A 72,089-nucleotide genomic window follows, 5' to 3' on the forward strand; every position below is an offset into this window, starting at 1 on the left:
AATACTGTGGTCATTCGTTTCCCAAATGCTCTGCAACTTCAGCTTTGTTTCTTCTACGTGATATGGCCTATGCAGATCCCCAGATACCCTGCCACAAAAACTCATGCTTGTGGCTCTTCAGAGGAATATATTTGGGGTGAAATTCCCCTGTTTGGAGGGTTTATGTAGACTTCAATGGTGCATTGTCTCTCCATGGTGGCTGTGCACAGATATGACCTTCACCTTTGGAGAACAATCTAGTGGTGACTAAGCTTTGTTTATTAGATTTATCTCATTTCTTAAGATTAAGTTCCCAATAGCATCTGTCTGTGGTGAACGCAGCAAGCTACATAAAGTGGCTGTCCTGCCTGGTATCTGCTGACACCATAGGTGCCTTTTCTTTTGTGATACCTTCTGAATTCTGCAAGTTCCCCCAACCAAAGTTCTGTCCTTCTTACCTGCCTCCCTACCTTTATAACCATCTTCCAATCAAAGTCCTTTCCCTTGCCCTGGGTCCAAGGATTACCTGTCTGCCTGTATTGCTGTTTTGCTGCAACAAAATTCCTGTATCTGCCAAACTGTTGCTAGAATTAGTGTGTGGAAATTTCCTTGCATCCAACAGTTGTGATTCTTCCCTTCTTCCTCCTGGCTTTCCCCCATCATATCAGTCGGTGAACTCTGTATGTGTGATAGGATGGTAAATCAGTTGTTGGTGCATGCAGTCAAGTAGTCATCATCATCATGATGTTCCCATTACGCCTCTGCAGGGGTGTTGGAACAGTTTTTACAGTGGGGGTGCTAGATCCATTGAACCAAACTGTAAACACTGCATATGATGGAAACTACTTCAAACCATGGGGTGCTGCAGCACCTCCCCCGGCACCTCTAGTTCCAGCACCTCTGGCGTTTAGGGCAGCGATTGAAGCTCCTCCACTCCTGTCTGTTTTTGGCAAGTCTTTCAATGGTTCCCTAGCTGTGCTCCTGGTTTTTCAACTTGGCTTCCACAGCTCTTCGCCATGTTGTTTTCGGGTGGCCTACCTTTTCGCTGCCTTCAGGTGTCCATCTTATTGCTACTCTGGTGATGGAATCAGTTTCCATCCAAAGCACACGGCCAAACCATCTCCAATGCAAACCCACCACCTTTAGCTTTCCACTTAAAGATAACCCTGTTTCAACCCAATACCCAGTCAAAGAGTAACAACCAAATTATCAAGATGCTGTTGTAAAAAGAAGGTTTGCTCTGTTTAGGGAAAAATCAGGTGAGCATTCCCTGGGGAGCTATACATGGATTAGGGTGACCTAAAAGCTTGCAGAAAACTTCTGACAGACATTGTGCCATAAACCCAGTTTAGTATGCTTGGGAGACCCTCCCGCAAAAACAGTAATCGCAGCCAGAAAACCCCCATCACTATATGAGGTCATAGAAAGTTAAGCTATGGCTAAAGAAAATTCAAGAAATATAAGATATGGAACAAAGTCACAGCTCCAAAGCAACAGTCCCAAGATTCCTGAGAGTTGTCTGATGACTGCCAGCTTGGGCAACAAGAAGGAAGGAACCATGTAAGTCTCTACCGCTTGAGGTAAGAACCCTGTTCTGTAGCTAAGAGCTGTAAGGGATTCACATCCTCTGTGGATACCGCACACAGGGAGACTTGTAACATGCGGTGACCAGTGAGTTTCATTCAGCTTATATCTATTTTGCAGCGTACAAGAAACAGTCCCAAGTAAGAATAGGCCTGAGCTAAAACCCCTACTTCTGTACCTCTCCATAAATAACAATGCCACTGAAACATCTGAATCCATACACAGAACTATGCTAAAACATGCTTTTCTGTGTGGCGATATCAGGTAAATCCTGTCCCCACTGAACTCAAGGGAGAGTTTTGTCATTGATTTCAGTGGAATCAGAACAACAATGTTGCATTGATTGCCTGTATACCAAGATGCATATAGTGATACTTTACTAAAAGAAACAGTAGCTCCACTAATGCAGGCGTTCACAACCTTTTACATACCTCTCTGCTCTCCCTCCAAACCCCCATGAGTCCCCTCCCATTTAGCTAGGACTTTGCTCCTGTTTAGTAACATGGGGAGGGCAGGGAGGGTGGTCATGAGCTTCTGACACCTAAAAACCACCATATTGGGTCAGACCAAAGGTCCAGCTAGCCCAGTATCCTGTCTTCCGACAGTGGCCAATGCCAGGTGCCCCAGCGGGAATGAACAGAACAGGTAATCATCAAATGATCCATCCCCTGCTACCCACTCCCAGCTTCTGGCGAACAGAGGCTAAGGACCTGTTCTCAACCTCAGCTGGTGTCATGACCCAAGGCTGAGAACCTACATAACTAATCAATAACACTTACCTGTATAGTTAACTCTGTGTGTATACGTGAATATTGTTCTGTGCATGTAATTATGAGCGTCCTTGAGACCAACCTATAGGTATCTTATACAAATGAACAAATTATATATATATAAAATAACCTTTATCTCTCTCTCTATATATATAGTTCTTCTAAAATAACCTTTTATTTATATATAGTTATTTTAGAAGAGATAAAGGTTAGGTCCACAACCTACCTCCATCTCTCTGCTCCATCTATACCCTATTCTCCTATGCTGTATGAATTCCATGCTTGCTGATCTCAGTCTAGATTTCTGCCCCTTCCCCTCTACAAGCACATTCCGAACCTCCTGTTGTGCATGGCTTAATCAGCAGGTATGAAACGGGAAACAACTCCCAAAGGTTCTGCTGACAAGGCAAGGCTCTGGGGTTAAAGAAACCATTCTGTGGAAAGACATACAGTGAAAGTCCTGTCTTTTCAAATACACTGGAATAGCTTCTAAAGAAAGTGGTCAAATCATCATTGGTATAGGGAGCACACCAGGAATATTCTGGCATGTACACACATTAGATGATGATGAGGCACTGGTCATGACTTCATAGGTAGGATTGCATTGAAAAATGTGGTTAAAGTGCATATGTATATTTATGTACACATCACCCCTACACACCCTCGGTCTCGTTCACAAACACACACGTGTGTGTATACCCACAGACACACACACAGCCTGCAGTTTGCCCTCTTACATGCACGTTATTTCGGTTCCATTAGAACAGACTGGCCTGGAGTCTAGAACCTGTTCAGCTTTCATGTCAATGTTCAGGACTGCATGTTCATTTACTGCAGAAGCTAAATGACTGTACTCAGAGACTTCAGGTAGCTGCTTTTACATATTACAACAGGGTGGCTTGCTCCTTGAAGGGCTACAGCCCTGGGGCCAGCCAATCCAACTTATTAAATAGGCACGCCTGAACAGGGATTTGCAGAGAGCTAGAAGGTTCCTGCAGGTTGTAGGGAACAGAAAGCTGCAGAGACTTTGAGACACCAGAGAAACAAGACTCCTGCCAGGTAGGACAGGGAGAAGCCTGCTAAAGCAGGGACTCTTGAGGGACTCTATTTTGGGGACTTTGAGTTTTGTTCTGACCTTTTACATTAATCAACTCAGACCCCTAGGAGGGGTGTGTGCACACAGAGAAGCCTAGGTGGAGGGGATATAGAGGCAGAGTTCTGTAGAGCCACTCCTGGCCATGAGGGGCGCTCAGGAGGCAGTTGACCCTGTTACAATATCTTGTTTCAGTCATCCCAATCCTCATGCCAAACAGAACTGTCTACATTGGTATCTATGGAGCAAACATACGCCATATGCCCTTTGGGTGCCACCATTTTAGAAGCATTCCTTTTTCTGTTTAGTTTCCATGTTATCCTAACAGACATTTATCAAGCACGTTCTGTTTGCTGAAGGCATGAAGAATAGCCCTCCTAGAAGCTTATTCACATGATTGAAATATTTGGAAGCAGCTTGGTATCAAATCCCTAGAGCTATAAGGGAAATCACATGCTCAATAAACATTTCCAAAGCCCCAGTCTGTTTGGTTAAAGTGCATTTCCAAAAAGAGATGAAACTCCGCTGCAGGAATGTCTGCAGAATGGGCTCTTTGCTGTACACATCCTCTTTATTTCCTTCTTCCTGGCTCTTTGCCAGCAAAAGCTTCCTCATCCTTGGGCTACTCTTCTCCTATTGGAGTTTCACATATTTCTCTCTACTTAAAAAGCTAGGTTTGGCCCCATTTTCAGAATCCCTGGAAAACGAGTTTATTCTCTCCCATTTACACAGACAGGAGTTCTGCTCACACAATCAACCCATCTGGGTGCTTTTATAGCCCTTATTGCAGAATGAATTGAGCTCTCTCTTACCTTAGATGGATTTTATCTGTAGAGAAACCCTTGTGCGATATGGAGGCAGCTCTATTTTACACCCAGAGAACTGAGGCACAGTGTAGATTTAAGCGATGCGCCCAAGGTGAGACAGGAGCTGCGTTCAGATATCCTGAGGCCTAGACCCATACTCTATCCACTAGACCAGCCTAGAGGTTAGACAAGATTGTAAACTATTTGGGGCAGAGGCTATCTGTTTGTGCTCGTGCCTCACACATTGGCGCCCTGGTCCATGGCTGCGCCTCACACAAAGGCGCCCTGGTCCATGGCTGCGCCTCCTAGGAGCTATGATCATATTTAATAGTGGTTCCTTTTGGCTTTAAAACTAATTTACTTTCCTGCCCTTACTAGAGAGTAGGCCTCCAGTAGAATCTGTATTAAGGAACCCACTGATGAGACTCCAAACACCTTTGCTTGCTAGAGGATTTTAATCACAGACCGCCCTCACATGCTTAGTGTCACGCACAGAGACAGACGGATGGGGTGTTGTATGTACTAGGAGGCATGGCTAAAAGGAAACAGGAACAATTAGGAATCAGGAAAAAAATGCCTTGTTTTATCTGACTGAGGACTTAGTTGCTGAGGGAAGGATGGACTGAATCCTTTCAGGTGGGACTGGATCAACATCCTGGATAATATAGGGCCTCATTCTGTCACCATCACCCATGCCTGAGTGGTACTGATGCCTGTAGGTCCACTGGATTCAATGGGAATCCTTGTGGATGCTGCTTAATGTAGGTGGGGCATATTAGGCCCAAACTGTAGGGAACGTCCTGTACTAGCTGGGGGGAAACAGCCAGGCATGTCCTCTAGCCCTGACTCCTATGGGCTATGGTTAAAGATGGGCAGCATTTGTAATTCCAGGTGAGTTCAGCTCTCTCAATGTGATGAAACTGGGGTGAGATCATGGCTGACCCTGCACAAGTGCACAAATGGGTGACAGGTCGTGGGAGCCTTCCCTCTGGCCTGGCATCCCTGCACAGGGATGGGGTCAGTCACACTTCCACGGCTTGTGTCTGGGACTTTTGAGGGTGCAAGTGGTGCTGTGGTCTGCTGTGAGAGCCTACACAGGGAGGGAAACAGACAATTGCAACCAGAACAGTGCCCGCTCCCCTACCCCCTCACCCCCAGCCTCTGGGCAGAATTCTGCTTGTGCTTGATATTAGGATTCTCAAATGCTAAGGGATATGAATGCTTGGCTCTCTTTAAAAATCAAGAGGAGCTGGGCACCAAATCCCTCTGGTGCTTGAAACATCTCAACCTGAGTTTTGTGGAAAATCGCTGCATTTCACAGGCCTTTTGCACTTGAATCCCGGTACTGAAATTCCTGAAGAAATTTCACTTCCACTGCGCACATGCGCACACCAGGGACGGCTCTAACTGCCTTCGGTGGCTTGCCTGCAGGAAGTCCCCGGTCCTGCGGATTCGGCGGCACACCTGCGGGAGGTCCACCAAAGCTGCGGGACCAGCGGACCCTCCGCAGGCATGCCACCAAAGGCAACCTGCCTGCCGCCCTCGCAGTGACTGGCAGAGCGCCCCCCTGTGGCTTGCCGCCCCAGGCACAGCTTGGCATGCTGGTGCCTGGAGCTGCCCCTGGTGCGCGCGCGCACACACACACACACACAAAATTGTGCAGGCAAATCGTTGTCGATGCATACACACTGCCATTTAAACATACTATCGGAACCGAATCCAGGTGGTGAAATCCTAATGCCATTAGAGTCAATAGCAAACCTCCCACTTACTTCATGGGATTTCACCCCAAAAGGCCACACATCAGCCCCATCTGAGTACTTGATGATGCCTATTGCTCTTACAATTCAGGCTTCCAAAATCTGACCAGGCTAATGTAAGAGGAGCCCTCAGTTCTTTGTGCCCTAATAATTGTCACCCAGGACGCATCCCCCAAGCCTCCCTCCAACTTGTATTGAAAAGACTCCCTGAAAACTGCTCTTAGGAATTGCTTATTTATTGCTTTCAGGAGGGAATCTTTGACTTGCCATTACTGCAGAAGAGCTGTAAACCAGAGCAGCTATATCACTACCTCTCAGGGTATGTCTACACTGCAATAAAAACACAGTGGCACTGAGGACTTGGCTACGCTTGTGAGTTAGAGCGCATTAAAGCAGCCCTGGGTGCCCTAGCTAACTACCCATCCACATCGGCAAGGCATGTAGAGCGCTCTGACTCCACAGCTAGAGCGCTCCTGGTACTCCACCTCTGTGAGTGGAATAACGTTTGATGTGCCTTGGCTACAACACCTGGGCCCCAGTGTGAATGAGGTGTTGCATTATTGTGTTTTGATCGGTGTCCGGAAACGTCCCAGAATCCCCTTAAGTCAAGTGGCCACTTGTCATTGTTCTTGAATTGCTGCAGGAATGCGGATATGCCCTTTCAAAGCTCTGTTTCTGATATCCAGCATGCTTCTCTGCTCCGAGACAAAGCAACCATTACTGTGGAATGCTGTGTGTGAGAGAGAGTGGCAGGGGATGGGGGGGGTCTGTGCTGTCTGAACTTAGAAGACAGCATGCTGACATGCTCTCAGTCTCCCAAAAACCCACTCTCCCCCTCCACGCACATACACACAACACACTCCCTATCCACTCCACCCCCCTCATTTGAAAAGCATGTTGCAGTCACTTGCATGCTGGGATAGCTGCCCATAATGCATCACTCCCAATGCTACTGCAAGTGCTGCAAATGTGGCCACATCAGTGTGCTTGAAGCTGTCAGTGTGGACAGACTGCGGCGCTTTCCCTACTGCGCTCCCCGAAGGCTGGTTTAACTCAAAGCGCTCTACATCTGCAAGTGTAGCCATGCCCTGAGTCTCAGAGCCTGGCTCAATTGACTTGGGCTCACAGGGCTAAAAATTCCAGTGTAGTCGTTCGAGCTCAGGCTGGAGCCTGGGCTCTGAGACCCACTCCCCTTGCGGGGGGTCTATGCTCCCATTTTTAGCCCCACAGCCCGAGCCCCCTGAGACCAAGTCAGCTGATCCAAGCCGGCCGCAGGTGTGCCACAGCTCTTTCATTGCAGTGTAGACATACCCTCAGTGACTACGGCACCCTTGAATGCTGCCCCCTCTGACATCCTCCTGGCCTACAGAGAAACTCTTGTGCTCTCTGCTGTTTTCTGTAAGTCAATCACTCTGCATGTCACTGACTCCAAGAATGTAGGCGTTTTGTGTAACCAAGCGACTGCGCAGCCTTTGAAATAGACAAGCTGTCTTTGCCTATCGGGAATGAGCAGTGTTTGAGTCCTACCCCTAGACTGCAGATGCCTGTAATTCAGTTTGATGAAGCGCTTGAACTGAAGGGAGTGAGTTGAGAGAATATCATTCTCTCTTGTTAAAGATACATCAGAGACAGACAGATGGGTATGTATGGGGATGGATGGATGGATAGATAGCAGGGAAGGAATATTATGCTTGCTAGAGGCCACTTTGTGTTCTCCATTACCCCATGAGATTCTGCACCAACTCTATTGACTTTGATGGATTTCGTCCACTTTATAGCAGTGTAGTTGAGACAGGAATCTCAGCGTCGCTTGGGACCAGATTCTGACATCCGTAGTCACTTCACAGAGCTCCTCGTGCCTTAAGTAACACTGCAGAAAGGCACTGGGTGACTCAAGGACTATCCGGTTTCATTAAGAAGGGTCTGTGTAAAAGAGGTGTGGAATCTGGATGTAAGTGATCATCACCCCACCTGGATGACTCTGCCAGACCCCGTGACTTGCCCAAACATTTTGTGTGATCACACATGCTGCAGAGCCAGCAACAGGTGGTTTTGAACCACATTGTTTTAATTTTTTTAGTGAAAATAGTCAACTGGGTATTGGGTAAAAAATATACATAACAGCAAAACAATATCATCTTCTGAAAGAGGTTAGAAAAGGCCCTGTGTTAACCACACAATACCCAATAGGCCAGTTCCTCAGCTGGGTGTAGATGCTTTGAAGTCAATGGAGCTGCACCAATTTCTGCCACCTGAAGATCTGACCCTAACCCCCCAGCAGCACTGTCTGGCAGCTTCCCTCTCCCTTCGGGCCTGGAAACATTTAGCCTGGTGTTTTGCCAACCCCTTGAATGACAGCTTCCCGAAAGGAGATCACTATTTATTGTTCTAGCATCCAGGGCTTTGAATAAGCCTTTACATTGGGACAGAGGTCTCTCAGTCACTCCTTTCTATTTAATCTCCAGCACCCCCTAAATAGCCCCTGCCTGTTGGGCTGTGTTCTGGGGAGGAGATAAAGATAAGAGCTGTCTCTTTAAATACTAGAGGCTGTGCTCTCTCAGGCCACCGTGACATATCTGGGCGTTGGACTGGGGGATGAATAAACAGTGAATGCACCAGATCTGTGGTTTCAGAGAAGGGCTCCGATCCGCCAGGGATACCCCTTTCAACTCGACCCCACCCACGAGTGGCTTTTAGCATCCTCTGGGATCCTGCCCCTGCTGGAGGAACTTTAATGCGCGTTGAGCTGGCTTCCTAGGAGCTACCATTGCCAGGAAGGGCGGCACGCTTTGGAGTTGGTAAGTCCTTGGTGGTGAAATCCCAGCTGAGCTCTGCCAGCAAAACCCCTCACCCCCACCAGACAAGCCAAGAGAGGGGCGCTTTCTACTGCCCTTTCTTTTCCCTGCGCTGTGACTCATCTCCAAAGCGCCATGCAATTTGGAGAAACGCGTTTACAAGAAAACAAGCGAGCGGCAAACATGCGCAATTGTATTTGGATGAGCCTAACGCATCGAGACCATTAGAGAGCCAGGCTTGCTTGGCATCTGCGGGCGAGCGCGGGAGAAAGCAAAGAGGCAAGAGTCAGAAGCAGCAGTAGCAGCAGCAAAAGCGAAGTCTGGTGCGTCTAAATTAGGCTGACACGTCTCTCCGGGACTTGGTGAAACGCTTGGGGATCCGCGGGTGGATGAGTGTTTGAGATGCAGGGTTGAATGGTTTGGTTTCCCCGAGGATTCAGGAGAACGGGAGGCGTGTATATCCTCCCCCTCTCCCCCACGGGCAGAGCTGAGAGGGGTAAGAAGCTGGGGTTACTGAGCTCACCCCGTGTGTGTCCTCCCTCCCCCCGGGCTCAGCCCTGGAGCCAGCCTGCGCCCTGCGGGTTCCCGGAGCGCGCGGCGGCCGCTTGCACGGTGCTCGGCGGAGCTGGCATTTCCCTTGCTGCAGCCTTCTACCCCTCGCCAGAGAGCCATGGGGAGTCTCCCCCTGCGTTCCCGGCCGCTGCCTCGGTTGGAGGCAAGTGGAAGCAGCCACCCCCATGTGGAGCGCCAGGCCAGTGGCACAGATGCCCCTGCAGCCCCCAGGGCTGCAGCCGCCTCGGCCCCCTCCCTGCACAAATCGAAGGGGGTCGGCAGAAGCGCGCACAGTGGATCCTCTGGGGACTGGGTGTCTCCGCTCATACACCTGGGGGGGTGTCCCCGACCCCACCCTGTAGCGTGCGGCCGCTTTGGGTGCTGCTGGGACACACTGCTCCCCCAGGCCGTGGGCTCGCTTCTTCCCCAGGTGGGCTGATGAGACATGCGGGGGGAGTGGTGGGGGGAAGTACCGAATACAGAGAGATCCAAACGGGGGTGAGTAAAAGTTCCCTGCTGCGGCGAAACTAGCACGCGGCTTTTGCCAGCGAGAATATTTATAGCCGGCTCCGCTGCCTGGCCGGGCTCCCTCTGCCTGACCCAGGGACACACCCTGCGGCACAGACGCAATCCGGGGCGTTGTTCCTCGTTAAAGGGGAAACTTTATAACTTCGCGCTTTGTCTCCTCGCCTCCCTCTCTACAGCCCCCTGGCTCAGTTTGCCGTGGGCAAGGGGACTGGCGCGTACCCGCACCCACGGGGCTGGATTTGCTCCAGGTTGATCTTTTGGGGCTAGTCGAGCCTCTGGGACGCCGCTTGGTGGGTGACTGTTGGAGAGAAGTAAGTTAGCAGCTGCACAGTCCAGGAGCGGGTTATTTTCGATAGTAGAAGCGAGGGGAGGATTTGGGGAAAGACGAGGAGATCCCAGTAGGGTGGCAGGGTATGGTCCCCCCCTCCCCCAATAACTGTCTTCCCTGGTGGTGTCCGTCTGCAAATAAATCCCCTTCATCTTCGGGGATTCTGCTTGTCAGTGGGTCCCCTGTTGCTTGTTATGCTGGTTTCACCCTCTTGCTCTATAGTAATTTCTGTGCCAAAACCACTAGCTTGTTGTGTTATGTGTGTGTTTTCTTTAAAGCAGATTCACTCCCTATACGGATTCCATGAGCCTGCTTCAGACCTGACCTCGCTTTGTTATAATTAGGAACAGTTTGAACCACTGAAGAACGTTAGCTGGGTGTTTGTCCCCCCGAGACCCGCTTTGTATTTTTGTGACCTGGTTGATTCCCATGGGGTGTATGCATGCACTGTTGCTTGCAGTGGGGGTGTAGCTGTGTTGGTTTGTCTATGGAAAAGCTCCTGCGCCGCATGGTCATTTCCCTTTCTTTCCACAGAGCTGTTTAACCAGCTCTCTTGGCCTTGCGCGGCTAATTGAGAAGTGCAGTAAGTGCAGCCAGCGGGAATGGCTGGGGCATGGCTCTCATTAAGGGGCTCCTGACCTTAATGGAGTCCAAATGTTGGCTGTGAAGTGGAGAATAGTGGCTTTGTGGAATAACGGATTCCAGTCCCCCTCCCCCTACCTGAGCCCCTGAGCTAAAAATATTTGATCAAGGGACTGCTTGGGTGGTTATTTTTCATTTAATATTTAAAATCTTTGGCTGGAAACCTGGGCTTTCATATTGTCATGACGCTGCTTCAGGAAAAAAACCACCCCTTATTTTAGCTTTGGCTAATGACACTCCCAAGACAGGCTGAGCTAAGTGGAAATTTTGAGGAATGTAATGGAATTTGCATTTCTCCTTGTATCACGAGCCATCAAACTCTGGACCATGAAACTTAAAGTGTGGAAGGTTAGGAGGGGTGGAAGGAAAATAATGTAGACGTTGAAGGTTCCTTGATGATTCACAGCATTTATTAGAAACATTCCCAGCCCTTCTCTGGGCACCACAAAGGAACCCCTTGTAGATAGGTTTGCTGCCTTTTTCCAAACCGGGTGATGTCTGGCATTTCTCAAAGCTGGTGCTTTCCTTTTCAGGCTTTCAAGGTTTGTCTCTAGTACTGAAGAGCCACACCACCGATTTCTGTCCAACCCTGGGAGCCTGTCCCTTTCACGTTGTAAATCCCAGTTAGCACTTTAAACATCTCCCCTGACCTCTCCCAATAGCTGCATTTGTTTGCCAAAAGAGATGTTGCACTGGGAAAGAAATGCATTTAGTACAAATTGTTGAGCCTCTTCGCTTATTCTCTGTTGCTGCAGTGCCCCCTGCTGCCATTTCGGAGATAGTTAGCCCTAAATACTGGACACACCCCACATAGACACAAATGCAAAGGGCTGACTGCAAGGGGTTTTGCTGTCACTTAAAAGCGTGTCTCTTTCCCCCCCCTTCAGATCTTTCCAAAACTTCAGCCAAAATGCTCCTTTTGTTGCTGGGGATCATCGTGCTCCATGTTGCGGTTCTGGTGCTGCTCTTTGTCTCAACAATCGTTAGCGTAAGTACAAACTTTATCCTCTCCCCCCCCCCCCCGCGTGATCGATTCCCATATGGGAACATGGGGGTTGTGAGTGTCGCCCGCGGTTTGGGGAGTGCCTGGATAGAGAAGAAGATATTTGTTACTGAGCGTCACCTTTCAGGGTGTTTTCTGTAGGAACCCTCTGGTTTCAGCCTGAAGTTCTTTAGCAATCAGAAGTCACGATCTCCTTAATTGAGGTCTTGGAGCACTTTTCACATCAAGCCACCCTCTTGGTTAGTGCCGAGAGCTGCATGTGGGCTAATGTTAGTTTAGCGCAGCAGTGGGGACCCGACTGTAAAGTAGATCAGAATCCATTGCAGAGTTCCACATGCAAGATTTGTCCATGTAGATGAAACCAAATTGTGAAATTAAAGGGACTCTTCCAATACCAGACCTTAATTCTTTCAGAGGCCCTGTATGTATTAACATGGCCAATCTAGGCAGACATGTTTGTGAGGGTTTTTATTTATTTATAATGCAGAGCTAGTCACTTCCAGACTAGCTTTCAAAGGGATTTTTAAAAGACCTTAAAAACTGCTTTTAAAGTAATCTCTAAATGGTTGGGATTCATATGGAGGAGTTACTGTAGCTTTCCATGCTGCCAAGAAAAACTCTGGAGAGAAGTGAAGTGTTTGAGAACTTTGGCACATATTTAAAGAGAATAACAAAAGTCTCCTCTTCTACGCAGTTGAGTTTAAAACAAGTAAAGAACAATGCAGAGCGTTTTCTTTCCAAACTCAATTGAAAATGGGGTGTGTGTGCGTGTGTGTGTAAAGTAATGCATGTGCACACATTGAAATAAAGCCATGAGACAGATATAACCAAAGCAATGGGAAGAATGCAAAAAACAAGAAGAAGGAACGTGCACGATTATGTCGGATCCTTTGCAAGTGCATTTAGTTGAGCACAAATTTATCTTTTACTTTGGTAACTCTGCTCTGCCTCCCCCCGGGCCTTTGCTGCCACCTCTCACAGATTTGTGCATCTCTTTCAGCAATGGCTCATCGTTAACGGGCGTACGGCAGACCTTTGGCAGAACTGCAGCACTCTAGAGGTCCCGAGTTCCTTCAGTGTGTAACGTCCTCCACGAACGGTGAGTGCTCTGACATGTCGTCTGTTTCTTCAGCAGTGGAGGTTTTCATCCCTTTAACTCCTCCCCCAGACCTTTAGAAATAGATATGTTTTGCAGAACAATCTCTGCAGGCTCTGGCTGGTACAAGTCAAGCATGATCCATCGAGGGGCTTGGTTCTGGCCCTTATGTGAGTGGTTCTTTAAGCATTGTTACTCAGGTGGTTTTGTCGATACTGCTTCTGGAATATGGTACTTGACGAGAGGTGGAAGAATCAGGCCCTAAATAAAGATACAGAGCAGGATGGAACTGAGGGAGAGGAATTTATCTAATTTCATGTAAAAGCTGCCATTCTGTCAATGGTTCTTCTGAATTGCTCCTTCCTTGTAGCTGAAGTGGGCACATCTCGCCTGTTTTGCAGGGCCTATGTCTGTACACATTAGAAAACCAGGGCATGATTCACTGTTGCACAGCGCTTTTGTGCAGTCATTTACACCATGCTGACTAGGTGAGGCAGGATACCTACTTTGCACTGGTGCGCATGGCTGCATGAGATTCTGCGCAATGGAGGATCAGGTGCACGTGGCCGGATTCTGGGCTCAGATGTGCTCATGTGAGTCATGGTGAATCAGATTCCTCCTCTCTGTAGGATCTGCGGAATCACTCTAGATTTATGTTGGTGTAACTGAGAGCAGAATTTGGCCCATTGAATTACTAGGTGGGGAGAAGCCCTGGGTCAGCTCCCATCCCCTGCCGTGCAACATTCTGTATTTGTGGTATGTTGACAGTGCCCTCAGCTGCAGCAGGGGATGAACCCATGTGACCTCTTTGCAATGTACTCCTCACAATTATTCCTACTAGGTCATACCTAGAGACACAAACGTGGGCAGCCCTCGGAATGGGGCTTTTTACTGCTGTGACGTGTGCAGTAGTCATTCTAGGCATGCCTCTTGTTTGCGGAAAGGGATGAAGTGTTAAAGGGCCAGAGCAGAGCAGATTTGCTCTATGAAAAAACACCTGCTGGATCCTTCTTTTTATGCTGCCTGCCTCTGGGCATATTGCTAAGCAGCCAGGACCGATCTCCAACATTTACCTCTGCCAGGGTTAGCCGCTATTCCCAGGGTGGGTCCCAACTCCCCCCAGGTATGATGCAAGTTAGTGCTCCAGATGGTCACTTATCCCAGTTGTCCATTGCAGACTTTCCCTGCTCCACCTCCATTATACCAATGCTTGCTCTCTACCAATGCATCTGACGAAGTGAGTATTCACCCACGAAAGCTCATGCTCCAATACGTCTGTTAGTCTATAAGGTGCCACAGGAGTCTTTGCTGCTTTTACAGATCCAGAGTAACACAGCTACCCCTCTGATACTTATATGCTTGGTTATTTCTGTAGCGTGTATTTTGGGTAAAGTGCAAAATAGGGTTTTTGTATAGATTGCATTTCACTTTTAGTTGCTCTCGTGTATGGCTGGAGTAATTCAACGGAGTTGCTCTAGATTTATACCGAGCACAGGGAGCCATATCTTGCCATCAACTTTTCAGACACGCCCTACTATGGAAATCAATGGGAGCAGAGCTCTTCTTTAAGAACTAACCGCTCAGAATTACAACCTACGAGTTTCAGAGCACAAAAAGTCTGCGTAGAAGGTAGGGACCAGGTTCCGCTCTGCCATACACAAGTGTAAATCCTCAGTAACCCCATTTGATTTCAGCCAGGGTGACAGTGATGCCAGTGAGATCAGATTCAAGTGTGTAGGAGAAGTTCCATGGAAAGCACATTGATCCAAAGCTCGCTTCGGGTAGCGCAGAGCCTCACGCTTTGATCAGCTGGCTTGCCCACGTTGTGCGAGGCCAAGGAGTTGCCTCTGTACATTGTGGGTAAAGAATTACCAAGTGATGTAGGGGACGCAGTGTGGTGTAATGGATAGCACACTGGACTGGGGCTCAGGGAACTTGCCTTCTAGTATTGGCACGATGAATGACTTTGTACCGGCCATTTCACCCCTCTGCCTCAGATTCTCCCTCTGTATATAGGGAACCACAATCCTGACCTCCTTTATAAGCCACTTTGAGATTCACTGATTAAAAAGTGCTACATAAGAGCTAAGTATAATTATCTGGACAATTTTTTAGTTGAGCGATTAGTATGGGGTCTTATTACTATCATTAAAAGAGAACTGGATAAATTCATGGAGATTAAGTCCATTAATGGCTATTAGCCAGGATCGGTAAGGAATGGTGTCCCTAGCCTCTGTTTCTCAGAGGGTGGAAATGGATGGCAGGAGAGAGATCACTTGATCATTACCTGTTAGGTTCACTCCCTCAGGGGCACCTGGCATTGGCCCCTGTCAGTAGACCGGATACTGGACTAGCTGGACCTTTGGTCTGACCCAGTACGGCCGTTCTTACGTCATTGCTAGCTTTAGGAATTTGCATCTTGACTTTCCTCTCAGAATAGTTTGATCTCAGCATATCCCAGTGGTTCACTGGAGTCACTACTGTAACTGAGAGTGGAACCACATCTCTGGTCTGTGACTGTGTGACCTGCTGCCCCTGATATGCCGAGAAGGGTTTTAAGATTAAGCCCCTAGATTGAACATAACACTGATGCTGGGGCTGGTGGGGGACAATTGCCATGTGGAAAAGGAGAGCATTGTGGGTGGTGTGTGCAGGGAGTGAAGCCTTTATGTATCTTGGCAAGTTCTTATCACTCTCCACCCTGCAGGGAAGTGAGTCTCTGATGTAATTTTCTAGTAGGAGTTTTCTGGAGATCAGGTTTAAAACACTCCAAACTAGCCAGTCTGCTGGTAATGAAATACTCGTGGGGACCCCATGTTGGGAGATAAACGCAGGAGCTCGCCTTGCCTCTAATTTTAACTGTACTTAAAGCAGTAGCATGTTTCTCATCTCAGGAAGAGGCTCAGATTTCCAAGGTGTTGGTGGAGTGGTTTAGGCCTTCACAGCCTTCTAGCAACACCTAGTGGCCACAAGTCAGACCAGCTGTGGAAACCAGCTGGAATCTTCTGCTAGGGCACTGCAGATTACTGTAGTTATGTCCTGAATCAGCATTTGGCAATATTGGCCTTATACTGCTATCTGCAGCGTAGGTAGGCTGGTTCAGATTCACTCATGCATGCTCAAAAATGGCTGTACATGTGCTTAAAATAAGGGCTGCAGTAACTGTGCCCTGAACACAGGGGTGTCTTTTTTTTTTTTTCCTTCAAGAAGTGGGGGGAAACTGTTGCCCTTAAAAATGTGTCTATTACTTCGGATAACTAAATAGCTTGACCCCAGTATATACAGTGTGAACATTTTCTATAGGGCAGCGTAGGGAATATTGTAAATAACAAGATAATCTTGTCCTAGGCAAAAGTTTTTTAAAGGGGGAACTCTTTAGCTACTTGTGATCAGACCTGAATGCTGATGGTGATAGCAGAATAAATTAAACACTCAGAACCAATGTGGGTGGAACCCTTTTAGATCCTTTCAGCTGATTTATTTTTACTATTAAAGGCACACAATTGAGCAACTGGTTAAAAATTTGACCTGCCACTGCTAGTTGGATATTTGGATTGCAGGATGCATGCATGTACAGTGGTGCTTTTCCTGCTTATGCCCAGCTGCTCCATTTTTGTGAGCTGGCGGAATAATGAAAGTTGTTTTGCATTGTGTGCCATTCTGCTTGAGGCTGATCTGTTTTGTTGTGTTTTTTCAATAGAGAAAATATTATGAGATTTTTATTTTCTATGGAAGGTAAGCTAATCTGGTCCCCATTCGCATTGTCTCTGAGCACCTCATGAGTTTTACTGTGGTTTTTTTCCTCCCAATCCCACTGTGAGGTAGGGCAGTGCTATTATTTCCACTGCACAGGTGGGAAGCTAAGCACAGAGGCACTAAGTGATTTGCCCAGGGTCACAGAGGAAGTCTGTGGCGGAGAATGGAAGTGAGTTTGGGTCTCAGGTCAGGAACCTAGCTTCTGGACAACTTCCCACACCATCTCCCCCAAAAGCATTGGAGACTCTAAATGCTCTTCTTTTTTTTTGGGGGGGGGATAAATCACATTAACACCTCCTCCCTCAATATAGTTTTCAATTTTTTCCAACAGCCATATTGTTTCCATCTTTTATGCTACTAGCTAAAAGTATACTTATTTTCATCCCTCCCCACCAATACAAAGTATATTCCACATGAGTCCAGGGGAGACTCATGGGAATGTGTTTCCAATACCTATGCCATGACTGTTGCACAGTATCTTAAAAAGCTTTAGGAAAACATTTTATCTTTTTTCTGTGTCTCTGCCAAAGACAGTGCTCAACATTTAATAATGTGGCACTAAATTCCACCCTTGGGGGCAGATATGAAATTCCCATTGAAGAACTTGGCAGAAATTAGTCCTTTGGTAGAAATGATTTCTCCCCCTCCCCCAACCCATCATAAGAGTTAAGTCTGTATTGTGGAGTAATCACTTGCCAGATTTCCCCCTCTTTTGCTAAACTCCTGCACCGCCTCCTGCAACATTAATCATAATTGTTAGCAATTAAATAGGGCCTGATCTTGCACTTTGGAAATGAATGGGAGTTTAGCCATTGACTTCATTGGGCTCCACATCAATTTCATAGTGCTTATACTTAGGGCTGGTCCACACTACGGGGGGAAATCGATCTTAGATACGCAACTTCAGCTACGTGAATAACGTAGCTGAAGTCGAATATCTAAGATCGGATTACTCATCCGTCCTCACCGCGCGGGATCGATGTTTGCGGCTCTCCCTGTATATTCCGCAACTCCGTTGGGGTTGATGGAGTTCTGGAATCGATATAAGCGTGCTCGGGGATCGATATATCGCGTCTAGATGAGACGCGATATATTGATCCCCGAGCAATCGATTTTAACTCGCCGATACGACGGGTAGTCTGGACGTAGCCTTAGACTGCATTTGTACAGCACTAGCACAGTGGGGTCCTGGTCCAGATGCTTCAAAGACCTCATAATAGTTTGTTCATAGATCCCAGACCTTCATAAATGTTAGAGATTGGAAAATGGAGGCACAGAGAGGCTAAGGAACTTGCTCAAAATCAAACAAGCTCAGTTCTGTCCAACTTCTACTGATTGGTAGTTGAGGCTGGAATTTTCAGAAGAGCTTAGAATATTGGGTGCTGAAAGCCAAACCATGTGTCCCCCAGCAGGAGACGGTGGGTGCTTTGGAGAACATGATCTTTGTTTAGCGCGTTATGGGAGCTGAGTTCACTGGAAGATCTGGTCCCAGTGGTGGGTGCTAAGCATTTGAAAATCTGGTCCTGAGCTTTTGACACTTCAGCCTGTGCATGCCTTTGAAATCAGTGGGTGGCACAACCAGACCCCAAGTTAAACATCTGGGAGCAAAATCTAGTTCTCCTGACGCCTAGTGTTTAGATGCAAGCCATTAGCCCATGGTTCCCCCATTTGGAACTTGTAAACTTTCAGCAGTTGGTGGGGTTGGCTCCCAGTCGAAGCTGAATAATGACTTCAGGAATTTCTTCTGTAGCATCTGAGTCTGACAGGCATGTTGCAAAACTATGGAAGGACACTCGGAGATGAGCAAGTGTCACAATCAGAGTGGGATGCCCTGTTCCTTTGGCTTTCATGTTTGTGGGCTGATTGCTTTTTTGCAGCATTTACTTGCTAGATAATGTCAATTTTCAAGAGGCTGAGAATTATGCCAAAAATGTTGCAATCGCTGCTTAATTTAAGCTGCTTGGCATTCCTGGAGCAGATTTATCTGAGGTATTCAGCACTGAATCGCAGAATTGTATATTTAACAGGCTATGGGTCAGATGCTCAACTAGTAGGGGCACTGGAACAGTTTGTACAGTGGGGGTGCTGACAGCCATTGAACCAAACTGTAAACCCTGTATATAATGGAAACCACTTCAAGCCAGGCAGGCAGAACCCCTAGTTCCAGTACCTATGTACTAGGATAAATTTAGTGAAGTCTGGAGTTATGCCAGCAGAGATTTTTAACCATATGAGTTTTAATGCTTTTAAGTAAAGCTGGACAGAATTTTGCAAACTTTTTTTTTTGTCAAAAATTCCCCCTCGCCCCTGCGAAAAACAGAATTTTTCACAAGAATGTGCAGATTTTTTTCCACCTTGCAATTTTTGTTTTCAAACTTTTTTTTTTTTTTGATGGAACCTTTAAACCGCCCCACCCACCCCCGCCGGCTTCAGGATTGTTCGGTAATGTATTTTTCCTGTTTCCTCTTTCTGTTCCTCAAATTGCCACTCTGTGACTTTGTTGGTTGCCTTGGTCACTGCTTGGGATTGTGGGTATCCTTCCAGTAATTGAAGGGATTGGTTTTGAAAATAATCCCATGGGAACTTTGCACACTGTAAAGCAGATGGTTACTAAGCACCATGGGAGGGAAGGGACTTTCCAGTTTGCTGATCTGATGGCCACCATCTTGGCCCATACATCAGGAATTAGAAGGGGGACCTGTACAGGTAAAAGCATAAGCTGCTAGCTTGAGCTAAAAGAGCCAAGGCTCACTTGCTGGCAGGCCCATAAGAAACTCCTGCCCTTCGTGGATTGGCACTGAGCAGGACCTGTGACACATGCCCACCCGTGGGTTCCACTGACGGTTCTGAAGATGGCTCTTGCAACGTGTAGATACCTCACAGCAACACAGCCTCTGATCCTGGACTGTCTGCTCTGCATTGCTCCACCGGCGCACCATGCTCTCAACCTTGCACTGAGCCTTGAAAGGTTTCCTCCTTGTAGAGAGACCTTTGAGTGGGGTAGACTAGAGCCCATTGTAGTGGCTCCCCTGCCACTCCTGGCTGCTGGCATGAGGAGTGTGGTGGGGGGAAGGTGGTATGTCCAGTACTCCCCTGGGCCCCTGCAGTCCCTAGCTGCTGGGACTAGCCTAGCACAAAGTGCCCTAAATTCCCAGGAAAGCAGAGAAACTCTTAGGCCCCCTCCTGTTGCTGTGCTGAGCGCTCCACATCCAGGCTATAATTCACATAGATGGGAGACATGCCAACACAAGGCACCATTTACTCAGGGGGATCACTAGTTATTCGCACTGGTGCAGCCACAGCAATATAGCTACACTGGTGGCTAAAAACCCCAGTGCAGCCAAGACCTGAGCCACCTAGAGCCATGCAGCAGAGCCAGGATTAGAAATGCAGAGTTCCTGGGTCCCCTGCCCTGACCACTGGATAGTGCTTCTGAGTTGCTGGAGAGGTCGTCGTTTGGGGGAAAATTATCTCCTCAAATTTGTAGTGGTTGATCACACTGCTGTGACACACAACCCACATGAAAAGCAGGGAGGTCAGTGGAAGTTGTGCACGTGGAATAAGTGCACAATACTTGACAGCAAGCCACACTAGACTGGCTAAGAAAATTTTGTCCTTGCCTAAGACTGAGGCTTCAGATGGATTTTCTTTGCATCAGGAGAAGCAGATCAGAAACATAGCACTTGAGTTATGGTCGCATAATACAGTGATTCCCTGCAATTTGATCTATCTGCTATTAATAAGAGTTCCACTATTCATATCTACTTTGAAACACATGATGCAGGAATACCCACTGCTTCGGAGCCTTCTCTCTGCCTTCTCATTGAATGGATTTGCCATCCCTGTGTTTCAAAACTACTTTTTATCTTTACCCTTTCACTTTTATCTAAGTGTGTTTAAAAGGTATTCTCAATGTTATCTTGTTAAATATTTTGTTAAAGTCCCAGTGTAGATTAATACAGGTTTTCTGTTCAGTTAGCTCCTTAAGGGTGACAGAGCAAAAGGAGACAAATTAGCAGGGAAAGGTAACCCAGAAGGCGAATTGTCCACCTAGCTGCAGGAGACAACTGCAAATGTCTCAGCTCCTTGTTTTGATTTGTTCACACTAATCTAAATTAGGAGTAACTCCAGTGTAGAATGTGCATAGAGGCAGAGCGCTGACATTCAGTCTCCTATCCTGTTAGTTCATTAATTTGCACGAGGGACCAGATCCTCAGCTGGTGTAAATTGTCACACATCCCTGGAAATCCATGTAAGTGCTGCCTTCTAACACCAGCTGAGAATTCAGCTCAAGATTAATCTGCTAGAGTTCTCCAGGTTCTCCTGATGGTCTTGTTAATGAGCACAAGTGACCTGGCCTGAGCCTGGTTATATGGATGCAGCGGAGAGCAGAATTTGATCCAAAGTGTAGTAGCTTAACCAGAGCAGACCCTTGACTAAGTTTCCCAGTGAAGTATTGTGTAATGTAGTCTGAACAGACGTTTCAGGAGAGTACCACTGATTGTCTGTAAAAAGTCCTATTTTCTCTGTGTGGGGATCTTTCTTGCAGACTTGTCTTTGGTGGTGTTCTCCACCCATGACTAAAAACTGCATTAAAACAGTTTGCGTGACATTTCTCTTTGGGGCAGTGTCTAATTCTGTTATTGACAGCAAGTATAATCAAACATATGGGCAAAAGAACTGCATCAGGAAATAGGGATACAGGAAATTCTGCTTGGCTACCCTGGTCTAAATCTGGATTGGAAAAAGCGGGACCAAGTCTTAGAAAATCTGTTTCATTGGTGAGGTGGATGCTTCCATGGCAGGGTGGGGCCTACACTGTTAATGTCTGCAAAATGTGTCTATTAAAACGTTTGAAAGGTTTGTAGTGTTTCAGGTTTCAAAGATAGCCTTCCAAATGTGACTTAGTTCAGCATCACCTTTCTGAGCCTCCAGGGCGACAGCCAATCCTGCCGCTGCTCATAGCTTTGCCAGACAGCAGTAGAATGACATTAACAAGGTTGTAGTCAGGTTTGCCAGTGCAGTACTTAGTGCCTAGTACTGTTAATGGAACCTGGGAATCGTATTATCTTAGACTAAGTGTACTAATCATCACATGCAAAGGCTGGTCCCATTCCGTTTACAGGCTACGTTTAAAGATGTCGCTGTTTGCAGTAATTCAAGCTCATCAGAGTTTCCACTATGAAAAAGGGACAGATTCTGCTGGTGGTAACACCGCTGTAATTGAGGTCAATGGAGTACCTCCAGGATAACACCAGCCTAACAGCTTAGAATCTACCCAGTGTCTACTAGCATATAGGCAACCAAAGCACTTGAATTGCTTCCCATAGGGCAAAGTCAAGAATGTAGCTACGTTAAATCTTACTCTTGTTATGTGGGCTATAGAAACATTTTATTTTTCAGTCCAATTTTTACAATGTTCTATACTGAAAATATCAAAGGAGTGTTGTCTGCTTAAAAGCTACACTTGTCTGAAGTTTTTTCTACCTACTTTTTGTTATGAACACTTGCCATTCCTGTAACTGTATGAGATTAGCAACAGAGTGTCCTGTGGCACCTTATAGACTAACAGATGTATTGGAGCATAAGTTTTCGTGGATGAATACCCACTTCGTCAGACACTGACGAAGTAGGTATTCACCTGCGAAAGCTTATGCTCCAATACATCTGTTAGTCTATAAGGTGCCACAGGACACTTTGTTTTTTACAGATCCAGACTACACGGCTACCCCTCTGATACTTCTGTGAGATTAGAAGTCCATGTTATCTTTCTCCCTCTTCTTTCAATTTGTTTACTTAATAATTAGTTTTTCTGCATTCTCCTGTATCACGAGTTAGTCATTTCCCCCTTTTGAGTTTCTTTTACCCAGCAATGGGGGAAAGAAAAAAGTATTTGGGGGGAAAAATGTGATTGTAAAACCACAAACATTGTTGTGGGAGGACTCAGGGTTTATTTACACTGCAATCACGGGGTGTGACTGTAATTTGTGTAGCTACACCTGACCTAGCTCTAATCTGGCAAACCTGAGTACTAGAGCAGTGAAACCACAGCAGAACAGACTAGCTGTCTGAGTAATTACCCAGGGTTCTAGGCAGGTTTGTACAGCCCACATGGAAGCCTGGGCTGCTGCAGCCATGCTGAACCCATACCTGCGCTAGCTAGATTAAAGCTAGCTCATGTATGTCTAGATATGTAGACATAATCTCAGAGGAAGGGTGTAGTGCTAGGAACTCCTTTTTAATATATTTTTTTGAATTGGTTAGGCATGGAGCTAATCCCATGCCTAAATCTTTGTCAGATCCGGGCAATAGATTTTAGCTGGATGATGTTCCTTATGATACTGGTGACATGCTAAAAATAAAATATAAATGTGCAGTGTCAAGGGTGTCTCTTAGTCATTCCTGTCTTTGACATCAGTGGGAGTTTTCCTAGGGTGAAGTCAGGGGTGAATGTTTTCTGTGGTGGAAGATTCCTCGCATTAGTCATTAATGCAGATTGCAGTGTGCTGCAGTTGACATAATCTCTTCAACCAAGTTCCAGTGACTAATGTCACGTTCTGTGGGTTATTCCTTGTGCTGCAGAACAAATGTAATTCATTGGCGTGTTGTAATACTTTCCTGCAGATGAGGGAGGTCTGGGACAGATTCACCGGCAGCCTGAAGTGGCTTTGCACCACTTTGCTGAAGTGGATTATGGTTGTTGCACTTGCATTGCCAGAGTAACACGAAGCAGCTGGAGCAACGTAGTGAATCTGGCTCAGTGACTGTATTTGATATTGGCTTCAAGTTAGGAAGAAGTATCTGATGGTGCTAGCACATCTCTCATAATCTTTTTGAGGGCTGAATCCTATCTGACCATGAATAGATGTGCTTAGCAAGGCGAGGGGCAATGAAAGAGCTTAACTTATTTGTAAGCATTTTGGTGGCATTCATCACCGTAGTGCCCAGGCACCTTGCAAATAGTGATGAATTTATCCTTGCACCATCCCAGTGGTTGAGGGAAGCATCATTATACCCATGTTACTGATGACAAAAAAACAATGCACAGAGAGATTAAGTGACCTGCTCATGGTCACCCAGTGGGTCGTAGGCAGAGCTGGGAATAGAACCTAGGGACTTGTTTCTCTCCACACTTGCACCGGAGCAAAGCACGAATAACTCCACTGAAATTGAAGTGACATCTCATCTAGCTTCTCTGCAAATCACCAGAGTAACTGAGAGCATAATCAAGTCCCAGATCTCCTGATTCTCTGTCCAGTGTCTTAACCATAGATCATTCTTTTGCAAGACACCACCCACCCCCAGTCTCTGTCTCTGTCTGTCTCTCTCAGGTTGCTACAGCAGCTATGAGGCTGCAGTAGCTCTTGCTGCTCCAGGAGAATCAGTGGCTGGTGGACCTGCATGGTAGCAGATCCATGAGCCCAGGCAGGCCCACAAACTGCACTGCAGCAAAGGGAGCCTACTTGGACCTGAGTTGCATGGTGCACAGAAGGTGCAGAACACCTGTCCTCCTCCATAGGACCCCTCTCCAGATTTTTCCCCTCTCTGTACAGCAGCAGGATTCCCCCCGACTACTGTTGTTGGCATGATGATGGGTAATAGAGAGGAAATGGCAAATGTCTCCCTCATACCTTGGCACTGCTCACTAGGGATTCAGTTCTGCCTGGCAGGGGGTCCCCAGGATGTATTGAATTTCCATCCTGGTTGCTCTCAGGAAATATCACGTGTGCCAAAACCCAGCCACAGATACAAGCCTGAACCCGGGAGATTAACAGAGAAACTTGTTGAGACGACAGGAAGCTGGTAGTGAGAAGATGCTTAGTTTTTTCCTTGATGCCTCTAGTTTTCCAGTGCCAGCAGGGCACTTTAATATCTAGACGTCAACCTTCAAGGTCCAAATGGATGAGTTAGTGTGCATCCAAACCACAGAGATCTGGCCACTGCATGTCGTGAATTGAGAGGATTCCTCAAGAGTAGCAGGGAAATGTCATCATTTTTTAACCCTTGGGGGAGGAGGTGCAATCTAGCTAGCAATGAACTGCTGCGTTCCGAAGCTCAGAATGGCATGTTATTGCAGAGTGGGAAGGCATGCTGTGTCTTTCACAGCCCTGTTCATGCAGTGCACTTGTATATGAGTCTAAAGCTCTAGAAAGTTATGTAGCCTTCTGGACAAGGACCTTTTTCAGCGTGGACTGGAGGGAAAGGCAAAGAGGAGGGATGAGAGAGGCAAAGAAAAGAGGACAAGGTGAGAGAATGATTCACAGCTAGAAGGCAGGAGATGACACAAAACAGGAAGCCCTGGGAGGGGACTAAGAGGTTCGTAGCTAGGTACCCAATTCCCACTACATGCTTACCTGCATCTTTAGGCACCTAAATGCCTTTAAATATCTGGCTGTGGGTAACTATATTTTGGTGCCCAAAATACTGTCTGGAATTTTCCAAGCCAAATTGGGCATTTACCTACACGGCTCCTATTAATTTTGAGGGGAATTATGTGACACTGTTTTGCTGTGTTTCTACAGTGCCTAGGACAGTGGGAGCCTGGTCTGTGACTAGGGGTGGGTCTTCACCTCTGTTTATGTTGCAGTAATCTCTCACTTGCTCTGAAAATCCTGACCATTAGCCTTAGCTGCTTCATGCCTCAGTTTCCCCAGATGTAAATGGTGCTGATAACTTGCCTTACAGAGATGTTGTGAAGCTCAGTTCATTCATCTTCTGCATCCTTAGATGGCAGAGTACGATATATTGTCACGGGAACATACTCTAGTACATGGGATTGATTTTCCTTAGGTTTCCGTTCTGTTTTCCATATGCCTGCCATAGTGTACTAAGCTAATGTCTGTTGAACTAGGAATGCCCAGACTAGTCTAATGGAACAGTAAATGGAACAATAGGCAAAAACATTTCTTGCAAGTAATGTGGCAAGACTGAGAATGGGGATCATTGTTAAACAGCATCTGTGGATAGTGGATTTAAGTGATCAAATGTCCCAGGGAGAGCGCTGCTAGGTGTGCATACGAGTCTCCCCAGCAGAGTGGTAGTGGTATCTGCAGTAGAGTGACACCCAAGATCTCAGCCTGCATTGTGCTAGGTGCTGTACACACTCAATAGTGCACAGCCGTGCCTGCTGTGAAGAGTTTAGTCTAAGGCCTTGTCTATGTGGGGAAATGTTTTGGTTTTGTATAACCTAAGTGTTAATTTAAACTGAAAGTTATACCAGTATACCACCCCCTCTCTTCCCCACATGCGCACACACCCTGTGGACACACTGATTCTAGTATAAGAGAGACTCTTTTCAGTTTAGCTTATGTTGCTTGGGAAGGAGCATAATGATACCTGGCTTTTAGCAGCAGATCTCAGAATCGTTATTTTCATTTGCAATGGGGGAAACGGAGGCACAGAGAAGTGAAGTGATTTGCCCAAGGTCACCCAGCGGGCCAGTTGCCGAGCCAGGAATTTAACTGATTTCCTGAGTCCCAGTCCAGTTCTGTACTTTAGTTTAAGCCACCCTTCTGCTGGAATAAGAGGGTCACTCTGGTATAACTTCCCTTCTAAACCAGGCAGACAAAGACTAGGGAGTGGAAACCTAAGCACAGAAAGGGCTGAGTTGCAGAGCTGGGAACAGAATCCAGGTCTCCTGACTTCTAGGGCAGTATTCTCTCTGCAGAACCACCCCACCTCACCTCTCCTGGTACGAGGCGCTACAAAGTGAGCGTTCTTGGATGGCCGTAGGGCATGGTTAGGGTTGCTCTTCTGCAGAGGGAGATGGGTGAAGAGAGCTCAGGAATGTCTGGTGATCTCAAACTGCACTCCTTGGAATGTTTGCCTCCCTCATACACAAAGGGATTGGACATAGAAGCCAGGGTAGCAGTAAAGCATGTGCATGGGCTAATACAGCCTCACTGGAAAGCTCCTCTATGTAATGCTTAGCACCTTTATTGGTCCGGAATCTTGCAAAGCTTCTCCGGGCTCCTTTATATTTACCAGTCCGTAAAGGAGAGGAGGCAGGCATGAAAGGGGGTCTGGCTGTATTTTCTTCATTCTTTCATTTAAAGGGAACAATTCTCTCTCTTCTCCTCTCCTGCCAACAAAGTGGAGTTTTATAATTCCAGGCTCCTGTTGCTCTCCAGTGTGCTCTTTACCTGTTGTTGCTGGGAGTCTGTCCAGCCACAGTGTGAGTCAGAGATATGTCAGGAGCACTTGTACCAGGCTATACCTGACAGCCTCACTGGAATGGCACGAAACAAAACCGTGTGGTGCTTGCCACCCACGGGCTCAGCGCTGAAACATCCATCTGAGATTGCTTACACAGGCTGCTCGGAGAGGCATCAGTGGGAGGCTAACACGAACCTCTCTGATTGCTGCAGGGATCGTGGGGGGTGGGGAACAAAGCAGAGGGAAAGTTACCATATTTATGGTGCCAGCCTTTTCACAGGAAAATATGCATGTGGATTAGCAAACCCACTAAATCCTGGCTGCTTTACAGGTTTACAGTATGTCTGCACTGCAATCATAGGGGATGAATGCAGTTTACGTAGACAACCCCGGCTGGCTTTAATCGCGTTAGCTTGGGTACCAACAGCAGTGAAGCTGCAGCAACATGAGCTTCTGCGCAGGTTGTGCTGGTCTGCCTGGAACCCTGGGTAATCACTTAGGCGGCTAAGCCGTATTGAAGCCCAAGTTGCGGCTTCACTGCTCCAAGCTAGCAAGATCAAAGCGAGCTTGGGTACGTGGACAGGCTGCAGCCACACCCGGGACTGGTGTAGATATTGCCCACTACTCTTGGCTAGAGAGTGTTTGGTATCGAACAAACCAGCCATGAATGAACTGTATCTGGATTGAGCTGGGGGGCATGTGTGGGAGTCCTGGATTACCACAACTGCAAGAAGATTCTTTCATTCAGATGCCCACACTCATGGATTTTCTAGCTATTACTAAGGCTAAGTCGACACTATGGACCTCACAGCAGCTACAGCTGTGCTGCTGGAAGGTCGGCAGCGATGTGGTGTTCATCCTCTTTGAACTCACCATGTCTGCTGAAGTTCACATTCTTGATCCGTGCCTGAAAAGCAAGATCCTGCCTCTGTTACCCACTTGTAGAGTATGTGGGGTGAGGGGAGTCTCTCCCACTAACAGGCTTAGCCCATTAGCTCAAAAAGTAGAGGCTTGTTTTCAATGAATCCTGCTGACCTTTTTCAGCCCATGGCCCTTAAACCGTAGTGTGTTGTCCTAACATTCTTGGCCTTCCTTCCCCTTAGTTTTGTGTATGCATATTGTGTGCTATGGCTGTGTGCTTGGCTGATGCCTTCCTCCCAAGAGGTGGCTGCATTTTTGGGGTGCCATTTTGTATACAGGTTGGGCTTTGAGATCCTTCAGGAAGAAATATACCCCATGCAAACAAAATATCATTATAAGCTGCAGACTACTGCACATTGGTATGTTCTGTGCATGTCACCATTTTGCATGACGTGCTGGACTTAATACTGTGCAGATTAACCAGGCAGGTTGTTTGAATCTACCTCAAGATTCTTTTCACCTGTAATTTACTGTGGAATTAAAATTAAGGTCAGGAAAATGGCGACACGATAACCATGTTTCACAGCATATCAGCTTCCTGGGTGGTGGCTTCTCCTGGACCTTGTCATCATTCACAGACCTGAGTGGTAGCCTTTCCCCTTGGTCTGCGCTCATTCTGCCAAATGGTAAATTATAGTTTAGTGAATGGCACAGATCCTGTATTGGCTCATTATACCTGCTCACTACGCTTTCACTGCTGTTACCCCAGCAGGACTCATAGCTCTCTGTGGTTGCCATCACTAAACTTCCTGACACGTCTACAGTGTTTCATGTAGGGAAGAGTTATTACTCCCCACTTTAGAGGTGGGGAAACTGAGGCACAGAACATCACTTACTCAAGGTATAATACAGTACGGTACAGTACCAATGGTCCCCAACACCATGGCAGGGGAGAGAAGCTCCAGCCCCGCACCTGATGGGGACAGAGAATTCCAAGACTGTTGGCGCCATGCTCTCTGACCCCGGCAGGCAGGGGCCGCAGCTCCTCTCCCCTGCTGGGCACTAGGTGGTGCACCTCAATGCACTGCTTTGGGGACCACTGAAAAACTGACTGGTTTGAAACCCCGCTATACCGTGACCCCGCATTTAGCACGATGGAAATTTTTGGACTCTAAAGATCGCGTTATAGCAGGTTTTCACTGTAGTTAAGTTGAAACTCACTGGGACTTGGGCACCTGCCCCCATTAAAAATACTAGCCTTCATCTGTTGGTTTCAAAGCGCTTTTTACTACCTTGTAGGGTGACCAGACAGCAAATGTGAAAAATCGGGACGGGGTGGGGGGTAATAGGAGCCTATATAAGAAAAAGACCCAAAAATCGGGACTGTCCCTATAAAATCAGGACATCTGGTCACCCTACTACCTTTGGCAAGTGTCCTTGTGCCCATTTTACAGAGGAGACCAAGAACCCCCATTAAACGGCAGGTTTTGAGTACAGGTGCAGGCTAGAACCCAGGCTTCCTGAGTCTCAGTCAAGAGCACAGTCTGCTGCACCCCATGGCTATTACTTACAGGTGGCTTTTCTTGCTGTTTTCATTTGCTGCCTGTGTAGCCCTATGAAGTGGATTGCTATTACCGTGGGAATGTGCCCATCTGGTATAAAGCCTTCAGGTGGCAGAACCAAGAAGAAGGATGTGGTTCAAGGGATCCTCACCCTCTAACTCAGCAGAACTATTTTCTCTCTGAAAGGCCCTCTTGTAAACTAACCACTGCCAAAGGGAAAGTATTTAGGGGCCTGATCCAGAGCCCACTGAAATCAGGAAAGGTTCCAGTTTGTGGCAGCATCATCACTGGGCTTTGACTCAGATCCTAGATTAAAAGCAAAATCCACCAGGCTTTTAATCAGCCAGCTGGTGCACTGAACCATCTCTTCTTATTTGATAGTTTAAGGCTCACATGGCAGTGAGAAAACAAGGAGAAAGGTTGTTACTGTTGTTATCACTATGACTTTCCCCGCCCCTTCCCCATTGATGTTCTCCTGAGAACGACAAACCATACTGCTTTTTCCTAACAGCATTGGCTGTTAGCTGATGTGCTGAAGATGCAGTTGCTGTATCACTCCTCCCGATAGTCGTTCCTCTATGGCTGAGTTTCAAGGAGTTAGTGATTTGAGCCAGTCTGCACTGAAAACGTACCTCTGTCTGTCTGCCTGTCTGTCTGTCTCTCCGAGGTGTGACAAAGCCACTCCTGGAGCGAAGCTGTCCAAACCCCTGGCATAGACAGCACTAGATCACAGGAAGAAGTTTTCTGTTGACCTAGCTACCGCCTCTCTGGCGATGTGGATTAACTACAGGGAGAGGAAAACTCCTCCTGTAGCCATAGTGAGTGTCTACCCTGCAGCACTGCCACTGTAGTGTTTTAAGTGTAGACCCAGCCTGATTTATTATTTGATTACATTAGCGGCACTTCAGCAGCTCTTATCTCGCTTATAACACAGCTACATTCCAGAAGTGGTCAAGCAGCAAAAGATCTGAAGGAAAGTGCCCAGTTTGTGGTTTTGTTGACCTAACGGGGTACTTGAGATTGACTAGATGTTCAGAACGTTTCACGTGCATGACATTTAAAACATAATGTGAGACTCTACTTGCTTATAGTGGTGATAACCCTTGCATCCTAAGCGATGGCAAATATAGTTAAATGGCTATATAATGGGATGCCTGCTCACCACCGAGATGCAGCCACCTCTGGAATAAAATACAACAACTTTTTTTAATAGCTCAGAGCAACTGTGCATGGTGCTTTGGGACAGGAGGCACAATAGAATAGTGGGGTAAACTGTGCTTTGAAATGCATGGGAGCAGCTTCCGTTGACTTCATTTCACTTGTGTGATCGAGACCCAGATGCAGCCCACTGCATGGAACTTTAAACTTAAAGGAGTTGGCATTGGGTGTGGACGCTGGGGCTAACCCAACTGTTCTTATGATGTGTATAAGCTTCAAAGGAGCCCTGAGAGGAAAAATCCAAAAGGAGTGAAACTACCAGGACTATAGAAATGCAATAAAGCTCTATGAAAATTCCTCTAAAAATGTATGGAATTAAACAGAATCCGAGTAATATGCATTGTCCTTCAGTATTTTTTTTATTCCATAGGCTGTTACAAACAAATCTATGGCGAAGTGATCATTTTCTGCTAAATTCTGTAGGACTCTTCCACAGCTGTCTCCAGTGGGATGATGCAGGCCTGTATTACAATTAGAGTTCTGGTTGAAGTCCGTGTTTAAGTTGTAGGGGGAAGTTCTGCTCTCAATTCCAGAGGTGCAGCTCCTATGGACTTCAGTGGGAGTAACATCCATGTCACTGATTGCAGCAGTTGCCCTTTGCGTTCAAAAATTGCTTCTTTCCATTGCATAATGCTTTAATAGAGCGCCACGGAGGCAGCTGGACATAGACGAGTCATTGGTTGTCATGTGGCTAAACAAATAGCCAGGTAGGGTGGAGATATAATAATGGCTGGCTGGCTTTAAACGGTTCCCATGAAACTTGGACACCGCGTAAAACCTAGGGTGGAACCAGTATTATGTAGTGCAGGGGAAGAGCACAAGTTTGGGATTCAAGAGACTTTGACCAGATCTTCAGTTGGTGTGAATTAAAGTCAGTGGTGCTACATCTGTTCACAGGAGCTGAGGAGCTGGCTCCGTGGCTTATGTTCCTGGGTCTGCCCTTATTTTTTGTACATGGCTTTGGGCAAGTCATGTCCCTGCTCTGTGCTTCAATTTCCCCCTCAGTAAAATGAGGATAATAACTGATTGATTTGAAATGCTTTGAGATCTCAGGATAATATTGGTTGGTTTGATGTCAAGTTTTATTTAAAAAGCCACTACTAGAGTATTACAGTGACATTGTAATGGTCATTACTGTAGTAAAGTTGCAGTATTTTGGGTCATTGTAGTAGCATTTGTTTTGTTTTCCAAGGGGAGTTACACACCCATGAACAATGGAAATAGCTGGGCAGTGACTCATGGAGGGGCTGGTCTGACTAATCTCCTCTTTACTAGTCACCAAACTTAGCTACAATAAAGTGTCTTTCCTAAGAGCTTAGTTCCATAAAGGTGTAAGAGGGAGCCTTTAGATCAGCTGTCTGTCTATATCACCTAGGAGCTAGCCAGTCCACTGTCTGCCTTGTTTAAGCATGGCTTTCATGTTTCTCTTCAGGGCCTGATCCAAAGCTTACTGAAGTCAGTGAGAATATTTCAGTTGACTCTTGTGGGCTTTGGATCAGACTCTGAATCCCTGTGGGCCCACTAACATGAATGTTCCTCAAGTTATAAATGAACAGCCTTGCCCATTGATTTGGTGGCATGTTCCAGAATCCTAGTGTTGTTTTATCCTGAAATAGGAAGGACCACTGGTTGTTTCTGACCGTGTAGCACAAGATGCTCCAAGCAGCATGAAATGATGCTCCAAACAGGTTGCAACTGAGAAAATAATCCACTGAAAGTGGGACTTTCAGGGCTGCCTAATGGACTGTGATGCCCAATTCCCGTTCGCTTTCAGGAATTAGGAATTGGGTATCCAAAACATTTTAGGGAGCTTTGAAAATCCCATTCTTAATGCTGCGCAAATATAGACAAGAGTAATTGCTAAAGAGTGATCTCCTGGCTGCCTCACATGTCAGCACTAGGGTAGGACTGTACCCTGGGCTAGCCCTGGGACCATATTGTACCCCCATGCCAGCCCTTGGGTAGGTACCCAGGAGGAGTATTGAGATCATACTGTGCTTTGTGTGACTACACTGGGACCACAGCATGATTTGTCCAAGCTGGCTAGCCCTTAGAAATCCCAGAGCCATTCTTCCTTGAGTAACTGGGGTTGGCTTCTGCAGGGGTTGCTTGTGATGACCTGGGATCTGATAAGGGAAGGATGTATGTTCTCCCGTGAATGGCAAATGATGGAAAAAGACCTCGCTAGTCCAGCCCTTCTCTGTGGCCTTGCAGGATTGTTCCTTGCATGCATGAATGGAGGCAAGTAGTCTCATTTCCATGGATCCGCAAGCGGTTACATGTGTGCAGCAAGAGCCTATGAGCCGGATCCAGAACGCACTGAAGTCCATGGGAGGATGTCCGTTGACTTTAATGGTGTCAGAATTGGGCTTTCTAGTAGGAGCAGCAGCGGCTCATGCACAGAAATCTCAGCTGTAACTGATGTTGCCCTGACTGTGTGTTTCTCTTTTTTTCCCCAGAGTGGCTGCAGTCTGTCCAAGCTATGATGATCCTCTCCATTATCTTCAGCGTGCTGTCCTTGTTCTGGTTCTTTTGCCAGCTGTTTACGCTCACCAAGGGGGGACGGTTTTACATTACTGGATTCTTCCAGATCCTTGCTGGTAAGTGGGGAGTGATAAATGGGTGATGGCTCAGAGGATGTAAAGGGAAAACGCTCTTGGGTGGAGGCATGAAAGCTAATGACAGAGGAGAAGCAAGCTCTTGAATAACAAAGAGGGCTCTGTTTAACTTTTACTTAATTTTAGTTGACAAAGGGTTAGGACTGGGGCAGTGGGAATTGGCTCTTCTAGAAGCTGCAATGCGAAGGCCTCTGAGTTGGCACCTACACTACATGACTGAGGAGAACAGAGCATGAATGTGAGGGCCCGATTCTGCCTTCAGACCATAGGTCTGTAGTCCACTGGTATGTGTATTACGCGGTCCCCACTCTGTGCCAGATCCACGGAGGTTAGAAGTCTGGTATAGACCCTGCTAGGAGGCTGTAGCTCAAGCTGCAGCAGCTGCTTCTTTTAGCCCTAGAAGTTCCTGGTTCTACCCCTGGCGCACCAGCCCTTGTATATGCTAATTCCCAATTAATTAGCTGGGAATTACACATGCTCAGCACCTCTGAAAATCAGCCCCTGTGCCTCTTGGGCTGGGTACACAATTAATGCCCACTTCTTCACCTTTTGGGGTCAGCTGAGACACTGGGGCAACTCCATAGACTTCTGTGCTGTTACAGCAGGGATGAGTTTGGCCCAGTAGCTACATTTTCCTTTTGTTAACCGAGAGACTGGATGCTGACAGCCTGCAGAGAGTTAGACTGCCCCAGGGATCTCACCTCTCCTAGATTTCATACTGAACGGAGTCAGGCTTCCTGAACTGATGGCGTGAGACATGTGACTTCCCAAAAAGACGTTCTTTATAGGCATGCTGTAAGGGGACACAGTGCTTTCCATCTCAGCCAGGTCCACTACAGCTCACAAAATTAGCCAGCCACTTTTCATATCCAGCTGCATCATCTAAGTCTCTTAAATGTAGTTCAGCTTTGAAAACCAGTTCCTTTTAAATGTAGTTAGTTGCAGCTCTTGTTCAGACATGGATGCCATAAACACAGTTGGGTCTGTTAGGTTTCCTAGTATAGAATTATGCAGATGATTTCTAAGAGTTAAATCAAAAAGAACCAAATTGTGCAAATAGGCGCTTGTGAAATTTATATTCCCAAAGGAGAACAATCTGAGGATGAGACTCAGGGGCAGAAGCCACCTGGCTGGCCAGAGCTTTGATAAACTGATCCAAAAGCACCTTGGGAGGTGATCCAGAGCTCACTGAGGTTAATGGAAAGGCTCCCAACCAGTTTTAGAATTCTCTCCTTAGTGGCTGGCAAGTGGGCAGGCTGCGAAGAAGGGACTTGGAAAAGTTTAGAGCAAAGCTACGTAGCAAGCGTGGTATGAAACCTATTACACATTCTGTGCAGAAAGCCATCAAGCAGTAGGTGAGCTTATATTGGGCAATGATCTCTGGAAGAGGCCGTATATAATAACTCCTAGCAGCTCTGGATTCAAGTAAAGAAAATGGATACTGATTGTTAACCACGCACTCTGCATTAATAATGAAGTTCTCCAACTGAGAATTGATCTAATAGTTCTGACCGCAGTGGGCTTCCCTCTCCTTATTGAGTGATATGCCCTGTGCTGTTTCCTCCAAGAAGTTTTCTCCTGCTTGTAATTTCTCCAGACAGGGTTTTTCTGAATGTGGTTCTCTTGCTGATATCTGTCTTTCAAATTCTGCACCCGGGTGAAAAAGGGTAACACTGAAATTTGAGGGCTTGATAATTTCAGGAACACGCATAGGGATATGGCCTGTTAATGATGGTGGTGAGCAGATGATGTGCTCAGCATTGTTCAAGATGCAGAAGAAAGAGTATTTTTCCACTGGAGCTTAGAACCAGATCCTGGGGTCCAGCCAGACTGCACAGCTCACCTACACACACACACGCCCACCCCAGCCAGAGGGCTTCCTGTTGTGATAGCCCCCTTTCCTGTAAGAGGGCTGATCAGGTCAGTAAGCCATGCGTGCAGCGGTAAGTGTGGGCAAGGGTCAGACCCTAACCCTGGAGCCTGTAATCCAAATTATCCATGTTCTCTCTGAGTCACAGGCCTGGCCTCAGCCTGGATCAAAAACCTTTCCAGTCCCTTCTTCACAGCATGCAAACATACCAGCAGCTAGGGAGGAGGCGAAGGGCCTGGTCTGATGCCCTTTGAAGAGAATGGGAGCTTTGACTTCAAGGGATGGTTGGGTGTGTGTCAGTTAACTGGCCAAGCCCACTGCCTTGTGGACACAAGTCCACATCCAGCCAAATGAGCCCCTTGTTGAGGTCCCAGAAGAAGTCAGGGAGTGAATGGGCCACAGCACTGAACTCCCCTCTTGCTCAAGCCAGGATTGAGGGAGCTCGTGGGAAGGCAGTGGGGTGGGGGTACTTGCACTGCTTTTGCCTGCACCTACCTGTTCTGTGGATAAATACAGGACGTCCTTCCCCAGCACTACAGGTATCACTGCCCTCATACCTTTCCCGTAGGGTAGCCTGGAGCTAAATGCTGGCAGCAGCTCCTAAATCAACTCTGTCAGCGTCTCTGCCTCTGTCAAAGCAACGGGCTGAAAAGAAATGGATAAAATAATAGAGCTTGCTTGAGTGCCCCTGCTTCTGTATGGAGAAGCTCAGGACAGTTGTTAGGCCTCATTATCCTGAATTTCAGGATAGCTATTAGTAAACAGCAGCTGGAATCCATGTCCTCAGCTCCTTCAGAGCGGTCTGGTCCAGAGCTGAGCAGCCATGGTCAGAGGAGCAGGCTGGTCTCACCTTGGTCTCCTCTCAGATTTTCTTATGGTGGGCTGGGGTTTAAAGCCAAAAGAGCAAATTCCTGTAGCATCCAGTCTTTGTGGATATTAGTCCTTGCCCTCTCTCTAGCCTTGGAAAGGCCTCGCTTGGCTCCTGAGGAGCCTCGATTCAGGATCCCTTTAGGAACAGGCCTGTGTCTTTCCTACTAGAGGTCTCAGGCAAGGCTAGTTTGAGCGATGGAAATTCCATGACGGCTGAGTGGAGCTGCTGCAAAATGCTTTTGTGGGAGGTGAGGAGACGGTCTCTTCCCAGACACGTCATTCAGCCCTGGCACACTCTGTTCAGAGGATCCTGCTTCCAGGGCAACCTGCTGACTGGGTGACCCATTCTGGCAAGGCCAAGATCCACAGTGTAAACTCCTCTGTTTGTGGAGCCTGACTCACCAGCCGTGCTGAGGCTGAAGCCGATGGGCTGTCAAGTGCAGTTCTGATGTTTCCCAGTGGCTGCGCTGGTTCCAATCCATGCAAGGCCTTTCAGCTGGGAGGAGATGCTCATCTCCCACCATTGCTGCTGCTTTCTGGTGAGGTGACCCACCCATAGTCCCTCCATGTATCTCTGCCTTGTGAGAAGCATGGAATTGTAGGCATTGGGGATAGACAAGACTTAGGAGTTCATATCTAGTCTCTTCTCCTGGGCTGGTGCTGGGTACACCTAAAATATGTTCCCTAGGACCCAGGCAGTGAGCCTCCCTTTAGGAGATTATTCCACCATCTAGATCTCACTGTTAGGAAGCTTTTCCTGACACTCTGCCTAAAGATTCCTTGATGTGAGTTCAGCCCTGTTACTCCTAATTCAGACCCCTTCTGCCACCCTTAAAAACTTCTCCCTGTCTATCATGAATGTCTACACACTGGAAATATTTGTAGATGGATTCCACACACAGTGTAAGCGTGAGAAGAATCAGGCTGTCGGCAGACTGAAAGAACCCTTGCAAGTCAATGCTTCCAGTCCCTTTATCATTTTTGTTCTTCTCTAGATTTTTTCTTCCTTAGTGCCCAGGACTGCAGTCAGTACACTTGGTTAATTTGTATCTAACAGAGCCTAGGCCACAAATGGGTTTTACTGACTGACTTTTGCATTCCATGCATCTCAAGGCATTTTGCAAAGCGCGGAGATGAAAAGGTGGCTACGCAGGCAAACACAGCAGCCATTGCACCCAGCAATAGCTTGCACGCAGCTTTGGGTACTGGAACAACTTGTGTGCAACAAGGGGATGGCAGACAGAGTACCAGGGTTATCTCGCTACTCAAAAACCAATGAGAGCAGACAGAAGAACATTTAGCTTGAGTTCCTGAAGGACAGTTCCTCTGACCATACAAGGGGAATGTTAGTGTTGAAGCTCCCAAAAGAGAATGTTGGCTAGAGCCAAGCATACACGTTTTTCCCATGCTGTGCCATTCCAAATCCCAGCAACCTTGGTCTCCTTCAAATGAGAGGCTAGACTTAAAGTTCTTCCTAGTTCATGGCTGTTCTAGCCTGGTAGTTGCCACATCAGGCTGCCATGAGCTACAGAAGATAAGGTATCAAGAGCATGGTATGGTTAGGATAACCTTACAGTACTTCTATGTGCCCTTCTGTCTAAGGATCTCAAAGTGCTTTTCAGACATCAGGGAATTAAGACTTCACAATGCCCCTTGGAAGATGAATATTCACACAAATGCATGTGCCTTTGTGCACTGAACGGCACCATCAGGTGGCTGAAAATCAAACCCCAAAGGAGTTGCACAAGGTACGCATTGGAACGGGAAAGAGACCCCAGTTCTCTTGATGCCTTACCCTGAAACTTACTCAGGGGAGTATATTGCCAGGGTCTGAATCACTAATTCTGTATCTCCAAGAGAAACAGTTATTGTTATCTCTTCTACCAGATTCTTTCAATGGACAATTGACTGCAATATTTTTAGCCATCTGTAGGTGACTCTGGAATGGTTGCTTGCTGGTTTTCTATCCCACCAGAGTCAAGAGACAATCATTTTGCTTTCTCTGCATGGGCCAGTGCAGTAGGAGTTCTTTTCTGTGCCTGGAAAATGGAAACCGCATTCAGCAGCTTATTAATTAAACATATTCCCACTTCTGCACTTTCTGTGAACAAAGGGGCAGTGTGAAGTGAAATAACAGCTCAAATAGCACTGTGGTTAGCTGTAGGAGGTCCTGATGCCCAGTGGAGAGATTTGGAACAGAGTTGGCTTCGATAGCACCATGAATGGATAATGGAATTGCGGGGATCAACTAAAAGCTCTTGTTTTTGGTGGGGGATAGTGGTGGCTTTGTGTGCTCACTTTGCAGCCCTGGCCATGGATATTTTTTGCGATGCTGCTGGAGTGTCAGTCGATGCTGTGATTCAGAGGGGTCACGCCTGGCCCACTGTAAACACAGGACTCCCAGGCTTGGTCCTTGGCAGCCCTGGGCTTGGGGAAGCTGGGGAATAGAGACTGCGTACTCATCCCATGACAGATAGAAACTCTTCCCTTTGACACTGTGTTCCTCTCTCCTGCCCCCAGCTGTGAGCTGATCACAGAGCATGGGGAGGAGACTAGGAGGGGGACCCAGAGCACACGTCTCCCAGATAAGCTTGGATATGGGCCCATTTTAAAGAATGATTAGATTTCACATGCAGAACGGCTCTCTGCATCACTGCACCAGCAGGTGTGGCGTGACCTTGGGAAATTCTGTGCTTCTCCCGCCTAACGCAATGCACAGGAATTTGGAAGTGAATCTGCGCTCCTGCCATATTGCTCAGAGAAAAGACCTAAACATCAAATACCCCATGTACCAAATCTGAGGCCCGTTGAAATCATTTGAGATATCTAACCCTGCCATGAGCTTTAACTCTGCAAGACACAAAATGTTTCCTACTGGCCTGGTGCTGTAGTTGGGACGTTGGTTCGTGTACTCTGCAGACCCTGGTTTTGAATCATGGCTTGGATCATGTGACACAGGAGCTGGCTGGAGGAGATCACAAAACTGGGCATGATGGGTGATCTCTCCTCTAGAGAGGCTCAGGAATTGTAAAATAGGCAAGTGGTGCAGACCAGGATTGAGGAGCATTGGCAGAGTTGTCTATGAAGGAGCATACACAGTAGCTGTCTACGCTGTGGTGGGGTCATTAGCTAGATTATGCCACCCTTACTCGCCCTGGTAAGCACTTAGTCCTATTAACTTCAGTGGGACTATCCCTGTGAGTGAATGTTCACCCCCCAAGAGTAGGGGTTACACAAACAATATTACCTCTTAATAGATCAGATTCCATGAGTAGATCTCACGAGTGTGATTGCCGAGCTTGATTGTGTGTCGGTCCAAAAATCCCAAATATACAAATCCTCCGAGTTCTGATCAACTCCTACATTCTTAAACCACAGCAGTTTTTTTTTTTCAGGTGCATCCCCATACACCCAGATTTTTGATCAGGCTTCTTTGTTTGTTGCACATGGTTATAGGCTGGATGGGTGGGTTTTTAATCAGTGCTGTTCAGCATTATCCCTGCCAGCATCACTGGCCAGGAAAGCACGGACAGCTCTTGCATTACACAGAGCGTCCACAGTGCAGCTTGTTCTATATTTACTTCTTCTCCCTAGGCCTGTGCGTGATGAGTGGTGCAGCCATCTTCACTGTGAGACACACGGACTGGCAGCCTGCTACAAGTGATACCGCCTTCGGCTTTGCCTACATCCTGGCTTGGGTGGCCTTCCCACTGGCCATCATCAGCGGGGTGATCTACGTCATCTTGAGGAAGCGCGAATAATGAAGCATGAGGCGGGGGGGCCAAGACAAGGGCACTCATGAAGTCCATTGAGGGGATTGAGGCAGGGGAAGAAAAGACGACAAAACAGGAGGAGGGGTGTTAACCAAACCCCCACCCCTTCAAAATAAAAACCCAACAAAAAATCCAAAAGGAAACACACCAAGGGTTACTGTGTTAATTGAAGATGTATATAGTATCTATGGTTTTAAAAAACCTATTTATAACACTTTTTACATATATGTACATAGTATTGTTTGCTTTTGGTGACCATCCGCTATGTGTTAAAGCCTAAAGAAAGTGCCTAAAGAACTATTACTCCTAACAGTGTAATAAGAGCGCAGTATTTTTTGTCCTTGTCTTTGTTTTACCCTGAATGCGAATGGAATCCTCTTTGAAAGCTTCCACCCCAAAGCAGCCCACCAAAGAAATCCCAGCTCCGACCAGATCCCCAGATGGCGTAAATCAGTGCCGCTCCAGTGGCTTGAATGGAGCGATGTCCATTTACACCGACTGAGGAGCCGTCCCCTCCCACAAGTGCCATGATCCTATCACCTGAAGCGTGTGTATCAATACCATGCCTCAGAAACCAAATTTTCAAACCACCTCGGTGATGTAGGAGCCCAAGTCCCATTAGCTTTCCAGCCACACCCAGTTCTGAACTTGGGTTTCTAACTCACACAGGCACATTTAAAAATGTTACCTACCAGTTCCATTGAAATGTTACTGTAACTAGTGTACCTTTTGGAAGTTTCCCCTTAGAACACCGATACTTTACTGTGTTAGGCTTGTGTATAACAAACTCTCATGTACCCATCCCCACACACCCAAACCACCCAAGAACTGTAGCCTATGACCTTGAAATGTATTTTTTCCTTGCCATGTAGATAAAGATGGGGAAAGAATCAAACAATATATATCTATGAAATAAAATACCAAATATGTGAAATGGTGCTATCTATTTGCCATTCCTATATCACTAGCCATTTAACCTTACTCACTGGAAATTCAGTTAACAGTTTTATGAGATAAAGAAGATAGAAATGATAAATAATTCTATGTAATATAAGTGGTCTATAACTGCTTTTGTACTTAGACAAGTTGCTCTTAGTATTGTTAATAAAGCATTTATAACGATTTTTTTTCCCCTCATGGTCAGGAGTAGCAGAAACAAATCTCTGGATGGAACCGATAGGTCTTCATCCTCCAGAATCTGGCTTCTGTAATCCTCTTTCTGTGCTTCAGAGGTGTGTCTGGCAATGAATTGTATGGGCATTTTACTGTAGATTCATATACGGTGCCTTCTGATGCTAAGACTCCAGACATTCTGTTGTTTTTATTGTTTGTTGTTTTTTTGCTTTGCTTTTCTGATTTTATACCGACTGTGTGGACTAAGCAGCAATGAAATAAAAGTCAGAATAACTCAACTGGTTCAGCTTTATTTATTTATTCATTCAGGGCTAGATTGTGAATTCACAAAATTGATCCACTTACGTGCCACTGCCGTATCATCTGAGTACCTCACAATTGTTACTGGGTTGGAGCCTCGCACCACCCTGCCATGTAGGGAAGTATCATCCCTGTAAAGTGGGCATTGCTCAGGGGCCAGCATGCATAGTGGTCAGGCTGCAGCCAAACAGTCTCCAGGTCTTGGGATGGGCTTTTCTGGGTTGCCTTAAGGGCCCAATGGTGAAGTTAGTCTCTTTTCCCCTCACTGGTGAAGCACTGGAATTGGTTACCTAGGGAGGTGGTAGAATCTCCTTCCTTAGAGGTTTTTAAGGTCAGGCTTGACAAAGCCCTGGCTGGGATGATTTAGTTGGGAATTGGTCCTGCTTTGAGCAGGGGGTTGGACTAGATGACCTCCTGAGGTCCCTTCCAGCCCTGATATTCTATGATTTACTGCCTAAGCCCTCCAGGTCTCTCAGTAGGCTGGGGGAAGAAGGAAGGATGGGGTACCCAGACCCACGTTCTCTACCAGGTCTGGGCCTGGTCCAAGGTGAGGAGAGGCAACAGGGGTTTAGTCCCTTCTGGCTGCTACTTGAGATCAGCCTTCCCTGGGCTGCTTCCACCTTCCCTGTTTTCCCTTCAGTTTGGGCATAGCCCCGCTCCTCTGCTTTCAGTCTCAGCCATTTCTAAACCTGAGGGTGGTGCTTTCTAGCTCTCTGAGTCCAGTTTTTCCTCCTGGTCAGGCCCAGCCTCTTGTCCAGGCCTTATAGTCTTGATCCTTGCCCCATGGCTCATTCTGCCTCTGTGGCTGCAGCCTCTCTGCCATCTTGCTGTTCTCTACCTCAATCCTATCCCCGTGTGTCCAGTTCCACTGCCAGAGCTCCCTGGCCCTCCACAGCCAGCTGCTGAGGGACATGGCCTTGGCCCAGTACTGCTTCACTACTTCTTTAACCTTAGTGTGGGGGCTGGACACTCCATCACACCCTGTTTTTCAGATGGAAACTGAAGCACAGAAGAGGTGAAGTGACTTGGTCACGCAGGCAGTCTGCAGCCAAATTCAGCATTGAGCCCAGGTCTCCTGAGTCCCAGTCCAGTGCCTTAACTACTAGGTGTTCCTCCTACGCTAGACAGATTCAAGAAGAACCCACGGTCCAGGAACGTAGGTGCAGGTGCCTGCTGCTGCTTCTTAGCATATGCACATCATGCCTCAGGTGACATGTGACCAGGATTAATCACCGAATTTGGTCCTCTGGTTGGATCATTACCTTCCCTGGGCTGGGTCTGGTACTGACTGGGAGTGGAACAGCACTTAAAGCCTACCTCCTATCAGAGCCAATGGGTGGAGAGTGTGGAACCAGTCCCCACTACCTGGCCACCATGTTAGTCCTCACAGCTGAAGTGGTACGAGAGGGAGCATTGTAAGGTCGTGCTTGTATGGTCTCCTGAGCATGGGGACTGTCTTCTGCTAATGCCCATTGGGGTAGTAAACCCCACCAAAGGAAATGGTGAAAGGTGAGGGCTGCTGACTGGGCTGGATGCAAAGGAGCATGCTGCATTTTGTAAGGGTGTGTTGTGGGAGATCTGGGAAGGATTTTGCTTTCTTGAAGTGTAGCTGTGCATGGAGCCTAACTTCAGCTGTGTGAGGAATATCAGATCTGTCTTAGGGAAAAGAGGCACATGCACCAGCAAGCCTGTATCCTGAAATTATGGGTGACACCCCTTTGCACCTGCATTGCTGGTTTATGTTGGGCCTGTCTTTGTTTCCATCACATGGCAAAGCCTCAGTCTGCCATGGTTAAGTCTCCCAGCCTCATTCACTTCCTTTTCCAAAATGATGGGTGAGGCTATACAAATAAATGTGACATCACTAGCAACCTTTGATGGGCCTCAGCAGTTCCTCCATGGACAAGCATTTCTGCTAATATGCTGGTAACATGAGCCAAAGTGCCAAGCCCTGAGGATGCAGTTAGGAAGGTGACTTAGGGGATTAGCAGGTTGTGAACAGAATGTACTGTCTTAGGGGCTAGTGGTGAAACATTCACACTTCCATTCATTTGGTGCTTTTGGCTGCTGAGAATCTGAGCTCATCTAGCAAGGGGATGGGCAGAGATATAATGACACACAAGTCCTGAGGCTAGTTATAAATACTGGGCCAAATCCTGAGGCTTTTACTTTGCATGTACTCAGTCCCTACTAGGGTTGCCAGCCCTCCAGGATTGTCCTGGAGTCTCCAGGAATTGAAGATTAATTTAAAAGATTATGTTGTGATGAAGCCTCCAGGAATGTGTCCAACCCAAATTGGCAACCCTATTCAGACTTTACTTAGCCCTGGCTCATTGAAGTCCATGGGAATTCTGAATGAGTAAAGACTGAATTAGTCTTGACGGTCCAGGAACCTAGGTGCAGGTGCCTGCTGCTGCTTCTTAGCATATGCACATCATGCCTCAGGTGACATGTGACCAGGATTAATCACCGAATTTGGTCCTCTGGTTGGATCATTACCTTCCCTGGGCTGGGTCTGGTACTGACTGGGAGTGGAACAGCACTTAAAGCCTACCTCCTATCAGAGCCAATGGGTGGAGAGTGTGGAACCAGTCCCCACTACCTGGCCACCATGTTAGTCCTCACAGCTGAAGTGGTACGAGAGGGAGCATTGTAAGGTCATGCTTGCATGAGGACTGCATGGGGACTGGTCACCATTTATTATCATTATCATTAGTAGTAATAGTATTACAGTAGTCAAGGAGTCCCAGTCATGGACCAGGTGCTATATATTGCTATTTATTAGGTGTTTTATGGTAGTGCCTATAAGTACCAGCCATGGTCCAGGCCACAACTGCGCTAGGCACTGTACATTATTAGATGTATTACAGTAGGTCCTAGGGATCCCAGCCATAGGTGAGGGCCTGGTTGTACCTTATTATTGCTATTTCTTAGGTGTATTACAGTAACATTTAGGAGCCCAGTCATGGATCAAGACCCTGTTGTGCTAGGTATTGTCCAAACTCAGAACCAAAAGATGGCTCTTTCCCTAAAGAGCTTATAACAGTTGCACAACTAGAGAGATGGGCCCAACAAGCTTATCTGCCACACAAACGTATGTAGTGCCCAGGACCGCAACCGTTAGTGTGGCTTGAAAACAGGCGTGCCTGCGGATGGTCCACTGGTCCCACGGCTCTGGTGGAGCATCCACAGGCACGCCTGCGGGAGGTCCACCAGAACCACGGGACCGGCGAGTGGCAGAGCGCCCCCCGTGGCGTGCCGCCGTGCTTGGGGCGGCGAAATTGCTAGAGCCGGCCCTGCTCACGTGCCCTCTGTGGTCCAACAGCCTGAGCGCCTAGGCTTGACCCAGATTCGTAGTGGTCTCAGTTGGGGGTTGCATGTAATACCTTTGAGGGATTGGGTCTGAGGTCCAAGGTCACATAGGAAATCTGTGGCAGGGCAGAGATTCAAGGCCTAGGTTAGGACAATCCTTTCACTCTATTGAAAGTCTTCTGCCTCATCTAGAACTGGTCAGAAAACTGATATTTTATCCCCTGTTGGTAATGTTGGGAAAAAATATTTGGGTTTGGATTGACCTTTTGAAGGAAACAAAAACATTCATTTTGCTTTAACTTAAACTGGCATTTTGTTTCAGTTTACAAAAGTACCTAAATGAGATGATAGTTTAAGTCGAAACACATTTTGTCGCTTCCATTCAACCTTTTGACATAAAATATCTTTTTATTTCAGCGGGGGCTGGGGTTAAACTGAAACAAAATAACATGTTGTCGACACTAAAGGAACATTCTTACTGCCTTTTGAAAGGTTGATTCAGAACAAGGATTTCCCCTTCAACGTTTCCCACAGAAAACTGCACAATTTTTGTTACAATTGACATTTTCCAGTGAAAACAGGTTTTGAGAAAACCATATTGTTTTGGCGGGAAAATGTTCTGCATGAAGGATTTCCACCAGTTGTATTAATACATTGACCACTGACAGTGGGCTAGATGGACCTTTGGTCTGACCCAGTATGGCCATTCTTACATGTGTCTCCCTGTCTGTATCCTTAATATACCATCACCATTGTGGCACAGCGCGGGACTCCATGCTCTGGCAGCCAGCCTGGGTGTGGTGCAGTTTGCTTGGTCCCCACTGGCTAGTCTGGCCACTCTCACACAGCTACGGCAGCTTTTAAAACTTCGTGGCCCATGTTAGGAATGGCTGAAGGAACCTTGTTTTTCCTGGTAGGGCTGCTAGGGCTTCTGTGCTCCTCAGCACCTAGCTAAGAACAGGCTCTGATTAGGCAGAGGGGCAGGGTCATTTGAGTGCAATGCATGGCATTGCTGCTGCAGGAATAACAGGCCCTTGTAAGAGCAAGAGAAACAGTTGGTCGTTCTGTATGGCAGGTTTTTACCAGGAGCTTTGTGCAGGCTCCAGGTTTTCCTCTCTCTTGCACAGACATAGCCTTCTTTCAGCCTGACCAAGAACGAATCACTCCCTCACTGAAATGCAGCCTCCTCTGGGGTGGAGCCCGGCAGCCAGGAGGACAACATACCGTGTAATAGCCAGGGTGTGCAGAAGAGTAATTTGGGGCAAGACAAATCCCTACTGATATGAGTCTCATGAAATCTCTAATGAGATTGTTTTATTATGATGATAGCACTTATGAGACCCAGGCGTGGACAAGGACTCTGCAGTGCTAGATGCTGTACGGACATACAAAGCAATGGGATGGCCCTGCCCCAAAGAGCTTACAATCCACATACCAGACCAGTGATGACCGGTGCATAGAGGGAACCAAGCCAGGTGAACCAGGGGACTACGTATTGCAGATCCAGATATTTAATGCCCCCTCCAGCTACATGTGATAGTTTCTATAAAGGCTAATAGAAAAAATTCTAATTAATTTCCACTACATTTTAAAAACAAAATGAACATTTTTCATTTCATTTTGAAATTTTTTACAGAGGTTTTTTGTTTTTTTTAATGAAAAAATGCACAACAGAACGAAAAGTTCCCTTTTTGTCCAGTTTTTTTATTTTTGCCCCCACCCTTGCCCCTCCTTTCTGTCTTTTCTGATCATCCTTTTGTTCTGGGTTTATACAGCTCTGGCACAAGAGAGCCTGGGCTATGATTAACATTCCTAGGCACTAGTCTAATGCTAATAATAATAATAATAATTAATAATAAGGCAATTTTTCCTCAAAAAACCCTTTTCAACAACCTATAGGCTCCTGAGAGCTCCAGTTACAGTTGCAATTCAGTTTTAACGGTAACTCTGTTTTCACTTTCAAGTCCTTCAAAATTCTCTTCTGAGGTTGAAACTTTCCATGGTGTTTGAGCTAAAACCACCTTCCATTTTTAAGTTAAACAAACAAGAATGTAGCTGTTTATATTAATAAATCTCCAGGCTTCATGATCATCTAGTCTGACCTCCTTCCTAGCACAGCCAGAAGATTTCACCAGTGATTCCTGCATCCCACTAATGCCACCTGAGATGATAAAAGGACAGTGTGCCAGGCAAGATGAAATCTCTTTGGCTTGGGTATGACTAGAGTAGGCAGGCCATTTGTCCAGTTTTAAGCCAGACAGTCCTCTTTTCAGGTGGTTTGTCCCCTGTCCGGTACTGAGACAAACCCAAATCTGCTTTTGTCTGGTATCTAGGATGGGGGATGCCATTTTGATGAGTGTGTCGCTCCATCCCCACTGGTGTGACCTCACACACATCGTGTGAATGAGTTCACACCAGTCGGGGCGGAGAGGCGCATCCTTCAAAATGGCATCTGTGGGTGACTTTGTATGGTCCGTGTGTGAGATCACGCTAGCAGGGGTGGGCCCATGCCATTCCCAGAAGTACCAGAATGTCTGATGCCTGGAAATGCCAGAGTGGCCACCCTGGCTTGTGGTCCCCAGCCCTGTGGTATCTAGGTGCAGAGCTGGGGTGTGGCACTATGGAGATGAACCCAGCCACCACGGTGAAGCAGGCAAACAGAGGAATTCATTGAAATAAATGTGCTCAAATAAAACCAGAGGAGACAAAGGCTCCTGCAGCCCTGCCCAGCCCAGGGTCATCAGCTGACATGTCATCCCACTGTCTTCAAGGCAGTGGTCCTGCCCCAAGGGGTGGCCAGTGGATGCTGATCTCACAGGAATGTTTGCAGGTGCAGTTTCTGCAGCAGACTTAGCAGCACCCTGGAGAAGGACAGTTTGGCTGGAGGTTCTGCCCACTGCACTGTGTCTTGCTGGGGCCCTGACGAGGGAGGTTGCACGTGTGGCCATCTACACAGTGCAGACAGCCACACTTGCCTAGGCAGAATTTATTCTCTCCCATCCTTGCACAGGCCAGTCCTCCAGCTGCATGGCAGTGTGAAATGTGGTGTAGCTCTGCCCCCTTGTGGTGAAATGTGCCAAGAAGAGCTCTGTGTAGCTCGAAAGCTTCTCTCTCTTTCACCAGTAGAAGTCGGCAGGTTTCACCGGTAGAAGTTGGCAGGGCCGGCTCCAGGCACCAGCATTGTACTGTGTGTAGGGTCTGTGCTTGGGGCGGCATTCTGCAGGGGGCGGCAGTCCCTGTTGTTTTGCCCCCAAGCAGCGCACCAAATTGCTGCCTCGGACAGCGAGGGCAGTCCGTGTGCCCTTACGGCGGCAGGTGCGTTTCCGCGGTGGCAGCAGTTTGGCAGCAGCTTCTATGTTTAGCTGTCCGCGGCGGCTTCAGCTAAACATAGAAGCTGCTGCCGAATTGCCCCGCCGCGGAAACACGCCTGCCGTCCTAAGGGCACATGGACTGCCCCCGCTGTCTGCGGCAGCAATTTGACGCCCTGCTTGAGGCAGCGAAAACTATAGAGCCGGCCCTGGAAGTTGGTCTAATAAAAGATGCTACCTACCTGGCACACTTTGTTTCACCACAGGCAGAAGCAGACCTTCCACTCATGGTTGCTAAAATAATTTCCAGCTGGGAATAAAACTCCCCTTTTCAGTATGAGAAGCAGATCTTAAAACACAGACAGTCTAGTTAACGGGCCTGAAGAGTTGGTGTGCATAGAGCAGAATAAAACAGTGAATATGGTGCATTCTGTATGAATAATCTGTATGTTGACTGAAAGCCTCTGGCTTTTAAAGGGGATTTGCAAGTAGTGTTTTTTTAATGCATTCCTGAGAGGATTATACAGTGAATTCTCCAAACAGTGCAGGTAATGGGCATTCTCTGTTTGCCCAACTGTCCCATGGGGCAGAGGGGGCAGAGAGAGCACTGACTGCCTCCATTGTGAGTCACAGCATAATAAGTAGCAGAACCTAAAACTCCCCAGACCCTATACAGAGTACAAAATCTGAAACCACCTCTTAGACAGCAATACAAGAATTTCCCCTGCCACCACCACTATCACCTTTCCAAAGACTGGAGGTTCTCTACTCCGCCCACCCCTGCAGGAGAAGCAGGGGCCAATAGGTATGCCATGGGATGTGTCCTGAGCAGGACCGGCGCTAGGTTTTCTCGCGCCCTAGGCGCATGGCCATTTCGCCGCCCCCGTGCTGATCCCGCGGCTCCAGTGGAGCTGCCACAGGTATTCCCGCGGAGGGTCCGTTGGTCCGTGGTTCCGGTGGAGCTGCCGCAGGCATGCCTGCAAGAGGTCTACCGGAGCCGCGGGAGCAGCCAACCGTCCGCAGGCATGCCTGCGGCAGCTCCACCGGAGCCACGGACCAGTGGACCCTCCATAGCCATGCCTGCAGCAGGTCAACCGGAGCTGCCTGCTGCCCCCCCGGCAAAATGCCGCCCCCCCCAATAATCCTGGTGCCCTAGGCGATTGCCTAGGCTGCCTAAATGGTAGCGCTGGCCCTGGTCCTGAGGATCAGCACATTTGGGCTCTGTTAGGCCAAAATTCTGGAGCTGAGAGCCTTCTGGGGAACACGCAGAGCTCCTACAGACACACCAACTTACAGGGGGTGCTGTCTGCTTGAGCATCTTAGCGGTTGCATTAGGCCCTGATCCACAAAGGTAGTTAGGTGCCTAACTTCCATTAGAATCAGTGGATGTTAGGAGCCTAAATCCCTTTGTGGATCTGCGTCTTAGAGCACAAAGAATGAGGTGATCACCTCCCAAACCAACTGCCTAGCTTTGTTTTGGGTTCACATATCACCAGTGCTCACTCTGAGAAGCAACCCAGCAAGTGTTACAAACTAGCTGCAGACACAGGGCCACCAGGTCATCTGCGGGGTTGAAACCCAGGCTCTGCAGCTCAAGAAGCACAATCCTTAGCCTCTTAACCCTGTACAGCTCCTGCCTGCTGTGAGTAATAGCAGGTTGTTGTAGCTGCTGGGACCAACCACGAGAGGGAGATGAATATTGCATGCCAATGATGTATGACCAGCTTCTAGATGGGGGGACCAGCTTCTAGATGGGGGAACCACCTCAGTGTGGCTGCAGCTGGCTTGGCCTGGGAGAGTGTCCTTTGGCTCACCTGTGAGAGATGCTGCCTGGGCATAGCCAGTCTCTGTTTCTGAATCTCTGGATTAGGGACTGCCATTACTGGATAAAATCACTCAAAAGTCTGGCCCCCTCAGGATATTGTTCAACCTGCCCCCTTTCAGGGAAGTTACAGGTCTAGCCCTTCTTCTTTCTGGTGGCATTTAGTCAAATTGGAAAGGTTTGCTGGAGATAATTCAGTTTTGACAAAGGTCTGAGGGAACACTGGCCAGGTTCTGACAAAAACCTCACCTGGTTTCCTGCCAGTGCACCTGCCCGGCCCATTGGCAGCCCATTTGGGGGGCTGATGAGGCTCCCAAAGCCTGGAAGCCCTGGGTCTGCAGTGATGGGGCAGCACTGCAGGAGAACTGTCCCTGAGCTGGGGCTCTTTGCCATTTCACAGAGAATTTCAAAATATTTGGGCTTTGTTTTAAATAGGTATGAAACAGCATTTTGAAACTGCTTAAACCCCCGCAAAAGGGAATCACCTTTCTTCGCCCAGCTCTAGTTAACATTTTTAGCTTGAGTTTCTCTTAGAGCATATTGGTTTCGCCTAAGAGCTTGCCTACTTCTTCCTCTTATCTCAGCTACTGGGGGCTAGTCATCATGCAAACATCGGCTTTCTTCATCTGTGAAATGTGGCACTAACAACCACCTGCTTGCCATCACTTCCTTGGGGTCGCTTTCCTACCACCCTTTCCTGACATACTATCTTCACCAGCTCCCCTTCATTCATCCTCTGCATGTGTCCAAACCAGCAAAGAAGTCACACTTCCTGGATTTTGTCAGCCACATCATGGACCTTGACTTCCATCCTAATACTCTCATTTTTAAATCTCTCTCTCTTAATGTAGCTCCACTTCTGGAGTGAAGACATTTCATCTCAAACACCTGTAGGCATTGAACCTGCCAGCTCTTTATCACCCATGCTGCTGCAGCATATAGCATTGTGTGGGGCATCATTGTTCTGTATGCTGTTCTCAGTGGCATACACTTCCCATACACCACCCCTGAGATGTTATTCCATGCTTTTCCAGCACTCCCAAATCTGAACTGTACCTCACTTTCACGCTCATCCCCTCTTCCATGACCCAGCCATCAAGGTACTTGAACTGGACACCCCAGGCCAGCTTAGCTGGTCATACCATTAGTTTTCAATTTCCTCCAGGTCTTCTTCTGAGGATGCCTTTATTGTCGTCCGCATGTAGCAGCATCTCACCATTTCCCATTGGGATCTTCCTGCTGACACAATCCATCAATCTGATAAACAATAGTGGCCTGAGGGCCTCTCAGAAACCGAGGCCTGCAGCAGAGCCAGTCTCCGGGCAACCTAATGAGCACAGCTGGCCTGCAGTAGGCTGCCTGATTGGCTATATGACCTGGCTGGTGGGAAGGGTCAGCAGATCAGCTTTCAAGCCCAGCAGAGGTTCAATGACTGATCAGAGCATTCATTTATGGCTGTTATAGGGGCTGCTCCTGTTTGTTCCCTGCCTTGGCCCCAACCCTGCTCCTGCCTCCCCTCACTCCAGGTAACTGGTTCCCCGACCCTCAGCTCTGATTCCTGGCTTCGGATTCCAGCTCTGATTGGGTTCTGATTCCTGTCTAACAACTCCTGCTTTAACTACTAGACCTGGTTCCTGTGCTAACTGCTAGGCCTGACCACCTGTTAAGGGCTTTCCTTTGACTTTCCCCTGGTTCTTGCCATGCAGCCGGAAAACAGAAGAGCAGAAATCCAAAATGCAGGCAAGGTGATGCTTATTGGGGTTAATCAAGCAAGCATATCCTTAGCTCTACATGCTGGCAGAGCCTTTCTCCCAGTGTCCTGGTTTCCCCTTCCTTAGCAGGCATAATTATACCCCCTACTCCCACCCCTTACAATTTATGGTCATGTTCCATTTTGGAGGTTCTGAGGGCTTCGATACTACCTCTTTTGTATCCCATGGGAGGGGTAGGGACTGAGGATGTGCTTCCATCAGGGACAGGCATTTCTTTGGCTTTTAGTGTTTCTTATACCTTACCCCCCACCCCGCCATCCTCCTCACCCATCCCAACTGGTTGCTTGACCTTATCTCGGTAGGGGAGTTGAGGCAGGACTGTCCTTCAAGTATACGCGTGTATATGTGCTTATTACACTCCCACTATACCCAGAAATGCTTTAGCTCTATTCCTTATCTTTTCTCATTGTGATAAAAGCCCCATCTGGTTGTGGGAAATGTAACACACAGTTTCTTTGTTCCCACATATTAGTAAGGATATCAAAGTATCAGAAATCGAACCCAAAATTCTATCTCAGGCTAACAAACAGGGCTATATACTAATACCACTCACGTCCCGGTCACTGACAGGGCCAACCCCTGGTGCAGTCTGACTTTCCCTTGACTTGTTTCAAAACATGTCTGGCTCGCTGTTTTAGGTGCTCTGCTATGCAGGCCATTCACCACAGTTATCAACTGCTCAGATATTCCATATTTCCTCAGCACTGCTGTGAGCATCCTTCTGTCCACTTTATCATATGCCTTTTCTAGGTCTATAAAAGCCCAGACGCTGTCCTGTTGGTACTCTATCTGCTTGTCTACCCCTTGCTGAATTACAGACATGGTGTCTGGGGTTTCTCGTCCCTTCCTAAAGCTGAACTGTTCTTGTTCAAGGAGGGGTTCCAGCATTCTCCTAATCCTAGCACTCAGGACCTGTTCCAGTAGCTTCATTCCATGCGACAAGCTTTATCCCTCGGTAGTTTCCACATTGATGGATGCTTCCATCTTATGTATTGGGACCAGGATAGATTTCCACTGGTCTTTGGGAATTCTCTTGTTTCTCCATATGACTTTAACCGCTCCACTCATCCATTTTATGACTCTCTTGCCCAAGACTTTTGCCATGTCCGCTGTCACTTCCTCGGGTCCTGCTGCCTTACCATTCTTCATTTCCTGGACTGCATTTCTCCCCTCCCCTCTGTTTTGTCAGGCTCAGGTGCCACATTAGGCTCATATGTTGGCAACTCCGCCTCACTCAAGAGATTCTCAAATATTGTTTCCACCTCTCTTTCACTTGTTCCTGTGTTACTAGCAGTCCCCTCCGATCATCATTTACAAATTGTGTTACAATGCCATCCTCCTTCCCTTTGCGTCTCCTTTTTGTAATGCTATAGATCTTTTTGCCAGCCAGCTGTGGGTCATTTACAAACTTGGCACTCTCCCTGACCTTCTGCACTGCCCGCTTGGCAGCTTGCTTTGCCCTTTTGTATTCGCTTTCACTTCCACTCCATTAATTCGTGCCATTTTTCTTGGTTTGGATTGCGATCTGCACTTTGCTGATCCACTGCCACTCCTTTCTGGCCCTCCATCTTCCCCCACCAGTATCATCTGCATACCTCTTCTGCTGCCAAAAGCCACATTCTTTTGAGAAGGTTCCACACCTTGTCAGCGGAAGCCAAATCTGTGTCCATGCATGTATCCTTTACTGCTTGCACAAACTTATCTCTTGCACTTCCCCATCACTTCCTGTACTTTAATTTTGCTTACTTTGAGCTTAGTTCCCTCCTTGTCCAACTTGCCATTGCAATCTTTGCCACATGGAGTTTGAGGTTTCTGCTGCAGCACTGCCATCTCGCTGGGTATCACTTTGCACTCCATAATTTGACTCCATTAGGATTTCCTCACCAACATCCTATCAGTCTGCCCCCTATCAGTCTGTACACACACACCTCTCCCCGCCACTGCTGTATGTAAGCAAATGACTCACCTGCTTTTGGAGCTCTGTATTGACTATCATCCATTGGATGGCCATGCACATGTTTACCAACCCTCTCCCTTCCTCTTTCGTAGTGCCTAGGCTGCATTTTCCTAAATGTATTTCACATCCCTTTCTGCTTTTGCCCATGAGTGCATTCAGATTGCTCAGCACCAACAGCAGTGACTCAGGGGCAGCTGTGGCTGATAGTGCCTGCACAATGCATTCTCCTTCAGAGTCAGTGCACCAAGTTTGTGGATACAATTCTGAAATCCCTCCTGCTCCTGTCAGAGGGAGTGCACATCATCTATCTATCTATCTATCTATCTATCTATCTATCTATCTATCTATCTATCTATCTATCTATCTATCTATCTATCTAATCTCACCTAGGGTGGTTTAAAGCTCCCACCAGTGCAATATCTAAGCATATAGCCAATTGTCAAACAATTGTAAGCCCCATATCTGAGGCCAGATTCAGAGGCATGTTGCTGCTACAATGCGCCTTGCCCTGGGTTCTCATACGTCTCCTTCCAGACTTCTCTGTTGCTTCTCTTCCCATCCGCCTCCTCCCATCCCATGAGAAGAGGTGCAACATTTAATCAGAACTCAGTAACCAGTTCAGCTGGAAAGGACACTTTCGAATCAAATTGGCTTCGGGAATTTCAGCATGGCCTGCAGCTGCCGGCCTATTAAAACTGAACAATCCAATAAAACAGCCAGTTGAACAGGAGAACAACAACAATATGTTGAGCAGTTGCAAAGAAGGATGGGGAAAAAAGGCTATTTGGAAAGTTTCTTTAATGGGTGTCATATCATAAAAGTAATTATTTTAATGACTTTCTACTGCACTCAGCAGTAAATAGTCTTGCCATATGTGCTGAGAAAACCGTATCTTCCTCTTTCAATAATTACCTCATAAATTCCAAAATTATAGTGGGAATATATAAAAAAAAAGTAATGTTTAGAAAACACTATTTAGCTTTTTGAGTTTGATCAACTTTGAGCCCAGCCAGCTGGTAGTCCCTTCCATGGACACATGGTGGTGCTTTTGAGCTGTGTTTACCCATAGTAGGCTGTTTCTCCTGTGAAAGAGCTCACTGAGGTGCATTGGCCATTTAGGGCTTGCTCTTGTGAGAGGCAGGGCACCTGCTGCAAGATGCTGAGTGCCAGTTGCTCCTGTAGAGGCCAATGATAGTGGCAGATGCTCAGCACATTGCAGGATCAGGCCCTTAAAGAACTCCAGCCAGTAACACACCCGGGACCAGGGAGACAAAGGACATTTTTACCACTGGAGGGAGAGGAGAATGGGGTTTGCAGAGCAGCTGGGGTCATATAAAGTTCCCCCATGAGGCAGCAAGAGATGAGACATTTAAAGCGCCTCGAGGATGTTTGTTTCAGGCATTTACATTCATTTCAGATTCAGCGTAGATCAGAGGCTCTAAACTTCATTGTTGGGTTGAGCGTGTAGTTTTGCTTGCATTACGCAGCAATAAAACACAGGCGAGAGCTTGGGGGCTGACAGAAAGGGTTAATATATTTCAAAGGCAGCTGTGCAAGAGGTGATGAATGCACATTAAATGCATTGGAGACTGGGGTCTAAATCTTTAGCTCAACTTATTGTTCCCATCACAAATCCATAATCTAGTTCAGCAGGAATGGCAGCCTCGATGCCTGGAACTCCCAGGCTGGGACGACAGGGCTGAGGACCATGATGCGCTGAGCAATGTGTGTGTATTTCTTGCACAGTACTTGCATGTACTAGATTGCAGTCAAACCGAGGGCTCTTAGCCCATCACGTTCAGAAGCACTATATTGACTCAGGGCCAGATCCTCAGCTGCTGTAAATCGAAGTCACTCCACTGAAACCAGGTCAAGATCTGGCTCAGAGTGTTTTTTAAAAACACATTTTTTAAATGGGATTCCAGGGAGACAAGTGTGTTGACAGACTAGATCTAAGGTCATAGAATCATAGAATTATAGAATATCAGGGCTGGAAGGGACCTCAGGAGGTCATCTAGTCCAACCCTGTGCTCAAAGCAGGACCAATTCCCAACTAAATCATCCCAGCCAGGGCTTTGTCAAGCCTGGCTTAAAAACCTCTAAGGAAGGAGATTCTACCACCTCCCTAGGTAACCCATTCTACTGCTTCACCACTCTCTGAGTGAAAAAGTTTTTCCTAATATCCAACCTAAACCTCCCCCACTGCAACTTGAGACCATTACTCCTTGTCCTGTCATCTGCCACCACTGAGAACAGTTTAGATCCATCCTCTTTGGAACCCCCTTTCAGGTAGTTGAAATCAGCTATCAAATCCCCCCTCATTCTTCTCTTATGCAGACTAAACAATCCCAGTTCCCTCAGCCTCTCCTCATAAGTCATGTGCTCCAGCCCCCTAATCATTTTTGTTGCCCTCCGCTGGACTCTTTCCAAGTTGTCCGCATCCTTCTTGTAGTGTGGGGCCCAAAACTGGACACAGTACTCCAGATGAGGCCTCACCAATGTCGAATGGAGGGGAATGATCACGTCCCTCAATCTGCTGGCAATGCCCCTACTTATACAGCCCAAAATGCCGTTAGCCTTCTTGGCAACAAGGGCACACTGTTGACTCATATCCAGCTTCTCGTCCACTGTAACCCCTAGGTCCTTTTCTGCAGAACTGCTTCCTAGCCATTCGGTCCCTAATCTGTAACAATGAATGAGATTCTTCCATCCTAAGTGCAGGACACTGCACTTGTCCTTGTTGAACTTCGTCAGGTTTCTTTTGGCCCAGTAGGTCGCTACGACCTCTTGGGGAAAAGCCCTCTGGACAGCTCAACGGAAATCTCTGCTCCATGAGTTGGGATGCTTTAAAAACAAGGACTGCATAAGGAATGGAATGGGCTGGAAAACAATACTGCGTGTATTCTAATGCCATCGTATATATTAATGGGATGCTCTTGTCTGTAAGTCTGGTTGACCACAACACAGAAAGGGGAGCGTTCAGAAAAGAATGAAGGAAGTGATTCAAGGCTTCCATAGGAGGAAAGGCTGGGATTCTGCAGGTTAGAGAGGAGACAAATGGGGGGGCGGGGCATAATAGGGTGGAATACAAAATAACAAATGGAATGGAAAAGGTCCTGTGGCTGCCCTTATTTCCCAGCTCTCATAACACAACAAAGGTCCTGTGGCTGCCCTTATTTCCCAGCTCTCATAACACAACAAGAGGACGTGCGACATTAGCTTGGACAGTTATGTGAATAATGAGAACCACTCCCGTTCCATTAGCTGTGGTGAAAAACATAAGGGATTTCAATCAGCATGTTCCAGGGCATAAGCCAGCCACAGGGGCTTGGATGAAATTCCCCCCATAGGTGTCATTGTCCATTATGTAGGCTTATCTTTTCCTCTACAGCCACTGCTACAGGTCGTTGCTGGCAGGGGCGGCTCCAGGCCCCAGCACGCCAAGCGCGTGCTTGAGGTGGCATGCCGTGGGGGGTGCTCTGCCGGTTGCTGGGAGGGCAGCAGCAGGCCGCCTTTGGCGGCATGCCTGCAGAGGATCCTGTGGTCCCACGGCTCCGGTGGACCTCCCGCAGGCGTGCCTGCAGAGGGTCCGCTGGTCCTGCGGCTCCACCAAAGCTGCGGGATCAGCGACCGGCAGAGTGCCCCCTGCAGCATGATGCCGTGCTTGGGGTGGCGAAATGTCTAGAGCCGCCCCTGGTTGCTGGAGCCAGGATACTCATCTAGATGAGGCAGTTTTCTGACCTAGAGGGATGCTAAATTAGGTAGGTCATTGGTTTGCCCAGTGTGGCAGGGAGAAGGGATATTAGCTTAGCTGGATCATTGGTCTGATCTGGTATGGCGAGTCCTATGTTCCTGATTCTGGAGGGTAATTGGTGGCCATTTCACTAGCTTGGTTCCGTTGCAGGATTCTATATGAAGTCACCCTTTGTGATTTCATAACACCCTTTCTTTGTCTGACCCAGCACTTCCGTACATTAGTGCTAGTTGGAAGAATGGATATTCCATTTCGTGGCAGATTTTGTACTTTGTTTTCATTCCGATAGGAATGAGACCTGAAAATTCTCTGCAAAAGAAAATTCTGGAAAAAAATAGTTTCAGGTTGATAGAGGCATTTGATTTAGAATATATTCTATTCTAATATGGAAAATGAAACAAAAGGTAAAGAATTTCAAAGTGCACAATAGGTTTGAAAGAACAAATCAAAGCATTTGATTGTGAAAATGACAAAATGGGACATTTCAACCCTGTCAGAACTTTTTACTCTGCAACAAAATTTCAGCACCATTGACGTGATTTCTTGAAGTGTTTCAATGATGGATGGAACTGCATTTGCTGATGCAAAATGTCAAATGTCAAAGTTTTTCTGATCAAAGCTGATTATTGTTCACATGCCCTGTGATGGGGTGTTTACCCCCCACTAGCCGGGAAAGGGTTAATGGGGCTCAGAAGGGGCCAGTTAACCTGCAAGGCAGCACCTGAAGGAGAATTAGGCTTGACAAACAATCTCTGATGGAGGATGGAGCCCAAGAGCAGATGAGGCTGGTATAAGGTCAGGAAGACAGGGCAGAAAAGAGTTGCAGTGTGGAAGGCTGCAGTCACTCTCTGGACTTAGAGGGGGAAAGGAGGAAACCCAGGGGGAGAGTAGAAGGTCCTGAAGAAAGGATTTACCCCTAAGGGTGGTGGAGTGGAAGACTGATAGAGGTGGAACCAGAAAAGGCTCAGGGAAACATCAGCAAGGTTTGGAACAGTGCAGACCCTAGCCCAATTTGATCCCTGAGCTGGAACCCAGAGGAGTGAGTGGGCCCTGGTTCCCCTACCAGTCACTGGGGAAATGGCATGGCTTTGAATTAGAGGACTGCTGGGAACGATACTCAGCCAGCCAGTCCAGTCAGATTTTGATACCCCTGAAGGAGCAAACTGAATAGTGGCCTCAAAGACCTCAGTGTTTCAGTTTTGTTTATATGTTTATTAGACTCTTTTGGGAGGTGGCATGGCTGAAATAAAGTCAGATCTGGCCTCTTCAGGGTATTTCTACCACCCAGGAAGTCAGACATCACAAGGAGATAAGGTCTGCTTTTATTTGGGTCTTTAGATGGTTTCCAGAGGCTTTACAAATCCAGTGGAAATCCAAATATAAATGCTGAAACCTAAGAACGCCCCTGATGGAAACTCCTCAGTCACTGGACTCAGAGGATCAGTGTTTGCGTTAGAGTCAATCCTGCCTTGCAGAGTCTGGAGTCCAGTCTGAATGTGCATTTTTCCCAGGTGGAGGGAGGGATTGGGGCATTAGTAAAATTTGGTTACTAAAGTTATTCTTGCATTCAGCACTGCACAGTGGAAAACTGACACAGGGCACTCTTGCAGTTGCCACTATTTCTGCCCCATTGACTGATTTGCCACTCTGATTCTGTGTTAGTAGTATTTATGCATATAAATTAGGCATGCAGCTGTGTGTACATTTGCATGTACAACTGCTTGCTTAAGCTTCTAGCTTACCTAGCCCTTAAAGTGTTGCCAGTAAGTTCCAGCGTTACCTCATTATTGTGTTAACTTTGCTCCTTTCACCTGTTACGTGTGTGTCATATACAACATTACATCAATTCGTATTGGGGAAGGTTTCTTTCATGGCCATAAGAGCTAGCAGAAATACCCTTTTTATAAAGAAATGAGAGGTTTTTAGGCTGCAGATTCTGGGGCCAAGATTTTCCAAGGTGACTAGTGATTTGGGATCCCTTAGTTTTGGGATGTCAGTTCAAGACTCCTTCAATAGGTCTAATTCAGTGGGTCTCAAACTTTTTTACTGGCTACCCCATCGCGAGCCTCTAAGTGTGGCCCCCGCCATATAAATTAAACCCACTGTTTAATATATTTAACACCATTATAAATGCTAGAGGCAAACAGGGTTTGGGGTGGAGGTCGGCAGCTCGCAACCCCCCATGTAATGACCTTGCAACCCCCTAAGGGGTCCCAACCCCTGGTTTGAGAACCCCTGGTTTAATTTTCAGAGCACAGCAAATTTCCAAAAAAAAAATTAAGCCTCTTTAAGGCATCCCCAACTGAGCACCCAAAAATCACTAGTTAGCATCTTGGCCTGAATCTATCATGGACCATATAAATACATCAAGCAACCCAGGCCCGGGATACCTCGGACGTAACAAACACCTTGCAGCCATTTGGGAGCAATCTATTGAAGTCAATTAGCAAAGAGGCAGAGTTTGTTAGCGATGCACAATTAATTACCCTGACCAAGCTGCACGGAGAAAACATACAAGCGAGTGACCCTTTGATTTGACTTTTGCACGAGACACAAATCAAGCGGCCCTGGTACAGATCATCCTTTTTGTTTTCTTTCCTGCTTTGGTTAAAGTAGCCGCTTACTCTGTTTTTATGAGCTAAATAAAAAGCAGCACATCCACAGTCATTTTTTATTACTCTCTTTTAGCAAGGATGGGGCAGGGAGGAGCACATTTGTTTTTTTGTTTTTTTTTTGTCGTTTTATGTGACATAAAATGTTATGGAGGAGCTGACCTTGGATGGAGCCTCCCCACTGAAAACTACCCTTGCCTTTGATCTGCGTTTGGACAGTGGTGCGTGCAGTGGGGGATGGGGAGAAGAGGAGAATCAGGTTCTGCAGAAATCACCCAGGTCTTGGATGTTTTTGCACCTAATTTGCAACCAGATGTTATTAAAGTATGTGTAGTTCTCACCAGCACCCCCTAGATAGGCCAGAAGCAAGCCCCTCCTCTCCTGAATTCCCAGGGGACCAGGATTTTGCAAATAACCCTGACATTTTAAGGGGCTGACCTGAAACTGGAGCTCTGGTTAGCCACAAAGTCTGTCACTCACACTGTTCCTCACCATACCCAATCTAGTGCTCTGCCCGGCCCACTGCTCAGCCCCTCAGCTCCCACTGAATTCAGGGAAGGAAAGAGTGCTCAGCACCTTTCACTCCTGGGGCTCGCTAATTCATGCTATGTCTGATTATATTTGTTAATTGTTAAAGAGACACTGCACCACTTGACCCAGACTGCCCGTTTGTTTCAAATAGGCCCCATGAAGGTGATGAAAGCATTAAAGTGGCCTGGAAAGCCCATTAACCCACTGGGCTGTGCCTGGAGGGGTGTCAGGCATAACCGGTGATCAGTCCCAGCTAGTGAGGGGCTGGGAGTTCATAGAGGATGGAGCAAAGGGCTGCTGCAGGAGGGCCAGGGAGGAGATCCAGCCAGCTGAGAGAGAGCTGCTGGCTTTATCTCATGGGCTGAGGGCTGAGTGAGAGACACCTGGGAGGCTGAGCCTGGGGATGGAACCCTGACTGGAGACAGGGGTCAATCAGGGATTGCAGCCTGCTTCAATCCCTGACTAGGGGGAGACCGTGACCACCCTTATGTTGGTGTCACTAAGCATAACCCTACGTAACTCGGGAGGGTGGAAGGCCACAAGAGTATGGAGCCTTCCTGGTTTTAGGCCTCAGCAGACAAGAGTCCCTCCATGTTTGAACTTTAATCGACCTAAAAGGCCAGGTGTAACAGCCGTTATCAGTTGCAACAGTTCTAACTGGTCTAAAGCAGAAATAATGAGGCCTGTGCACCTTTAGCAGAAGGACAAGATAACTTGCAGAAGGAAAACTTACTAACGAGCTGCCGGGGCCAAGATTACTTAATGCACCTGCGCTTACATAATTGCTACAGGGGGAGGAAGGAGGAGGAGAGAGGGGAAACGGGGGATTGCTAGTCAGTGAGAAAAGTTCTCATGGATATAAAGGAACAGACTGCTTGTTTTAGGTGTGCCTGATCTGAGTCAATCTCCCTGCACCGCTTTGAGATCTCAAATAAACTTGGTTTGCTTCTCCACCCTGGTGTGTTTATTGGCGCGGCACACCAGGCGACGGACCCCCCCGCTGTTGCTTGGCCTCAGGCAGTTATCTGCCGGCAACACTTAGGAGGTGGGAGTGAAACTCAGGAACTCAGGTTGGTGTTGGGACAGTTTGAAGCTGGGGCTGGTCTGCAAAGGAGAAGGCTGCCAGCTGAGCCCAGCTAGGCTGAAGAGTTGGTGTGCTGTCTTCTGGTGAAATTTGTTGAGGCCTTGCAAAGGACCAGGTCAAGTCCAGGGCTGAAACAGACCAAATAAGGCACAGGGGAAACTGAGGCACAGTGGTCACAACACCTCATACAGCTCCCCCTCCCTTCCTCGGGGACATGCTGCAGTAGCAACTTTGCCACAAGGCCACAAAACACTGCCTGGTTGTAACAGCTGTTATATTCATGGGGGCAGCTGGTGCCGATCAAATTAGAAATGGGCTCAAGGTGTAAAAATGAGAAATAGATTTTGACTTGCCCAAGTTCAGGAGGATGGGTTGGTTTGCCCCATTGTAAAGATGAGGGACATGTCCCAGGTTTGAGTCCAAATGGGGATTTGTATTGTGATCCTCCCAAGCACTCAGAAGGGTTTGCTTTAGGCAATTGGCCCTGGATTTTACCCAAACCTGGAATCATATAAAAATCTAATCTGACATTCAAACACCTTTAACAACAATTGTTTTGTTTGACATTTTCTTTCTGCCCCAAGCAGAAGCCAGATGCACTGGAAATGCCATAGAATTTCCAGACCAACGGTGTCTAGCATTGGAGTGGGTGGCTGGAGCCTCATGCTTCTCCCCAATGATCTAGGTAGGTTTTGAACTGGTGAGGGTAGGTGAAAGGCTCTGTAGCCAGTTTCCAGGCCCCTCAACTCTCCAATCCTCCCCAATATTCAAACCTCTCCCTCTTGTCTCTGGCCCCTGATTTTGATCCCCAGAGTCCTTCTATTTTCACTTGGTCAACTTTCCGTCCCCTGTAATTATTTAATATGATTATTACTGCTTCCCTGAGCACTGACTCTTTATGCCTGTAATTTATGGAGCTTGTTTGCTTGCATCAAGTCTGGCTGCTGCCAAGTGTTTTCAGTTCTCTTTGTGTGAAGGAGGCTCTGGAATGTGGTAGGGCCTTGAATTAGGTGGGTGATATACCGATCTGGGCAGATGCTTCTATATTATGGCGATGGGCAGCAGTGTAAACCCCTGACACACAGAGATTCACAGAAGCTCTGTGGGCTGTCTCCATAGCAGGAACACTTAGTGGAATTTGGAATGGGATAATTGCAGGGTCTGATGGCTGCTCCTTTGCCCAGGACACAAACCCAACCTTTTCTGCTCAGGGCCGGCTTTAGAATGCGCGGGGCCTAATTCGAACAGTTTCAATGGGGCCCTGGCAAGGAAGACCAAAAAAGAAAAACACCATGTAAAAAAAACACGTGGGGCTTGTACTCACTGGGTGGTGCTCCGAGTCTTCGGCGGCACTTTGGTGGCGGGTCCTTCACTTGCTCCAGATCTTCAGCGGCACTGAAGAACCCACCGCCGAAGTGCCACCGAAGATCCAGAACAAGCGAAGGACCCACCGCCGAAGTGCTGCCGAAGACCCGAAGCGCCGCCAGGTGAGTAAAAATTAAAAAGGCGCCTCTAGACAGGGAAGAAATTCTCACTGGGCGCGGGGCCCTCTTAGGCGCGGGGCCTGATTCGGGGGAATTGGTGGAATTGGCCTAAAGCCGGCCCTGGCTGTGTCCCTGGGCAGATCCTGCTCCCCTGAACGTCTTCAGCATCTGTCCTGCACCTAGCAGAGGCCCATCATGCTGGGCACTATGCACACACACAGACTAAGAAACAGTCTTTGCCCTGGAGACCTTGCCAGGCAGATGGGGAAAGTGGCATGCACTCAGAGGACACACCTTGCCCAGAGTCACAGAGCAAGTCAGTAGCAGATCTAGGAACAGTAGTCAGGTCTCCTGCCTGCTAACTTGGTGCTCTGCCCACTCGACCACACTGCCTCTCAAGCTCTCTTCACTACTTAAATGGCTGAGTATGTTCTGCAGAGACTGCTGAGACGCTGCGGCTGCTTCTGCAATTTGGAGGGCCACCCCAATCCCTCACCTTTAGATTCTGCATTTGTCAATGTCACTTTTTATCTAGGGTTATTTTTGCCATTTTTATTATTTGTTATCTAAAAAAAGACACACACAAACACCTTTTCATTGCAGGGATAAGAGGTGGGAAAGGCAAAATGGAAATATACGAAAAATAAGATTCCAACAGGGGCAAGGCATGGAATCCAAACAGGACCTGATTCCAGCGCCTCCCAGCCACCCCTCCCCTGGCACCTTGGTTTGAAATTCACTCTCATTATCACAAGCCTCCATCCATCATAGGGCACTTTTCATCTCTAGAAAAATGGATTAAAAAAAAAGAAATCTCTGGGAGACAGCCCGTTTCATTGGATTTCCAGCCCACCATGAGATAGGTCACCCTGCAATCGCTGTGAGTCTGGCAACTATTTTAAGGAGCCCATTTCAACAGATCTCCTTACATGGCCTCCTCCTCGGCAGCTTTGAGCCAACTCCAGCCTTGTTGCAAGGTTGGGAGTTTTTGGTTTGAGGTGTTGCAGGTGTGCGCTATAAAAGAGATGTGGCTGTGTGGATGTAGCCAGTTAGTTGTTAGAAATACCATCATTGGCTGCCCCTTAAAAGTTGGGAGATGTTGCATGGGGTAGGCCCCTTTAAGGGGAGATGGGGCCAGTCCCACCTGTGCTGTGATTAACTGGATTGTGGCCTGAGGGGGTGGGACTAATGGGCTCAGGTATGAATATGGCAAACACCTAGGTGTCCTAATAAAAAGGCTTTAGAGCACACACTCTTAGGAGTAATCCAGGCTCCTGGGGGAAGTCCTGAGGCAGGGTCTAAAGAAACAAGGAGGTCCCTGGGAGAAGCTGCTGGAGTCCCTGGCATGGAGTGGCCCTGGGAACCTGCCTGGAGGAAAAGAGTCTCTGGAGAGGCAGTGCTCCATTAAAAGGAGGAAAAAGCTGTGTCGGAGCAGGGGCCAAGTGCAGGGAATTTCAGTAAATTGTAGGCTGTGAGAGAGACTCCAGTCAAGGCAGCCTGAGAGTCAACTATCTGTAACAGAGCTGGAAGGACTTTCAGGGAGCCCAGAAGGGGTGAGAGCTGAGCCCAGGAAGGCCCACAATGGGCAGAAGTGTAGTTTGTTTCATTGTTGGTTTGCCACTTGGTTGGACTCTGGTTACCCCAGACGGGGACTGAACTGAAATCTGACCTGACTGGAAGGCTGCTTCATGGAAGATGTAAACAGAGGCCATTATGGGGCCAAAGAAGTGGTCACCAGGGGGTGCCAAGATGAGGGCCCCTGTAAGCCTGCCAAGGGATGCAATGATGGTGAGTGGCATTGTCTGGAAATTAGTGGATTTGGTAAAGTTGTTGTTGTTGTTACACTCTACAATTGGCTTCTCATGTATAGCTCCTAACACAGAGTCCTGGAGAACAGCCTGTAGGGAACAAACTACTGGTGTCAATTACTTCCCACACAGAGCAGGGAGAAACCTGGGAGACAGACCAGCAAAGCCCTGGACTTGGCTCTAAATATTAGAAGTGTTTGACAGTAATGTCTCCAAATGCTGTACTACAGTTCTGTAAATAGTAGTGTTTTGGACCATTATTCTAGTGTACAGTGTAGCTATAGTTCATTATACATCCCTTTTGGCCACTGATCTAGGGTGTAAACTGGTGTCGTGTCACTGATTTCAGTGCATCTAGGCCAATTCATAGGATCTGACCCTAGTGTTTTGCCATCGATTAATGCACACCGGACTCTTTCACCTGATCCTTCTTAAATTCAATGTTCTGTATAAAATGTGACCCAGGATACAAACCATCCTGGGTTTGGGCTTTCAGAGCCAAAAACAAATCACACCATCCTCAGCAAACCTCCCCTCTCCCCACCATTAACTGTGTTGCAATGAAATTGTGAACACTGGCAAGCCTTGTCCTGTCTGGTGTTTTTCTTAAAGCTCTGATTGCTGGAATTATGTGAATACATGAGTATCTTAGCTTCCATGGGGTGGAGTTTGCACTCTCATGACTATGGAGAAAAGTTTGAAAACTTGACTTGAGCAGAACCTCAAAGGTTCCCAAACCTGAAGCTAAATAGAAACAACCTCAAATGTTGTTTTAAACAATCTCATGATTTTTAAGCCAATCTCAGGAATTTTGCGGAACCTGACTCATGATTTTTGAGCACTTGTGGTTGGCAATACAGGTCTGTCGCATCTTACGCGTGTTTAACATATGCGATTTCAGCTTTACGCAGTCAGCAAAAACCTCAAAAAGAGAAAAATAACAATTTTAATACTGTACCTGTAGTGAGGATGATTCCGCCTGCCATTCAACTCAATGTAATTTTGACTATACGTGGTTTTCGCTTTACGCGCTAACTGCAGAATGGAACCCCCCGCGTAAGATGAGACTCGCCTGTACTGGATTGACAGGTCTAATGTGTATAGACAAATGAATTCTTGAGGAACTTGGTCATCATTTGCAGAGAGTTTGGGAAGAGAAGAGCGCTCTAGACAGCGCTAAGGATTCATTATTCTCAATGCCTCATAAGTCCACCTGCCTCTGGATCTATCTTCATTGTTTACTCTGGGGAAACATTCACACTCCTGTTTAGAGTTCACAAGCGATTTCCCCAGCTAGAGTGGTTAAAAGTTAAAAACACTGAGTTTCTGCTCTCCTCTCTGGTTTATTTGCCTCTTGGGGTAATTAAACATCTTCTTCCTTAAACTTTTGCTCAGGGATGCACTTTTTGAAGGCTGAGGGAGTCTTTGTTTAGTCATTTGCATGGTGATTTTATTGCTGGGGTGCTGGTTCTGTGTTGAGACAGACTTTTATTTTAAACTGCTGTGGTGCTTTAATTTCCTTCCTTTTTTTCCTACTGCTTCCCAGCTCTTCTCTTATCTGTCTCTTGTAAAACCTCTCTGATGCTTTCAGGAAAAAAGAAGTATTCTCCCTACCGCTTTCCCCAAGCAAAATAGATCTGAGCTCGGCATATGCCCCAGTGTACAGGAAAGTCTTTGAAGTAAATTAAACTAAATTAGTGTCTGTGATGCAGACTGAGAAGCCCCCTGCTGGGTCCCTGGCCCAGCCCTTTTCATAACCTTTAACCCCCCTCCCTTGCTTTGCCATTGCCTCTAATTCACCATGAAGCACCTGGGAGTGATTTGGAAGTGTTCCCATCTGCCCTAGCACATGGCCGCAACTCCCAGCACCTATTCCCCAGCCAAGAAGATGGGACTATTTAATAGGCCTGGGAGAAAGCTCGGATAACGAATTACTTTTCCATTACTATTTAGTGTCTAATCTTTTTTCTTTTCTCCCCTTCCTTCCCCTTAATGAGAGACCCCCTGAGTCTAGTCATGATCCCAGCCCAGAGTGCTGGGGTCTCCAACTCCACTGCTGTAGGTGGAGCTGCACCTGACCCGTTTGCCACAGAGGAGCAGGTATGATGGCTGGAATATTTTAAAAGTGACAGGCTCAGCAGTTCATTGTTAAAGCTCCATGCGTTACCTTTTCCCAATGCACAAGCCAGTCCTGTTGTGTGAGACCCAGTTGCTCAGGAGCAGAGTTTAGCTATGGGAGGCTTGGGGGCGGGAGGTATGCTGCAGCTTTGGCCACAAAATGAAACTAGGGAACTTTGGATTTTAGCCAGTTTAGGAAAAATGCTTGGGCAGGGATTGGATAGGCACCTACATTGTGCATGGAAAATAGGTACACAGGGTTTGCAGGCAGGTAGTTGCGCACATACTAGGTACATAGGGTTTCCAGGCAGGTAGTTCCACACACAAGTTATATCTGTAGGTACAAGGAGTAACTGTATATGCAAATTATACACATGCAGGTGCAAAAAGGTAATTGCATAGCTAGTTATTCACACACTGGTGCAAGGAGGTAATTGCACATGCAAAGTATGCCTTTGTGGATTCAAGCAAGCAATTGCATGGAAAAATAAACATGCACGGTATTGCGCAGACAATTGCCTGGATCCCCTATGCATGCAAAAGCATAAGCCTTGTGCACATGCCAGCTATGCATGTGTGGCTTCTTGTTTCTTTGGAGGCAAATTCAATGCTCCCGAAAGGTGCTGTTTTCAGAGTCTCGGAGACAGGAGTTCTCTTCCCCACAGAACAGGGGTGACCTAGGCTGTGGCAACGTGTGCTTCCTCCATATCGCCTTCCTGCCACCATAACACAGCCCTGAGCAGCTCTAGGACTGAGTCTCCATGGTATGTTTAACCCTCTATCCTTCTGCTCCTCTGCAGGCCTATTGTGGGGTAGGAGCACTACCCATGATGCTCTATTTTTCAGGCAATATATATTGTGATTATTGTAATCTTAAAAGCATTCATGTGGACAGAGCCTTGTGCAATAGAAGCATGTTTTATACCAGGCCTGCACAACTCGTAAAGCAGCGAGGGCCATATTACTCAAAAGAAAACAGCTGAGGGCCAAAACCCCCCAGCCCCGTGGAAACATTCCCCTCGTCCCCAAGACCTCCCAGCCCATGGAAACACCCCGTCCCAGCATCGCCCAGCCCTGCAGAAACAAACCCCCCTTCCCCAGCGCTGCCCCACCAAAACAACTGTGGGACAAAAAGGAAGGTTGGGGGTGGGGAGGTGATACTTGATTTTAAATCAGTCAGGGGCTCCCAGCTGAAGAGATGGCTGGGAGCTGTCAGAGGCAAATTAAAGGGCCTGGGGCTCCGGCGGCTGGGGGAAACCGGAGCTTTGCAGGGCTGGGACTGGGATTTAAAAGGCCCAGAGCTCCTGCCGCTGAGGGGAGCCCCGAGCCCTTTAAATCCCAGTCCCAGCCCATCCGCTGGAGCCACGGCCGGGATTCAAAGGGCTCTGGGCTGCCTACAGTTGCCGGGGAGTCCTGAGCCCTTTAAATCTCATCCGTGGCCGGGAGTCTCTGCAGGCAGCCCAGAGCCCTTTCATTCCCCGCCATGGCTGAAATTTAAAGGGCTCTGGGCTCCCTGCCGCTGTGGGCAGCTCAGAGCCTTATGAATCCCGGCCGTGGCTGAGATTTAAAGGGCTCAGGGCTCCCCGCCACTGCGGGCAGCCCAGAGCCTTTTGAATCCCGGCCGTGGCTGGGATTTAAAGGGCTCTGGGCTCCCCGCGGCTGCGGGCAGCTCAGAGCCTTTTGAATCCCGGCTGAGGCTGGGATTTAAAAGGCTCTGGGCTGCCCGCTGCCGCGGGCAACCCAGAGCCCTTTGATTCCCAGTCACGGGCCGCGGGCAGCCCAGAGCCCTTTGATTCCCAGTCGCGGGCCGTATGTTGTGCAGGCCTGTTTTGTACATACAGCTAAAATAAATAATGGCCAAATTAAATCGAGGCAAAAACCTCCATGATCACTGGATGTGTTTGGCAGAGGGAGAACATAAGAGTGGCCATACTGGGTCAGACCATTGATCCATCTAGTCCAGTATCCTGTCTTCCAATAGTAGCTGGTGCCAGGTGCTTCAGAGGGAATGAACAGAACAGGGCAATTATCAAATGATCCATCCCCTGTTATCCAGTCCCAGCTTCTAGCAATCAGAGGTTCAGGGACACCCAGAGCATAGGGTTGCACCCCGACCATCTTGGCTAATAGCCATTGATGGACTGATCCTCCATGAATTTATCTAGTTATTTTTGGAATCCAGTTATAGTTTTGGCCTTCACAATATCACCTGGGAATGAATTTCACAGGTTGACTGTTGTGTTGTGTGAAGAAGTACTTCAGGGAGGCAGGGTTATGTAGTAGTTAGAGCAGGTGACTGGGATTCAGTCTTCTTGCATTTATTCCCCGCTCTTCAAGTGATACGTTCTGTGACATACGGCAACTCATTTGGGCTTTGATCAACACACCCATTTACACTGGCTTCATTAAATTCATTTAGTTATATAGGTTTAATTAAAACCCTGGAATGGACATTTTGATTTTTTGTTTGAGTAGTGTGTGTTTATTTTTTTTGTATGTTTTTTTGTTTTAGCTTAAACCTGTTTCTAAGTGACTCAAGCCAAACAGAAGTCAACCTAAAGGAAAAAGGAGTGTCTACACAGCCTTTTGTGCCAGTCTATCTACATCTGTTTCAAATCACACTGTAACTTACACTGCCACAGTTCTGTGCATAGACAATCTCTTAACTGCTCCGTGCCTGAGTTTCTCCAGCTGTAAATTGATGACACTTAGTTACCTGGCTGGAGGTGCTTGGCCTGAGGCACAGTTAATTCATGTCTGTGGAGTGCTTTGGGATGCAGGGGGAGAAGATGTGCCATGAATATGAAGTAATAGTTGACTTAGCCTGTCCCTCTGGAGAGACAGATGCACCCATCACCCAGTGCAAATGAAGGGCACAGGTTTCCCCTCTGGCCCATGCTGCCCTTCTCTTTCCAGATCCAAGGATTGTCTCTGCACCTCTTTCCTACACAGAATTCCCACTGACCTCACACGGGAATACTAGGCAGCATTCTGCCGGGTGCTGCCTGTTCCTCTCTACACAGGCTCAGACACAACCAACAGCGCAGAGACATGGCATAACCTGACCGCCCACTAGATGCTACCGTTGCTACACCTAAACATGACCAGCACAGCCATGATACTGGCCCTCTGCACAATGGCAAAAGGAGCCAAACTGCAGCTTGGACTCCATTAGCCCCCCAAACTGATACACGTGAAGAACTGTTTGCTCTTAAAAGCTTCTTTGGCTAGAGACTGCAAACTCACTTTGTTACCTGTGGACTGATTGAGAGTAACACTCTGCGTTGCTGGCAGGCCTGTAGTACAGCTTTTGGACTGAGAATAAAGTTTCTTTTTAGGAGTCAGATTTCCCGCTGGTAAATTTCACCATGTCAACCTAACCTGGCATTCTAGATGACTGAAATCTCAAGAGTGGCCAAAGCCTTGATTACTGAGGTCCTTAAGCGTGGTCGAGACACATCTCTGCTGAATTCTACAATGCAATTTGCACAGGTAGAATCCCAGCATCTTGCAGCCCCACATTGCTCTGTGGTTGGTCCATGAAAAGTCAAATGGTCACAAAGACAGAGGAAAAGGGAGGCTGATTCAGAGCAAAAAAAGGAGGAACCAGTAAATCTCTATTAACCTAACCGAGTTGGTGTTTAAACAAAGCTGTGCAGAGGGGGGGATCTATTAGCTATAGTGCTGGTGGGGCCGGGGCAGACAGTTTAGTGCTGTAAGGTCAGATTAGGTTATCTCATCCCTCTAGGGCTAAAGAGCAGACTGTCTGTCTGAGCAGCTTTCGATGACTCACCGTTTCTCACCGCCCTCGTAACATTAGAAATGGAGCTAGAGCGCTTTCCTGCAGGCTGATTCAGGGGAAAATTTAAGGAAGTCTCTTTTAGCAATGGGGCAGTGGAATAAGTGATGGAAAGTAGTGCTAATTGTATGTGATGGAAGGTGATGCTGTTCAGCTGGCCTGATACAAGTCGAGCCTCACTTTTGACTGTTCAATGGCTGATCTTGACTTCATCTGAATTTGTTATTCCAAAGGGTTTTCTTTCTGCAGCATTTTTTTTTATAAAAGGACACAACATGCTAGTATAACCTGCTGGGGGTGTGTGTGTTACTGTCCTCCCCTACCTGGTCTGCAGAGGATATTATTATTTATCTGGATTTCTGCAGCACTTAGGAGCTGCTGTCAGGGGCAGGGACCCAGTTGTGCTAGGTGCTGTACAATGAATCTGTTGCACACACACAGCCATGGGGCTGCCCTGCCAGGAGCACCCTCCTGTGGCAGGCCATGCCATGACAAGTGCATTTGCCATGGTTCCCCCTCTCAGGTAACCCGAGGATGCTCTGACTTCAGCAGTACCCTTCTCTGAGGCCAGCTTATTATCAAAACTATAATGCAAATAAGTCCCTAACAAAAGACCCCAAAATAGTCCATTTATCACCTCAGTGCACAGATCCCTTCAAATCCCAGGACAGGACGCCCTGTGTCCCACACGCTGGCACCTTGCGTCACACCTTGGCTCCTTGTCCATCCTTTACTGGGACAGCCACCCCAGCCCTTCAACCTGCTCTCCCCAGCAGGACCTGCTACAGCCTCTCTGGTGGGAGATTATCCTTACCAGGGAAGCGGCCCTCATTCCCCTTAACCCTCTCACTGTTCCCTAGCTCTTCTGCCTCTGGCCCTGGCATGGGGAGGTCAGCTGGCAAATCCCTCTAGCTGCTACCCTGCAGTCAGCCTTAGAAAACACCTGCTTCCTTCTACCGACCCTCTGGCTGGACGAAGCGGTGGCCAGGCCAAATGATGTTGGGACCTGGCACACGGAGAGTCTGTTCCTGTGCAGCAGAGCACAGAGAAGTCTCTTGAGAACTGGACTCTTGGTAGTCCTGGCTCATACACTGTGTGAGTGAGAGAGAGGGGAGGCTCCCCAGCCGAGGGAGACCCAGGGTCCCTGAGGGGTGTGGGAATGAGCAAGGACTAGAACAGCATCCCTGCTGGAGTGGGGGTGGGGCCTGGAATTTGCCCATCCCTCACCAAGAGATGTCTGAATCAACATCACTGCCTTGAAAGCCAGCAGCCAGGACTCGGACCTGCCGGTGAGCACCAAACAACTTCATTATCTCCAGCCTTCTCCCTAGCTTTGCATCAGGGCCAGCTCCAGGCCCCAGCATGCCAAGTGCGTGCTTGGGGCGGCATGCCACGGGGGGCGCTCTGCTGGTTGCCGGGAGGGCGGCAGGCGGCTCCGGTGGACCTCCTGCAGGCGTCCCTGTGGGAGGTCCGCCGGTCCCGCGGCTCCGGTGGAGCATCTGCATGCACGCCTGCGGGAGGTCCACCGGAGCCGCGGGACCAGTGGACCCTCTGCAAGGACACCTGCGGGATGTCCACCGGAGCCACGGGACCGGCGAGCGGCAGAGGGCCCCCTGCGGCGTGCCGCCGTGCATGGGGCGGCGAAATGTCTAGAGCCGGCCCTGCTTTGCATTAA

The 72,089-nt window shown here is 47.6% G+C and overlaps 1 protein-coding gene across 1 annotated transcript; it reads left to right on the forward strand.

Annotated features, from left to right (window-relative positions):
* The first annotated feature begins 9,884 nt into the window (after positions 1 to 9,884).
* PMP22 (peripheral myelin protein 22) lies at positions 9,885 to 41,031 on the forward strand. The gene is given in 6 exon segments (XM_030534413.1): positions 9,885 to 10,178; positions 11,725 to 11,825; positions 12,841 to 12,913; positions 12,916 to 12,939; positions 32,948 to 33,088; positions 39,441 to 41,031. Coding segments are annotated over 5 exon segments (483 nt in total). The 5' UTR covers positions 9,885 to 10,178; positions 11,725 to 11,747; the 3' UTR covers positions 39,608 to 41,031.
* Positions 41,032 to 72,089: the final 31,058 nt, after the last annotated feature.

This window comes from Gopherus evgoodei, chromosome 15 (assembly GCF_007399415.2).
Source record: "Gopherus evgoodei ecotype Sinaloan lineage chromosome 15, rGopEvg1_v1.p, whole genome shotgun sequence".
Classification (NCBI taxonomy): domain Eukaryota; kingdom Metazoa; phylum Chordata; order Testudines; family Testudinidae; genus Gopherus; species Gopherus evgoodei.